The sequence below is a fragment of the Zosterops lateralis genome (genome assembly GCF_965231275.1).
Source record: "Zosterops lateralis genome assembly, chromosome: 3".
In the NCBI taxonomy this organism is placed as follows: Eukaryota; Metazoa; Chordata; class Aves; order Passeriformes; family Zosteropidae; genus Zosterops; species Zosterops lateralis.
The window spans coordinates 46,348,678-46,420,766 of record NC_139764.1 but is presented as its reverse complement, the minus strand read 5'-3'; the positions used below and the strand labels follow the sequence as shown (position 1 = coordinate 46,420,766).

At 37.0% G+C, this 72,089-nt stretch overlaps 2 protein-coding genes and 1 long non-coding RNA gene across 3 annotated transcripts in view; 1 reads left to right on the top strand and 2 right to left on the bottom strand.

Annotated features, from left to right (window-relative positions):
- Positions 1–6,292, bottom strand: part of EXO1 (exonuclease 1) — a 17,704-nt gene extending 11,412 nt beyond the window's left edge. The window contains exons 1-5 of the mRNA XM_083858267.1: positions 6,078–6,292; positions 3,644–3,763; positions 2,655–2,778; positions 1,751–1,888; positions 1,333–1,545 (exon numbers count right to left, since the gene is read on the bottom strand). Of these exons, the coding sequence (XP_083714393.1) occupies positions 1,333–1,545; positions 1,751–1,888; positions 2,655–2,778; positions 3,644–3,763; positions 6,078–6,238 (756 nt within the window). The 5' untranslated portion in view covers positions 6,239–6,292. The remainder of the gene's footprint in view (positions 1–1,332; positions 1,546–1,750; positions 1,889–2,654; positions 2,779–3,643; positions 3,764–6,077) is intronic.
- Positions 6,293–9,475: 3,183 nt separating this feature from the next.
- LOC310907562 lies at positions 9,476–13,405 on the top strand. The gene is made up of 3 exons (XR_014589650.1): positions 9,476–9,559; positions 9,643–9,980; positions 11,561–13,405. It is a non-coding gene; the product is annotated as an uncharacterized lncRNA (long non-coding RNA).
- A 2,083-nt stretch (positions 13,406–15,488) lies between these two features.
- WDR64 (WD repeat domain 64) lies at positions 15,489–68,155 on the bottom strand (the record flags this gene model as incomplete). The annotated part of the gene is made up of 28 exons (XM_083857780.1): positions 15,489–15,577; positions 16,330–16,363; positions 16,539–16,613; positions 17,187–17,280; positions 20,813–20,998; positions 21,766–21,875; positions 22,269–22,330; positions 23,989–24,094; positions 25,446–25,579; positions 26,845–26,887; positions 28,280–28,370; positions 29,900–29,974; positions 31,242–31,372; positions 32,312–32,488; positions 34,314–34,483; positions 35,313–35,436; positions 36,399–36,547; positions 37,086–37,212; positions 47,339–47,478; positions 53,938–54,017; positions 56,748–56,882; positions 57,405–57,619; positions 59,214–59,321; positions 62,595–62,624; positions 65,132–65,235; positions 65,765–65,864; positions 67,179–67,309; positions 68,005–68,155. The coding sequence occupies 28 exons, from the start codon at positions 68,153–68,155 to the stop codon at positions 15,489–15,491; spliced, it is 3,171 nt and encodes a 1,056-aa protein (XP_083713906.1).
- Positions 68,156–72,089: the final 3,934 nt, after the last annotated feature.

Sequence of the window (72,089 nt, the reverse complement as noted above, 5' to 3'; positions counted from 1 at the left end):
AATTATCTTTGCCTGTAATTAAATGTAGAATGAGTGTCCTACTGCAACAAGCAGATTCCGCTTAAATAAGGGAAGGAAAGAAAATAGAACTTAGTACATTATTTTCCCACTCAAATTGTCTACAATTACATAAATAACACAATTCAATTTTTATACCTCCTTCTTCAATAAATAAATCAATACAAAATGTGCTCAGAAAAACAGATAATCTCCTTAAAGTGTATTTATTTAAACTAATGCAAATCTAAACAAATTTTAAGCAAATTCTTGTCATCCATATTATCAGGACATATAAGCAATATATGGGTGTTCTTAAAATGGAAAAAAAAAGCAAAACTAACCAGAATAAAGCCTGGAATTTTGCTCAGAGATACATTAAAGCAAATAATGATTTGCATGGGAAAAGTTCAAAGTTCCCCTTTTACTTCCTCAAAAGCCAAACCCCAAACCAGTTGCTTTAATGTCTGCTCTATATGATACAAAACACTTTAAAATTAAAAATCATAGTTCTTTTTATGTGAGAGAAAAAAATAAAATACCCAAAAACACTCAAGTAATTTATGAAAGAAGATAACACACTAAGGTAATTAAACTGCATATTAAAATGCTTTTCTGGATTAAGTTTACTTATCTCCAGGACAGTCCTACGAGGTATTATATATATTATCTTCTTATTAGCTCTTAACTTCTCTACTCCCTTACTATCCACACAGAAGTTATTCCTACCCTCATAGTCTCTGTATTTCCTAATTTAATTTCATACCCTAAACAAGAAAAAAACCCACACTCTATTAATTTGTTTTGCATCATAACACATTTTTCTTCCTTGTTTTGCATCATAACACATTTGTCTTCCATACTGTTTTTAATATAGAAATGTCCATATCCATACATGTGTCATTAAATAAGATTCCCAATCTCTGCCCCTCTCACATACAGATAAATCTGTACTTACACACAAGTAACAGTTCATTGAGCAGTTTAAATAACTATTCTGCAGAAGCAGAAGAAAGCAGTAATGAGGAGAGGAAAAAAAAAAAATCAAAGTCTTACAAAAAAATTAGATTTCCCTTCAAACAAAATATACTCTCAAAGGATTAAAACAACTCTTTACATAAGTTTACTTTTGTATATTTCATATAAATATATGACAGCTTCGACGCCTAAGTTTAATTCAGCATCTTTTTTAGGCATAGGTAAAAAATACTTTTTACTATTCTCCTCAAAATGGAGGAAGTCAAGAAACCCTTCATATTTCCAATTCGGTGTTAAATTTCATATATACTGATATAGGCTCCCAAAAAATAAAACACAAAGCAAAACTGAGTTTACCTTTATGATATCTGGATTGTTGGCTAATTTTACTAACTTGCATGCTTTAGCTAACCCAATTCCATGAATTGAAGGGAGGTAGTCACAACCAGAAAGAATACACATGTAGCGGAATTTCTCTTCTGTAAATACATTTCCAAGCTGCTTGCAGTTTCCTAGTCGACTTTGATCTATCTCTAGTCCATTTCCAAACTTGTCAATTTTCAGAAACACCTGAAAATTAAGAGGAAGTGAAAACAATAATTTTCACCCATATAAGGTGGTTCATTGCACTTGGTGGAAACAAGAGACACAAACTGCTGTTCTCATTTCTTCTGTTTCCCACGTTTGCTGTAGAAGAGTTAATCCATACATCAAACTTATTTGGCAACTTCAAACTCTACTCTGTGAGAGGTAAAGGCTGTATTTTTTTCCATACCTTTTTACATCCAAAAGCCAAAAGATCAGAGTCTTCTGTAATTATAGCATGAACCATGCCAATCTTATTAAGATAAGCCAGCTGAGCATCAGCTTCATAAGGAGCAACAATACAATCAACTCCCTGGGCTCGTGCAGCCTGTACATAAACAAGAAGCATACAAGTAATTTGCATTAATTTTCAGTATTTGCCTTAAGAGATCTGAAAACATAAAAGCCTCTACATTAAGCTAAAAGCCAAAACCATACCCTTTTTAGTCACACACTCATCCTGCCCTCAGTGAGAGTGCAATATTTCATAGTCAAAACCACAACTTTTAAGCAGTTTAGATCCATAAACAACGGCTTACAAAAATAACCTTTCCTATAACACTATTGCCACTGCATCAGACCACAGGTGACAGCTTCAAACTCATGCAAGTTATATTTTGGACAAAAAAGAACAGTAGTAGAACAAACTTAATACTGTTCGATAAAGATCCTATGACTGCATTGAAAGTACAGCAAAGAACTACTAGAACTATTTTTAATCAGCCAAATTTTTTTCTGTAGTCTATGCTCAGAAACTAGGCAATGGAAAAAAATGAAAAAAAAAAATTGAATTTTTTTTTTGATGCTGCAAAAGTGAAATGAGTGTTATCAAATTCAGTTCATAGTGGCAGGAAGAGATGTGTTTTGTTTGACACATCATTATTATTTATACAAATGGACATAATAAATTTCAAGTTTGTTAATTGTGCTAACACAATCTAAGAACATGCAGGACAATTAGAGTCTAAGCAGGAATATTTTCTTTCCTATATAGAAGAGGCAGTGATGTAGCCACAAAAAGGCAGAGTAGGATATGCTACCTATTGCAGAGATTTTTTTTTAAATTGGCATTATCAATAAAATCGACAACTTACTTTAATAACTTCATGAGCCATAGCATGGGTAATATTTACACTGCGCCCAAAACATTCTCTAGCTTCTGACAATCTCCCTTCCTGCAATAATTGTTTCCCCTTCAGAAGACTGGCTTGACGCCTCCTAAAAGAAAGGTAAAAAATATCCACTAATCTCAGATTATATTTCACTTAAAAGAACAAACAGCAGAAGGGACTGAGAGACAGGTAAGAAAGGGGGAAAAATTGCAACACCTTCCAAATCTGGGTTACTGCATAATTTTTTAAAACAAAAGAATAATTAGGTCACTGCATTGACAAGGACAACTAGATTTGAATGTTGAAATTGACAATATTTTCTCAGGAAATAGTGACAAATAGGAGCTGAAATCAGCAGTGTAAAAGAAGAAATGCACCCACTCAGCTTGCAGTAAAATAGATTTAATAGGAGTTGGGATTATCTGACCATAGATACTTATTTATTTAGAGGACAGAAAACCTAATTTACTTAATTTCATTAATCGGAAATTGTTCACTTCACGCTGAAGGACACACGTGTCTCATGAGAATTCATAAATAACAACCACTACTGAAAAATTCTCATATCTTCAGTCCCATTTATAGGGACCTGAATCCAAATTTGAAACAAGTTTATCTTGTTAGTTGTAAAGAAAGATGAGGAAAGGGGTGCCATGTTTAAATAACATTATATTGGGAAAAAGTATTTTTGTCCAGAGATCACAAGTGTGGGTAAACTAAAAGCCTCTAATACATTACAGGAACTACTGCTCAAAGGTTTATTTCCTTCCTCTATAAAATGGCTTTCATTTATGAAGCGCATTTCTATTTTTGGAATAAAACCTCTAAGAAGTTTGTATGATTTCAGATGTAAACTAAAAAATATCACACTGTATTGCAAGGGGGTTTACCTAGCTGAAGTTGGAGGGGGTTTGATTTTACTGCAGTGATAAAAGTACTTTGCTCACACATCAATACAGCTGGGTACTTACTCTCGTCGTGCCTTTTCCACTTCCTTCTTAGAGGGGAGGGTACATCCATCAAATACCAAAATTGGTTTAATTCCAAATGAGAGGAGCATATGAACAAGTTTCATACAGAAAGCTACATAACTGTATCAACAATAACAAAAGTAAGAAAAGAGAGATAAACTTTAATGTTAACCACAAGGCTATTACATATTTTCCAGTTGCAGGAAAGGAGAACTGTAAGTTTAAGACTAACTACTGTTCCAAAATCATAACAGGCTCTATATTCTCCCAGTATCACAAAATACTAAGAACACTTGAATGCAGTTTGGTTGTTTTTTTACCAAGAGAAACAATCCACCTTCCAATTCAGAACTGGGCTGACTGCTCCTCTCTCCTAAACAAAATGAAGTAAGAATTCAAATAAAATCGAATTGATTTTGCTACATTAGGATTCGATACTGACAAAAACTTGACCAGTTAAGACATGGATTTTCTTTTTCCTTTCAGCAACTCAATTCATAATGGCAAGGGAAAGAGGAAGCAGACAAGCACAGTACATGACCTTTCCTGAGAAAGGCAGACTAAAAGCACTTGTGTAGAGCTGGAAGTGATGGGGTAATTTAACCTCTCCTTGCAGAGCTATTCACTCTTCTCTCCAGATAATGGATATATCCTATGGACAAGACATACAAACCTATCTACCCATACCAAAAATACAAGCACAACACTGAACATATTCCAAAAGTCAGAAAAGTTCCCCTTCCATAGAAACTGTGAAGATGGTAAATAGCCCAGGAGGCAACCCTCCACTGCCTTTAAAGCCCATCCCTTGAAAAAATATTTGTTTTCAAATATGTTCCAGATGTTATTTATTCCCTCAGACCTCTCATTTTCTTGCCTGTTATTCCTACAGATCTGTATGAGATCATTGTATCACCAGCACAGAACAAAAATCTAACAACTGCTGTAAACACTAAGCAAGAACATTGCAGCGATGCTCAAAGAAAAAAAAAATCAAAGTTGTTTTATTTTAATAACACTGTTTAAAACAGCAAGAGTAACACCATCAACAGAGGAAGGGAGGAGAAGGAGAGTGGGATTTAGAAGCGTTTAGAATGCAAGGATATGAGCACTAAAGAAACTGGATTTAGAGCTACTGAAAAATAACTATGATTTTTAAAAGACAGGAGCAAATAGCACTGTAGCTGTGTAATACCTTCATCCAGATGAATTTTAAAGTAAGGAAGGACTCTACACCATAGTTAAGGTGCCAGTCTAGGATCAATCGTGCACAGAAACAAAATTTGTTGAACACTCACGTGTTCAAATTCAACCATTCCAAAGCTTCCTATGACTATTTTTTCTGATAGTCATTTTTTTTTTTTCTCAACTGAAGTGTATCCTATTCTCAGGATTCTGAGGAACCTCCACTACCTTCAAGGAAGGGTTGGATTGAAACTCCACAGTTCTTCAAATTAAAAGAAGCAGCAGTAAATATTAGAATCCATTTGCAAAACTCCAACTCTCTCTTGTCTCCAATCAAACATTTGACGGATGCAAGGTCCCCTGGGTGGTGCCAAGCAATAGGACAAGAGGCAGCAGGCAGAAACCAAAGACAGGAATTCACTAGAAGATAAGTAAAACTTCCTTCCTGTGCAAGTAACCAAGCACTGAAACAGGGTGGCCAGAGAAGATTTTCAAGTCTTTTCCTTGTGTGGAGTTATTTGAAAGCATCTGGGCACAACCCTAAGTGCTCTAAGGGAACTTGCATGAGGTGACATCCATGGTCCCTTCCAACCTTACCTATATCCAATCTACAACAAGAGTTCAACCCGCATTTCCAGAGATGGGCAAGAAATGCAAACCTGGTCTAAGGTGTGGAGTTGAGTTTGAAATATGACCACAATTATTGTTCTATTCCTTCTCTAGAAAATAACTGTGTAAATGTGTTTTAGAAAAGCTACTTTAACTAAAAATGTAGCAAGTTAAGCATAAAATCTTACACCTTATTCAGAGCACAACACATCCCTCAGAATTCTTAGGCATCATTACAACCTTTGTCACAGCACTATTTACAAGCTCTCTTTGCACACAAAAAAGGCCTCTGAAAATAATAATAAATTTGAAATTAAAGAATTGAAATAAAGAAGTAAAGAATTCCATCAGAGAAATTAGATTATAGTTGAGAGTGAGACATACTAGAAAAAAAAAAAAAAAACACCTAATATTTTGAGAGTTTTTTCCTCAATATGTAACTTTTTTTTAATTTTGCACAGCTAGAAAGCTGCTTATTTATCGCCAAAAAAAAAAAAATCATTTCTAAAGAGCTCAACCCAGAATTCAGAAGCAATAGTAAGAACGAAACTACTGTAACTTAGCTTTTAGCCCAAGAAACACCAAGTTAACAAAACTTTAGTTTGTGAAAGGGCGGACACCGAAGGCAAGGCAGACTCACAGGTCGGTGGGCTCTCCCCGGGCCAGCCTCTCGGCACAGGCGTAGGCCCCTTTGTGCAGCCAGCAGTAGGTGTCCACCGCCACCGCCCGCCCCTGGTACTTCCTCACGTGGGAAGGCTCCGCAGCCTCCTTGATGAACTGCAGCAGGCCCTGGATCCCCATGGTGCCGCAGAGCGGGGAAAACAGTAAAGGAGCGGACGCGAAGCCGAGCGCTTTGTGCTCCGGGTTGTCACTCTTGATCTTCGCTCGTCAGCTCAGCTCAGCTCACGGACGGGAGGCTGGGCCGCGCCAGGGCCACGAGGAGCTCCTGCGGTGCCTGCAAGCACGGCGGCGGGGCTGGACCTCGTTGCGCTGTCCGGGGAGTGGGCGAGAGAGAGACCGAGGAGGTGGCGGAGACTCGGCCCGCGCCTCGCTGGGGCACCCGCGGCTCCTCCGGCCCCGCTTGGCCCGGCCCGGCTCGGCGGCGGCGCGCGGCGGACAGCCGGGGCTTTCGAACAGCGCGCGCCCAGCGCCTGGCCCCGCCCCGCGCACGGCGACTACGATCCCCATGGTGCCCCGCGCGGGGACTACGATCCCCATGGTGCCCCGCGCGGGAGGGGGCGGGGCCGACGGAGCATTCCTGACAACATTCCTGACAGCTTTCCTTGGGGCTCCCGTGCGGCGGGCACCGCTCCTGGATAACAAGAACGTGACGTTTGTAAACGTTAAATAGGCAGAAATCCAAAGGCCCCGCAGAGTTTAACAGGACAATGGGCTGTAGCCAACGCTGTGGGAAGGGAGGCGAGGGGGCGGGGTGACGCGGGTCACTGGGGGCTCAGGAGCCACTGCGGGACTGATGTTACTGTTACAGCACCGAAACCCTGCGGTTATGTAAGAACAAAATCTGTATCACAGTTATGTGATACAGATTCTTTTTCTTGTCACTTAACATAAAGGTTTCCTTGCATAAATAAAAGCTGCCAGGAGAAGTAATGTAGGCCCATACCTGCCAGGTAACAGTTTATTTTTCTGTATGCCATTTTGAACTCTGTTCAGTTCTTAGATACTTTGACTCGGTGGCATAGATGACTCAGTCAGCAATGTAGAAAACAATGTTTCCAGAGAATGGACAGCAAAGTTTAAATTCAGTGCATTCTGGAAAGGGCACATTTGAATTACAACTTCTCAGCGAAGAAATGCATAGAAATAACTTGTCCACAGTGATAACATAAGGTGTTTCAATGTGGAAAATATTGGTTGAATTCTGCTTTGCCAATTCTTTTTTCACTCCACGATTCTGACTATACATGACACACTCCACAAGTTTTAAATCCAATTGCAGTTAGAATTCCATTTGTATTAGGTTCACTTCTCTTAGGAATACGTTCTTCTATCACTTCTGACATTTTTTTCTATCGAACTGCTGTGCTCATGGGAAGAACAGTAATCAGAGCAGACAATGTATCAATATAATTCAAAATCTTATGTGCAATTCAATTAAATAGATTTTTGAGTATTTTCTGTAAATTGTGTTAAAAATAGTCCTACAGTGAACCTCAGAGTCAGAACCACTGGAGCAATGAACTCATGTTGAAGGAAGTCAGAGCTACAGAACTCCTGCCCAGCTCAGATTTTCCTTTTCAATTCCTTTGCCTGAAAGGATGGATACGTTGGAATTGAAGAGTTGGCACAACATGCCTTAACATTCAGTTTATTACAAGTATCTTCAGCCATGTATGAACCAGTATGACCCATCCTCTTGACATCTCATAGCTTCTATAAAATAACAGAAGCTTAATACCATGAGTCAAAGGCTTTGTTGATTTCAGTAGAGCTATCTCGACTTAAAACTGGCTAAAGACACCGATCTTTAAGTTCAACAGTGTATCTTGGAAGAAAGTTGTCAGGTAGTAACATTTTGGTGAGTTATTCCTTTGAAGAATACTGTAGCATTGCAGTTTTGTTTCCCATCAAAAAAATGGGAAACAGAGAAGCAGCCCCACGTTATGGTTAGTTACAAGAGTTGTAGTAGTATAGAGAATTCTTTTCTTTCACAAGTAGCCCCTTTATCAGGAGAGCTGGTAAGAGTAGAAATTACTGTGCCAAATCTCTGCTGTGTGTTCTTTCTTTCCTTGAGTGGTATTGTAATAGTGACTTGCAGAATACATTTTAAAGATATCTCGAAGTAGAAAGTAGAGCAGAAACATTTTGTTTTCTTTGTAACTGTTTTCTGTCATGTAATAATAATAATAAAAAAAAAATTGAAGAGCCATTCTGAGTATAGCCTTGTTGACCCTTAATAGAAATTTGATGTAGGTGCCCAAGATAAGAACACTGAAGTACCTTTAGAACTGCTTCTTTCTCAACACAGCTCTCCTAAAGAGAGGAAATAGGATCACTGTCTGATGTAAACACTGAACCTTCGCACAGACAAGTAAAGCAAAATTGAGTTTGTCTCACTGTGCCCTAGAGTGGACATTGTACAGACTGTTAGTAAACTTCCTTCCATAGTGTCTGGCACAGCTGGAAGTGTCTTCATGCAATACATTAAAATACTCAGAATGGAAACTGGCACTTTGCTGAAGTTCACAATCAGACCATCAGCTTTGGTGATTGGGTGTCTGGTTTACACTATTTTTTCCAAAATTTCAGTGAAATTCTTATTACTGGTACAACATATTGTTGTTATGGCTTAAGAAGTTGATCACTTTTATTTCAAAAAGTTGGTTTCGAAGTTAGTTGGACTATTTAATCAATTTCTTAGAAAATAAATTCGATTTCTCTCTGATAGGTGGCAGTATTACATCCACTGCACCCTTTATCTGTCTTTCATTGAAACGCACCCTTTATCTGTCTTTTATTGAAATTTCTATTTATGGACTATATGTTTTCACAGCTATTGTTAGCTTGGCTAAGAAGCCAGACTTTAATACTACAAATAAATTCACAAACAGTTCTACAAACTTGAGAGAAGTTTAGAGATGATATCCTTAAACTATACTTGGTAGCAGAGGAAATGTTTTTAAAAGCTCCTTGTTTATCAGAAAACTATTAAATGATTAGTGTTATTAAAGTTATTAAAAACCTAGATTATTTAGTTATCATAATTTTCATGTGGTTATCTGCTGCTTATGTTAGCATAATCAGTAATCTGCTGCTTATGTTAGCTCAGTAGTTATCCTGAACTTGCCTTAAGTGTGGCTGTGCTATTTGCAGCAAGCTGTTTTGTCTGGGGTTTTCTTTATCTCTGGAAACGTAATGTCAGTACAGAGAACAAAAGCATGCTAAATTCCAATATCCTAGTGCATATTTTTCCCGTGTGATCTGTCGTGGTGAAATCAGACATCCGGGTGCTGCTGAAGCCTCCGTTCCTTGCAGCTGCCTGGCTCAGCCTGGCCTCTAGAGGCTGACTGGAACAGAGCCTCAGCTGCAGCCGAGTGCAAGGGGCAGTTCAGTTTCGCTTTAGAGGGAGCAGAGGCAGAAAAAACCTCTCTGAATTTGTAGGTAAGTCTTCAAACTAGTCATGCAGTCATTGCTACCACTTTAAATTACTCCTGATTTCTTTTTTTTACCTCACAATAACACAGGTCCCTCCAGACTCTCCAAGTCTGTCCCGAACTTGAGCTGTGCTAAGGTGACTTTCAGTTTGGGAATTATACACAGCTCTTTGTCTATCATTAGGGCATGATCTACTTGCATTAACAGCTTGACTCAATAATTAACAAGAAATTGCAAAAAAGACAAGCAAACTGTTGCTGATAACCACAAACAGCTTGCCATGCTGTGGGAAAGGAACAGCTGTCCCATCGTATTTAAAAGAACCTGAGACAAAGAAACCCGAGTCCTTCTGGGGCAGGTGAGCAGCCTCTGGGGAGCTGTTGCTGTGGATTTATTTAACCAGGTGCTGGACCCCCCTGCACCTCAGGTAAGCTGTGCCTAGACTCACACACTTTTCATGTGTAGTCTATTTTTCTGAGAAAAGGGATTTTGAATAATGTTTGACAAAGCATTCCTTTCCTCAGTGATTCTGGTAGCACACAGTGAACTAGCAGATGAATGTCTGCTTCAGGGAAGTCTATGGAAACATGAACCATACAGGGCCTTGGATAAAATCTTGTTTTAAGCCTGTAGCTAAAAGAACCTTTTAAATGAAACCTTAAAATGAAACAAAAAAATCTTTTGTCCTGAACACGAAAACTGTAGAGATTGTCAGAGATCTGATTTTAGCTCACAGACTCTTATGGGACTTTCAGCCCAGAAAGAAGAGTGGAAGATAGATGTTTATTTTTCAGGTAGGGAAGGGAGGGGAGATTATCTCTAAAAATCCAGCAGCATTCCCTCATAGCAGGAAGAGAATATATTGCTGCACTATTTGGGTGAAGTTGCCCTCTCCCTTTCTTAGAGTAGATGGTGGGTGCTTCCACAGTGCCTGCTGCCCTCTCAGTATTATTGGCTGCTCTCATATATAGTCTCATGCCAGAAATTGGGGACAGATTTGTGCTGATCTTCTTTCTTACTCTCTTCTTTGTCTGTCCTCTTATCCTCTGTATTTCTGCAGGTGCTGTAATGATAGGGGCAGGACCTGACAACAGGGTACCCTGATTCATCTGCAAATGCATGTGTCTATATACTTCTCATCTGGCCTTTACTGATGAGATTGTTTTACTCTTGGAAGTGAAAAGTATCTTTTTTTTTATTCTGCTTTTCACTGACTTTACTGTTATATGTTTCATGTTACAGCCACTAGTTACACTTAAGATGTTGATCTTGCTAGAGATGTCTTCCAACCAGAAAGACTTGTCAGCATCTTGTTAAATTTCAGCTTTCCAAAAAAATTTCATGATTAGTGAGGGCTTTAAAATATCTTAGGTCACTTGAAGAGAATAGACTTGCAAACTAAAGAGAACAGAGTCAGTACTTAATGCACTCACCAGTACCTATTTATAAGTCTTATAGTAACTCAGTCTGGAGCACAGTTAGAGACAGAGCTTGGTAGCACTCAATTTTATCAGTCTCATTATTTTACACAAGCCTGGTCACACAAGTGCTGGTCTGGACTGACATAGGCTCTAGTTTATATAACCACATTGATAATACAAAGGTATTTCACACATGTCAATGACATAGAGATGTTTTATCAAATTTTGTTAGAATTTTCTTACATTTCAGAGAGGAAAAAAAGAGAGGCCTTGATGAAAAAAACCCCAAGATTTCATATATTTTGCTGGGATGATTCTCTGGAATCAGATAGGATGATCAAGTATTGTTTGTTCTTTCTGGGAAAATGGGGAGGCCCAGTAACCTACCATTTCTTGCATCTGTTACATCTAGCCATACTAAATGCCCTGTTAATTTCTTTTTCTCATATAAGTGCTCTTCTTTGTGCTACATGCAATAAAACTAAAATAGGTTAATCATTAACTAATTATGTCAATAGCAGGTGAGCAGTCTTATGTGTTCCCAGCTCTAAGTAATCTGCAGTCTGTTTTTTTTCCTTTTTTGTAGGTACTGATATAGTCCATATTGCTGAGTCTTCCAGCAGCAAATGAAAAATATGTATTTATTCCTTCTTTCAATTTTACCTTCGCTTTTGAAAGTCACTGGCACAAAAGATGTTATATTTGGTCATAATAATTTCACAGAATATCAAGTGGGCAACATGAACCTCATTCTCTCTGTCCCACATGGTGGGTCAATGGAACCTAAAGACATCCCTGATCGAGAGGCTGCCTGTTGGGATGCAAAAACATCCTCTTGTATTTTCTCTCATGACTGTCCTCCTGGAAGTATTCAAAGTTCTAAGGAATGCAAAGTGTCTACCAACCAAGACAGGTATACTATAGAGGTGGCTCAGGCTCTTGCTGAAGAAATCAAGAGCATTACTCATGGCTTCTTCCCACATATCATCATAAACCACCTACAGAGGTTCAAGATGGATGCTAACAGGGAAAAGGAAGAAGCCTGCTTTGGAATTCCCCAAGCAGAACAGGCCTGGGAGGACTATATGGGATTTTTGACCACTGCAAAATCACAGATGTCAGGGGGCCTGATTCTGGATATTCATGGACAAGCACATCCTGAAAGGTGGATAGAACTGGGTTACACACTTTCAAAAACTTCCCTTAACTCAGGTGTCTTTTCTGCATTGAATTCCTCAATTAGCCATCTGGCCAGTCAGCTGGTCAATGTATCTTCTGAGACATTGATAGCAGGGAACAGAAGTCTGGGTAAATATATTGAAGAACAAAATAAGAGTTATGTTTGTGTGCCTTCTCCATCCAATCCCAGCCCAAATAATGGAAACTATTATAGTGGGGGATACATAACAAAGACTTTTGGTTCCCATAGTTCTGGCACCATTGATGCCATTCAGCTTGAGCTGCCCCAGTGGGTGAGGGCAGCTGAAGAGCGTCGCAGATTTTGTAAAGCACTGGCAAGGGCTGTAATGAAATTCTGGCAAATTAACTACTGCAGCCAGTACAAGCACAAACTTCTGCCATGCTGAAAGAGGCTCTCTTGTTATGATACCTTTCCTTAATAGAGTAGTGATCTGCAACAATCAAACAACTCGTTCACCTGGAACATTTAAGCCTGCAATATAATTGTGGATGCTGGTAGAAAGAACCATCTTGCAAAGGAATGCATCAACATAGAGGAAATCGACAGTTAATACCAACAAATCCATTAACACACAGCTTTGTACTAGACCCTGCATTGAAAAGCCAGCTGTAAGATGAGTGGGTGCAAGTATCACTTGCCTGTGCTTAATTTCTTTCCAGACTCATCCTCTGTTTTGAAGCACATGATAAACAACTATTCTTCTTCTAATAAATTCGGTGCAATGCCTTAGTGGATTATCTGTTCAAATAAATTAAATGTCTCTGCTTTTCTTTCAGCACTTAAGAAAGACAGTTGGATAATGTCTATTGTATAAAATGTTTGGCACCAGGAGCAGTTTCCATTTGGTGCTTATAAAGCCCTAGGGTTTGGAGGTAAACAGTAATGCTGAGCAATGACATGCAGTCTGATCTACTTCAGTTTGTGGTGTTTTTTTTTTTTTTTTTTTTTTTTTTTTTTTTGTTTTGTTTTGTTTTGTTTTGTTTTTTTTTTTGTTTGTTTGTTTGGTTTTGTTTTGTGTTTTTTTTTTTTAGTACAATGGATTAGGAAAAAAAGATCTGATACCACTTACAGCACTGTAATTTTGTCACACTTTAAATTGCATAACAGTAAGGTAGTGACTGGGTGGAAGGCTGATAAAGATAGCACACACACATCATGCATTTTTGACAATTTTCTTTAGAACATGATTCCCTCCTGAGAGCTTGTCCATTGATTTCATTCACCATAGGATTAAACACTTGACTGCTACTGGGAATAGTACTACATTATGGACAGTATCTGCACAGCAGAGAATATACTGGCATGAATAGCCATGACTACAAGTCAAATACTAGAACACATAGGCAATTGATAAAGAAAACTAAAGGGAGAAGGAAGCAAGACTGAAAAGGGTACTATTTGAAAATTCAGAACCTGTGAAATCCTAGCACTGCTAAAAGTTTGGTAAAAATAAGATATTGAGTAAATAGTCAGTTTTGAGGAAGTAAATAATCAGTTAATAAACTGAAGAGAATTGGGATATCTGCATCTTACAAGCACAGTAAAATAATTTCAGCCTGACTGTTAGTAGGGACAATGTCAAAGAGAAAATATTACATTACATATGATAAAATATAACACACAGGAGCATCAAAATAAATGGGTAAAGATCTCTCTGAATGGCAACTGTGCATTTTAATAATCTTTGAAGACTTGGCAATTTTCAGGTAACTGGAAGAGACTACATGTAGCTTTCAAAATGATTCAGGACTCAGCATTCCAAGAATGTTACCTTTCATATGCTAACTTCTAAATCACGGGTCAGATGAAGTGAACACAAGTAGGAAACGGCAGATCACAGTTTATCTGGTGCCGCTTGGTTTGTCAAACAAGTCTGCTTTGATCACAAGGTTGGCTAATGTGGTGGGCTGACCCTGGCAGGCACCAAGCGCCTGCCCAGTTTCTTGTTTGCTTCCTTACTTCTCCCAGTGGGATGGGGAAGAGATGTGGAAGAGCAAAAGTGAGAAAATTCTTGGGCCACAATGAAGACTATTTCATAGGTGAAGCAAAGCTGCATGTGCAAGCAAAGCAAAACAAGGAAATCAAGTGCTGTTTACCACCAGCAGGCAGATGTTTGTTTAGCCACTTTCTGGGAAACAAGGCCTCACACATAATGAATGGTTACATGGGAAGACAAACACTACAACCCTGAACATCTTGGTTTGCTCCCCCATTCCATGAGGATGTTATATGGTATGAAAAATTTCAGGTCAGTTCAGGTCGGCTGTCCCAGCTGTGTCCCCTCCCAGCTTACTCACTGGGTGTGAGAAAAAAGCACCTTCTTGTTGTGCTGGCATTGCTCAACAATAGCCTAAACACTGGTGTGTTATCAACACTGTTTTATTTACTAATCCAGGACACAGCACCCTACAGGCTGCTATGGAGGAAATGACATTAATCCCTGCCAGATCCAGTACAGCTGATCATAAGAACTTTACGTATTGCCCCACAAGGTATTTTGTAGCTACCCTTAAATCCATTATAGCCTTGTTACCAGTCAAAGGCAGGTAAATAATTTCAAGTCATTGTATATTTAGTTCATGAGAAGAATGTCTTTTCAAGAAGGCCATTGGATCAAACACCATTCAATACCAGTGATATAGAAAACCTGCTATTTTCCCCAAAATAGCAGGTAATAATATCACTAGTTATATGCGTTATCCTAACTACTCACTAAGGTGAGACACTTGGCACCATTTGTATGTTTAGCCAAAGGATGAAAATATGTTCTGTGAGCTGTCATGTTGTGACATTGTCCTGGAATGCTGAAATAAGGGAAAAGATTTGTGGAATTATGATGGATAATTAATTGAATATGACCCCAGCAGGCACTTTTCTGGCTTAGAGGATGAATACAGTCTTTGAAAGCATAAGCAAGGAATGAACAGGCAGAAACAGCAGGGCATATTAACTCATTGTTGACTTTATGATTAATCTGGCAGGAAAAAAAACAGTGTAATATTCAATATTCAGAAGTTCAAACTGGAAAAATTGAAGAAGAAGGAAATCAATGGTTTTGACATAGAGGGTACCTGTCAGCAAATATACATTAAGTCAAATGGGCTTTTCAATATCTGGTTATAATCATACACTGGCTTTATTAGAATTTATTCTTTGCATGACAGATTGGAGTACATGTGAAGATTTGTTTTCTAAATGTTCCACTTAATAATGAAATAGATTTAAATGTAATTGAAAAGAAAAACAGAGAAAAAAAACAAAACAAAAACGGGAGAAATCTGCTAATCCACTTTAATGAAGATGGAAACTACATCTACTTGTCTTGACTCAAGTTTTCAGTGGCATCTGGATCCTTATGCCGTGCCTTGTGACTGGACCTCTCAGCTTTGATCCTTTGAAGACCTTTAAAAAATTTCAAGAACTAATTGACATACTGAGGTTAATAGAGCAGACAGATAGCATTTTGTAACAGCACAGACAAAAATATGTTTTTGTGCACATAGCTTACAGAAAATGTCTGATTTAATTTTGTTGTAAATCCATTGCAGTGCCATTGGCTTCAGAGTAGTTGTTCCTAATTTCCCAAGGCACAAGAACCCCTGTATTTTATTTTCTTTTTCAGGAGGAAAACAAAATACAGATTTCTAAAGTACGTTTATGGTCAGAAAAATAGCCTATGTGCCAGCTATTTGAACACTGTGCTTCTGAGTTTTTTTGACACACTGTAATGCTGCATGTACAAGGATTAGGTCATATATATTGGAATGCACAGGTGAAATGCAAAGTATTCTATTAATCTCACCTCATCAGCCATCTAGGATGTAATTCTTATCCAAGGTAGTTCTCTAGGTACCCTCTATAGAAAGGCATTAGCACCTTTGCTAGGGGTGATTCTTTTCGTCCTATGATATGTGGGATAGACAAGCCTGTGGAATATTCTGAACTTGCTTCATAGAAGAAAAACCTAGGAAGCTTTGCTAGACAGCTTGCAATAGATCAGATCATTAATATCCCTAAAATAATACTACCATAAAATACTCAAAGCTTTGGGCAGATGGGAATCAATAGGTTGAGGCTGGTTAAAAGAACTGAATCTGAGCAAAACATTAATGATAGGAAATTGAACAGGAGGAGTTAACATCTGTGGTACTCACTTTTTGGCATGCTCACTTCAGTTGGATTCTCAAGCTTCCATCAAAGTTGGAGTTGGATAGGTAGTAATGCAAATCATGTTAGAAAATAAAATTGAGAAGCAGACAATTAACAGCAGAATGTCAGAGTATGTCACTGTAATAATGTACGAGGGCTGATGGCGTCTGATGTATGAATGCCACCACAAAAGGTGGAAAACACTTGAGCTTACCTCATATATAGGAAGAAACCCAAATACTGCACCAGCCTGTTTGCTTGCAAACTCAAAAGTTTCCAAAGGTTCGAGCTGACCAAGGAAAGCCAAAGTCAGTGCATTAGTAGTAGAGGACAAAAGATAATGAAGACATTCTTACAACAACTGCAAGAGAAGTCTTATTTTCCCATGACTTTTAAGGTTAAAGTCAGGTAAAGATGGAAGAGCTCCACTGATATTCAATTAGAGTTGTAGAAAGTATATGTAATGAAATTTAACTCTCCTGGCTTCTGATTTCATAGGAAACCTGAAAGAAATATTGTATGCAACCAGAGATTCACTGTTATTCTAGCATTTTCACATATCCTTAAGTAAACTTAAGGTATTTAGGTTTTCTGTTGAAGCAGAGAAAAATTCTAGGGTTTCTTTTACATGTTTAAACCAGTGAATCAGTTTGGGCTACCTTTTAAACTGAAATTTGAAAATGTGAAAAATGAGAATGAAAACCACAGACTCTTAGATCCCTCTGTTTTTGCATTTTTGCTCTAGCTTGTCCATTGAATGAGAAAGATATGTAGGGTTATTTATAGATAATTTTTAAATGAGATTTTTTTTTTTTTATTTTCTGTATGTTGCACAGAACATAAATGCATATACATTAGCTACCTTTTCAGGAGCCAGAGCTCTGAAAAACTTGAAGCTGTGAGCTGCTTCCCCATGTCCAGCCTTTTCTGAAGGTGAAATGGTCAGTGACTTCCACCTGTATGCACAAGACAAAAAAAATTCTGAAGTTCCTATCAAAATGAAAGCTATGAATACAATATTCTTATATGGCTCCAAAATGAAATTAGTTTGAAATGTAAATGATTTCATATATCTTCAAAATATAATTTATATTACGACCCCTTCATAGGTGTCATGGAGTACTTCACTAAAATTTTGTCAATCCAGGTATGGCTGTCACCTGTAGAAGGCAGGAAATCTTAATATAAACACCATTTACAAGAGTCATGTCTTTTAACTGTCTGATAATGGCTTTTCATAATTTCTTTAAGTTCTGAGTAGTACACCTGAATATGGCTTTCATAACAAAGGTGTCCTCTGCTCATATGTCTGGTTTCCAAATTTGGGCATGAGAAGAAATTATTTAGAGTGTTTGTTATGCAGATTAACACTTGCCTTTATAATAAGAAAAATAAGTCAGGCCACACAAGCTAAGGAAATACAGGGTGAACTACAGCAGATAGATAGAACCATATAGAAGAATGACACCATTCTTCTATATGGTTCTGTCTACCTGCTGACATTGTTCAATAGATCTCCTGAGATCCTTTTTTAAACTGTAAGCACCTATGCTGCTCAGATGGGTTTGTGCCTTTTCAAGTGTGTGGACATTTGGGGAATATTTTCCCACAGCTTTCTTCTGGAGAAGCCGGCTGGTCATGGCTTGGCCAGGTACACTGTTTGTTGGGTAAAAAATGACTGGATGGCCCAGAGAGTGGTGATGAATGGAGTTAAATCCAGCTGGCACCCAGTCACAAGTGGTGATGGGCTTGCTGATGAGCCCAGTTCTGTTTAATATCTTTATTTATCTTTATTGATGATCTGGACAAGGAGATCAAGTGCACCAAAAGTAAGTTCACAGATCGAAGCAAGTTGGATGGGAATGTTGATCTGCTGGAGAGTGGGAAACCTCTGCAGAGGGACCTGGACAGGCTGGACCAATGGGCTAAGGCAAATAGTATGAAATTCAACAAGGCCAGATGCCAGGTCCTGCCCTTGGGTCGCAACAACCCTTCACAGCACTACAGGCTGGGGCAGAGTGGCTGGAAAGCTGCCTTGTGGAAAAGGGCCTGGAGGTGCTGGTCAACAGTGACTGAACGTGTGCCCAGGTGGGCAAGAAGGCCAATAGCACACAGTCACTAGCTCATGGTGCATGGTAGAGCAGGGTAGAGCATGGTGCTCATAATCCTGGAGTTGTGGGCTTGATCTCCGTACAGGTCATTCGCTTAAGGATTGGACTCAACGATCCTTGTGGGTCCCTTCCAACTCACAGTATTCTGGGATATTCAATCTGTGATATACAAACAGTCTGGCCAGCAGGACTATGGGTGATTGTCCCCCCATACTCAGCACTGGTAAGGGCACACTTCAAGTGCTGTGTCCAGCTCTGGGTCTCTCAATTCAGGAAGGATGTTGAGGTGCTGGAGTGTGTCAGAGAAGGGCAACAGAACTGATGAAGGATCAAGAGGAAAAGTCCTATGAGGAGCAGATGGAAGAGCTGGAGTTGTTTAGCCTGGAAAAAAGGAGGCTCAGGGGAGACTTTATTGATCTCTACAACTGCCTGAAAGGAGGCAGTAGGCAGGTGGGGGTCAACCTCTTCTCCCACATGACAACAGAACAAGAGCAAATAGCCTCAAATTCCACCAGGGGAGGTTTAATTAGATGCTAGGATTTTTTTTTTTTTTTTTTTTTTTTTTTTTTTTTTTTTTTTTTTTCTGAAAGGGTAGTCAGGCATGGCAACAGGCTGCCCAGGGAGATGGTGGAGTCACTGTTCTTGAAAGTGTTCAAAAGGCATCTGGATACGAGGGATATGGTTTAGAAGTGAATATGGCTGTCCTTGGTTTATGGTTCGACTCGATGATCTTAGAAATATTTTCCAGCCTTAAAAATTCTATGATTACATGAATATATATCTGTTAATAACATTTACAACATGATTTGTGAATGGAGATCCTAAAATGTTATCTTAGTGATCAATATCGTATGAGTTATCCAATAAGTGAATTATACTAGCATCAAAGAGGTAAGTGACTTGTCCCAAGACAATTGTCTGCATCCTGCAAAGAACAAAGCCTAGCGTCCCTAAGTAACACAGCCTTTTGGATCGTGGCCGGCTAGCTCTCCATTACAATATTTGATGCAGTTAATCCAGAGGAACCAGGTCACTCTTGAGGTGACAGCACACAAAGCCTGTAGAATGAAAAGACTGAAACTTTCTATTGCATGGAGTGTGGCTGCTTTTTTTTCCCTCCAGTTCTCTACACTGTTAAGCATTTCTCATTTTCTTTGTCTGTTTAGTTAATGTGTTTGAATGTATGATAGCCATTCTCCTCTACTGAAATATTTGAAGAATCCTCAAAAAGTAGTCAGTTTGACACAGGCATGTAATTTATGGTAAGTTTCTTTCAGGTTAGCTGGCTCAATGATAGTATCTTTGGTTCCAGAGGTTTCAAACTGACTGCTGACTATTCAGAAGAATTACAGGGGTCCTTCAAACACAGCCAAGCACTTCTTTGTATTGATGAGTTACTGTTCTGACTGCAGTGACACTATTCATATTAGTAAGAACTCCATGGAATAATAATTATTAGCAGGATGCCAAATTAAATGGGGTAACAGTAAAGCACCTTAGGGGTTTTCCATTGTCTCAAAATGCTTTGGTTGAAAGGCAGTCTAAGAATGGACATGGTATATGAAATCTCACCACCAAACAATGCGACTTTTTAAGTCCTGAATATTTTTTTCCATATTTGGATTGCTTTGTTACTTAAGACGCTGTGTACATTGCCTCTGAAGATGCCCTCTTCAATATTTCTGTTCACTTGGTTAATGCAATAATTAATGAACCAGAGAGTTCCAGGACTAGAAATATGTACTTAAGCTAATGGGCCAAGGCTCTCTGACTTGACTGGTAACTAACCCATATCCCTTAAGAACTCTATCTAGAAAAAGAATTCAGCACTGCTATTGAACTCACATTAATGCCAGTTTCAAAACGCCACGATCTGTGAATCCTCTACCCATGTATGTGAATGTATCCATAACATACCAGCAAATTTAAGATGACCATTTCTTAAACTGAAATATTAAATTGGGTTTATTCTTCTAAAAGGATTTGTGTTTTGCTCGAAAGTGTTCACATTAAGCTTTTTCAATAAATTTTTGGAGATCAAGAAATATAGCAACTTTAGGAATTTGAGAGGTAACAGGCTGCTAACCTGAACAGTATCTATAACATACCACCTCTAGTTAGGCTAAAAGCTGAGACAAGTATCTTGTCATCACTATTACTGAGTTCAAACCTTGAACGTCAACTAATCCTGAGTGTCACCAAGTCAGAAAAATGAAAAGATTTATCTATACTGGGTCAAAACCCATCTTTAAAAAGATTTTTCTGAATAACACACAGTACTATTATTTTTCTGACCTTCAGATGAAAGGTGTTTTTAAAGCATATTTTCAAAACCGTTCCCTCAATCATACACATATGTAAATGTATGAGATCTTACTTGTCTCTGTCCAGCCTGAGAGGATATAGAACCTCCTTCTTTTCCGTATGTTGGCTCTCCTCTTTAATTATAGCAGAAAAATCCTTAACATCAGAAGGCAAAATCAACCGACTGGTATCTGATAGTTCAAACGTCCTGGCTTGTCCAAAGTAACCAAAATAGTATCCAGTCCTGGCATGCCAAAGCCTACAGATATAGTAGAAGCAGTGCCAAAGGACAGAAAAGAAAAATGGATATTTTTAGAACTGAAACAGAAGTGAGATAATATCTGTGTACATTATCAAAATCTGCAGCACTGTTCTAGAGTTCAGTGTGTTAGGCATAAAACGTCAATGAGATTGTTCTTATAATTTAAATAATTTGGAAGTGAAAAAAATTCAGAAGGTTGTTGTAAAAAAACAGAAGAAAAACTAGTTCATGTTTGTATAGATGAAAATGAAGAGTAAATGTACCAAAATTCTGAATTGTTCTTGTAGTAAAGTGCTGGCACCAGAGCAGGATCTACACAAAATTTCTTCATTTATACTTCCAGAAAACCGAAAGAAACCCCTCCAAATGTACTTGTTAGTCAAGAAGGAATTACAGTTGTCTATGAAGTGTCTTCAAGCTTCCATTGTGTAATTGCATACACATTGATTAGATGCCATGTCAATTTAATAAGTATTGAAAGCTAAAATAGGATTAGAACAGGAGGTAATTTTTTTAAATTCTGTAGTCATTACATATGTGTTCAAAGTAAAGCAAGGGCTGTAAGAAAATGACAGTCTGCAAAAGATCTGACTTCCAGAAAAGTGTTACATTAAAACCAGCTCTTTCGAGTGCAGAATAGAAAATGCACCCAGTGTTTTGCTTTATTTAACTTCTAGTCTATCTACAAGTGCAGCAGGAAAAGGAACTTTGAAGATATCTCAACTGATTTGCCATAGCAGTAAGAAGTGTTAGTCATTTTATACCTGACGGAACCATCAATGGATGCTGTTGCTATCACATTTTTCTCCTCTTCAATAAATAAGTCAACCACTTCAGTAGCATGTGCCCTCCAGCAGAGCTCTTCCTTTATTTTCTGAGGGGAAAAAAGCAACATAATCACATTTGAGGCAGTTCTGTACCCCACCATGGTTGCTATCTAAGTGGATTTATCAGCATGTCTTTCTGAAAATTAGAAGAAGTGAAAAAATAATCCCTCCATGAAACAGCCTGCAAATGGCACATGGTAAAAATGCCATCCAGGGGATATGGATAAATTCATTGTTAATATGCCTTCTTTAAACACAATAAAATAATGCTAACACCATTTTATTTATGTTTTTCTATTTTTTTTTCACAGCATCAAGCAGAAAAAATGATCTTTATACGCAGAAAACATTTTTATCCCTGTAGAGCTCTGCAGTATTTTTTTTTCTGTTTGTCTGGGTACACTGTCCAAGTTAAGAAGATCTGAAAGATAATTCCTTACACTTTTTTTGTTTCGTGAATCTTCTAAGTATGAGGCAATGTTCCAGCGAATAATATATCCTTCTGTTTAAGAAAGGAGAAAGCAGAACATCAGTAAGTTTCTTTAGTGCTACACCTTCACTTGCTGCTGCCATTTACTCTCATTAGACACTGGGCAGAATGAAGGAGAGAACACAAGTCGGTTTACAGTGAATATAACTTATTGTCAATCTCAGAGTAGAAATAATGGACTGTTCATTAATACCTAAAGAAACACATATGCTAGTTGTGAATAATGTGTCATTAACTAGATAGGTTTGAAATGGAAGTAAGGCAAAGCTTTTTCTTTAAATTATGAGTGAAAAACAAGAGTCATCTTGTCAAGACAGTTGCCTATTGCACAGCCAAAGTATGAGATCTTCCTGGGGATTACACTGGTTTTCAATCCTGGTAAAATGGACAAAGTTTAATTAATTGTATACATAATGAATGCTTAATGCTTTCCAACCTTTTAGTGCACTCATGTAAAACTAGAATCAAAGAACCACTTTCCTTATCATCCACAACTGCTCTGTTCCCTGCCTAGGCTCCCTTTCCTGATGAAGTTGCCTCTTACTTCTCATTTCTACTACAAGACAGAGGAATATTTTGTGTAATTCCAACTTTCATACCAGTCATATCTGATTTCTAAGACTGTTCATGTGCAAGCAAGGGAGGAGGCAGGCAGAGAAGCTGACCTTTTCATAACAAGGAAAAATCTGTAGTGGGGAAAGGAAATTGGTAGCAGTACTGCAGATAAAAGAGAAGAGCGTGGAAAGCATGAAAAGCAAATACACAGTGACACAAACACAAAAAGGCAAAGGAACGGTATTAAATGAATAGGTAGTATGGTGGATACTTTTCCACAACTAATTTAAATACTGTTCAGTGCATGCTGCCTTTCTGAATTCCTTTACTCATTTGAATCAGAGAGGAGTGAAAACTCCTCATAATTTCCAGTAATAAAAGTCAAATTATTGCTCAATCTTGAAACAAAGAGGGGAAAAATCCCTTGCTCCATCCAGTTTCTGACCACATAAGAGACGGAAGCTGGCAGAAAATAATTTTAATATGTATTTTAAAAGAAAAGTGACACATTATGATGGACACAGAAATGGAAAATTGCCAGGGTAATTCCAAAGGTTTGAAGAAGAATCAGATAGCAGATAAACTTTTGAACATTCTGCCAAAGGAAAGCCAGACTTCATGTGAAATTCAAAGTCTAGCAATGACCTGCTAGCATAGACAAGTGCTTTTCCTATATAGCTGTGTACTGCTGGAGCTGTTACTGTGCACTCCATATCAGTGTTTGAATCACAGCTCTTGGTACAGCTCAAGTTGCAACTTTTTATTTAGTATTATTACCATGGAACTGAAATTTTTTCTTCTTCTTAGCAGTAATCTCTGCCCTCGAGATCAATGTCATAATTTAGATGGAAAGTATATTCAGGGCATGTGAATGAAGAAAATTTTAATGTTTTAAATTAAAACTATGCTACTGATAACACTGTAATACTCATCTTTAATCTTTTAACCATCCTTTAATAAAACAAAACACCTTTTACAATTTTTTAATTATAGCTTTGATGGAAAAAAACTGGCAGCACTTGGATCATCATTTCCACATTTCTGGCACATTTACATCATGATATTTTCTTGTCCTACTGACTGTCCTGAACAGAATGACTAACATGTTTACTCACCTTTACTGCCTGCCAAAAGAATTTTAGTGAAGATGTCTGTACACAATGCTGTCAGAGGACCTGAGGGATATTCTGAAAATGGCCGAAGTTCTTTCATCAAGTTTCCCTAAAACAAATAATCAAACAAACAAATAAATAAACCCCACATATTTATCTTATAATACCTACATTAAAAATATTAATTTGTCAGAACTTGAGTGCCATTGGTTTTATCTATTCAACATTACTGAGCTCATATCTATTCAGAAAGCTGCTAAGAAGGTAAATTCCTAAATCTACTGAATGACAAAGATTGCTGTGGTGTATTCTTCTGGATTGCTGTCTTGTATGTCAAAAGGACAAGCTATTTATTCTTCAGGCAAGTCAGTACAGTTGTTCCTACCCCTACTTCACCACTTGCCCCTCATTTGCTACTGAAATATTTCTTTTTGCTGCAAATGGGCCCATAATGTCTCCTTCACCAACTTGTTCTATTTTTCAAGTTAGCAACAGTAGACTTTCTCTATTTTTGTCTCTTCAAGTTTGGGAGGATGTGAGGGAGAATGACTTGTGGATAAGGAGTTTCTTATTTTGTCATCCTTGTAATGATGATGACAATCATTCTGGTGATGACATCACTGGCATATGAACTTTGAGATTCCTATAGGAATCTAAGCACATTAATGTATCAACTGTGAAGAAAACAAAACCCAATAAAGCTCACACCTACTAGACTTAGATACATTTACCATCATTTTCTATTTTTGCATAAAATATCTGCAAGATTACCTTACCATCTTTCTGAAAAAATCTTCCCATGACTTGCTTTAGCTGGGATTCCTGCAAAAGCCTTACATGGATGACTTTTTATGATCACTGTCTGCCACAATGACCAATATTACCAATCAACCAATCACATCATGGTACTTTTCCTTCTTGCTGTATTTACTTTGTGAATCTTATTTAGAGTAACATGATGTCTGGAAAAGTCTATGATATGACAAATAAGCTTTTGCCATTTGGTTGCATGACTGGCTTTTCAAGCCCATAACTGTTGTAGATGTTATGTGTTAGGATACTATTCTCTCCTGGTTTGTTACCCTACTAGTGCTAGCTGGCTTGTCCAATTTTCCAGACATATTTATCCTCTTTTGAGAGTAGGACACTTTGCCTTGCCTATCATCCATTCTTAGAAGGTAAATGCTGTGGGTCAAAAATCAAATTCTAGACATTCACATAAATTTAGAGTCAGTTTGTTATAATTATTTCAAATCATGTTTCCTTGTTTTCTGCTTGCCATTAAGCCCTGCTAGACTTAGTAAAGCAGAACTAATTTGGGTCCATGGAAGAAATTGAAAACCAAATGATGCAATAAATATCTGCTGCTGCAATTGCTAGTTAAAGAGCAATTTTCCAAAGATTGGCGGAATTATCTTCTCAATGTTCCAGTCCCTTCCCAAAGACATTCAGTTGGTTACCTGAATACTCCATAGGCGGATACAGCTGCTTTCATGAGCAGAAGCCAGTAGAGGTGAATATCCTGCTTTAGCGCTCAACAACTGTGCAGTCATCTCTGGATTTTGGGTGTTCTTGCAATTACTTGATTCTTCTGCTTTGGAACAGAAATGATCATATATTTTCTCAAAAGGTTTTATTATTGCTTTTCAATGCATGGAAATTACATAACACTAGAAAAAGAATTACATTTGAAAATAATATCCATCATCAAGATGACATTACTCTAAAAGCATTAGAGATATGGATAAAGACCACTGAAAAAAAACAGGAACGATCTTCATCATCTTATTTAAACCAGCCAGAACTATTGCTCAGTGATGTGGGAGAAGCTTATTTAGAAGAGAGGCATAGATTTTACAGGAACTGCAAGCACAAGTGAGAGTGGAGGAGTGCAGGATAGTGGTCATCAGGACAGCTACCAGGCAGATGTGCAGCCTCTGCATGAGGTTTCTTGAGATTACAATTGATTCTGCAATGAAATTTAGTAACTACATGATACTTAACAATTCTGGAATCATAGATTTCTATACTTCTCCAATTGAAAACTTTTGCTAAATGCAAGGGGATGGTCACAGAGACCCTTTTTGAGTTTCTGCTGTGACTTCTCCAGAGCTGGAGATGCTGGCAGGACCTTCACAGACATTCAGTGGATGCAAGACCTAACATGAGTGTCTATTTCATTGGGCAGCTACAAGGCTTAGGAATATTTTGGTTTTAGGGTGTGCTTTCTTTCCCAAATAAATGGATCTTAAATCCATATTGCAGATGATCAAATTTCTTATTATTGGGAAATTCTGCTTTCCAGCAGAGGATTTCTAAGGGATTCAAAAGAATCTAGTGGATTTACTTCTTGAAAATTCACCAACTCATTTGCACAGCTTTGACTCTTAAGCACTAGGGTCTCTCTTGATTATGATTTTTTAAGGACACATACCATAACGGAGAATTTTCCTTCTAAAATTTTACCTAGTTTCAAAGTTTTTGTCTGTGAGGCCATTTACTGATGCTTAACTCAAGTTGGCTTTTGCTATACTATTTCAATAATTCATTGCTTGAATATTTATGTAGAAAAGAAAGTGTGTATAGTTGACATTCCCAAACTCTGAAAGTGTTATCATGTCTACTCGGAGAGAAAAGCAACTATGGTCTTGCATATCCTGCATCCTGGTCTGGCTTTTTGGGAAATAACTGCAAGTCAGGAGGGAGCAGAAGACAGTGACATCTATCATCCACATATCAAAGGTATCCCAATTATTCTAAACACAGTTTGCCAGCCAAACTGACAAACTCGGTTTCTACAATAATCCGGGCAGAACTTATGTATTTACATCAAAAAGAATGAAAAACATCCTTCCATACCTGTTTTTATTTCTGTATTAATTTCATCACTTTCTTCATTTTTCTAAAAGAAAAGAATAAAATGTAAGAGAATTAGGAAATGGAATTTGGGTGTAACTACAAAACAGTTCACTAGTTGAAATTATTTTAAGAACTTATTTTTTTAGTTGGATTATTCAAATATTCCTCCAATTTCCACTGAGTATAAACAAGAAATACTTTATTTGAAGAGAATCAACAGATGAACAAATCGCAAAATAAATTAATGGGAATTAAGGAGCATGTAAAATGTAAATTTGTCTGAATAGCCTTAACTTCTTAAGACAAGCAAAGTAAATCACTTACAATCATGTGAATGTAACCTAGACCTCTTTGAGAGTGTCATTCAGAGCATGAATATAGTCTTGTTACTGCCCTGGGCAAAAATTAATGACATGTATAAATACATTTATACATAGATAAATATTTACTCATGTCTACATTTTCAGCAAGAGAATTTTCACATATCCTCATTTGTGCCTTGCCACACAGGCTTCCAAGGATCCCCAAGGCTGACATAATCAGTATACTGACCTCAGAAACTGCCAAGTCAAATAAGGCAGGGAAAACTGTGACCATGAGTGTTTGAGGTATCTCAGAAGAGGACAAGTCACTTAAATCTCTTCCTACACATTAATATGTAAGACTTGATGTATGGGACTTTCAGGAATCTTTTTAAAGGTTGCAAATCACTTTCCATTTGTTATTCTAATGAGAACACAGCACATTGCACTGGATACTTTAGTTTGCAGATTGCAATTAAGCCAGTGTTTGCTTGGGAATCTATCCAAGTGCCATGTTCTGCTGAAACAACATGCTGGTAAAAATCTGAGAGATAGCAGGATTTTCCTCTTTTTACCTACTTACTTTTTGTTGCTCTGCAGGTATGGCATGTCCTGGCACAGAAGGGCAAAAAGTGTCACAAAAACCGTAATGCAAAAATATAGAGATTCAAACAGTACAGTGGTGGTTAAAAAAAAAAAAGGAAAAAAGAAAAAAGTAAAAAAGATACTTTCATTTGAAAGAATGTATCCAAGCAACTGTGGCTGCAATGTAGAAGTGATTCTGCTTTTATTCAAGTACTTAATGATTTGTCTATTTTACCTTCCCCTTTGAATTTTTGTGTACCCCCATTTGAAAGTCAGAATTGCAAATGATAAATATCTGCCAAACACTTTGATAGTCACTTATTCCATGTGTCACAGAGCCAGCTGACTAACAAAAGATTCTTAATGCACTGTCCCAGCCAGTTTAACAAAGCTAAATAAAGATAATTTCTTCATAATTCTTGATATTTAGTTTTCTGGATGGTGTTATGGAGGGATTTTAGTAAGTTACAGTATTTTAAAACCAAGACCAAAAAGAAACCAGAAATTTGTTTTGAATGCTACCAAATCCATCAAACCACCACACCTACCTCACGATGGTCCAAAGAATTCTCCTTTTGCTCTGGCATGGCACTGGCCTCACTCTTCACAGATGGAGCAGGGGACAGGGAACTTCTTTTCCTGTGTAAAAGAAATTACTGAAGATCTCTGACATTCTTGAAGATACTATTTGATATCTGGAAATCAACATCACCCAGCATTAAAAAACATGATAAAATGGTACTTGAACTGATTAGACTAAGGGTTATTTATTTTTACATATTTTTTAAAGTAACTAGGCAATATTTGCATATTACACAGCCAACATCCCCTGGCAGGAGTTTTGAGCTAATGAAATCCATAGTAAATGAAAAGTAACATTGGTATTCATCTCTAATGCATGAAAGGGAAAAGCTAACTGCATGCCAATAGCTTCTTCTCTTTCATTTTACACAGTAATTTCTCTGCAAAGAGTTTTCAATTAATTATAGAAACTTATTTTCAATTTGTTATGAAAACTCTCAATAATGAGGTTTTGTGGAAGAAAATAAGGAAAAAAACAGATGTGATCTTCAATGGTTTTATTTCTGAGTCAAGAAAAATTCTGACTGAAAAATTCTGCTCTGTTTTTGGCAAGAGTATCTGAATAACTGGGATAGTTAGAAATTATGCAGCTGGGATAGTCCCCTTAAATTTGGTCAGGTGGCCATAATTTTTCAATTTTCAGTGTTTGATTTTACAGATTTGCTATAATGCTTGAACATTTGTGTGTGTGTATGTGTATGATCAGTCAAATTTATCCAGGTATCTTCCCAGTAAATACAAAACATCCTAAGACTATGATTTTACAAGTCATTGTAGGATCTTCCTGTTTAAGAATAGTAAAGGCTTATCTTCATTTATATAAAAAAATCTATTTTTGAATTTTAACAATTTCTTTTTTATTTAGCTAAGATTTCTTAAACTAATCATTAAGTTATAGTGTCAAAAAGAGAATTTATGTTCAATTAAGTAACACTGATATCAAGTAGCATAAGCTACTTGAAGATTTTAAAACAACATAAGACCATAAACCAGCTTTATGGTTCACAAGAGCAAAAAAGCTGTCTAGTTGCTAAAAACTTAAAGCTGCATATATGTTTAAGCCATACTGAATCCTTTTGGCTACCACTGTCTTTGCCTATCCACTGGAAGCCAACCTATGGAAGCTTCTAGCTTGTTTTAAGAGGAATCTTGTGGCTACACACTTCAATGTGCTTGCCTCTTTGCTGAGAGTATCTAAAAGCAGGAGGATTTTATCAGGTTTATAATAAAGAAAAAGCCTGCTGCCACAGAATTATCTCACAGAGATAATCGAAGTTATGGTACACTGGAAAACAGATACTGGGCAAAAGCTACCTTCTCTTGAATTCTTCAACATAATTGAGACTTATGAGACAATTTAGAGGAAAAAAGGAGAGCTGAGTAGAAAAATAACATATCATATTGTTTGACAAGCACTATGAAAGTTTAAGAATGGGTAAGCTAATTAACTGTATGGACTTGAATTGATGAAATACAAATACATTCTGAATTCAAATAAGCTATCTTGGAGAAACATTACATCATTTTACTACAACAAAATTCCAAGTACCGTGCCTGTCCCCAAGGAAGATAAAATGCACAGTTACCTGGAAGAGGAAACACTATGTACAAGGAATAATACGGCATTGACTCCAGAGCCCTGGTCTTCAGTAGTTTTACGCCTGAAAACACAGATATTTGTACAGGATACTTGAGATAAATTTTGTAATGTTCCAGAAAATGTTTCACATTTAACTTGTAATTAAAAAAAAACCAAAAACTTTTAATTTCCCAGAATGCATGCCACTTAAAGTTTTAGACAGTTTTTCAGAATCAGTTAAGCAGTTATGATGGTTTAATATCAGTGGAGAGGAGATACAGAATGTGCCTGTGCTGGGAAAAACAGGTACCTGATAGAATGATGAAAATTTCATTCAGCCAAGTATTTTCTTGAGGATTAGTATTTAAGAGGAGAGTGAAGTAACTTAAGTAGCTAAGTTAATGCTAGCAATGTACCTTTTTCCTGGCACTCAAAGAATGATGTGAACCTTGGGTAAAGTACCCTACTTACAAAGCATTGACTTTCCTGTCTTCCATGCATCAATATGAATTGGCTGCCTCATATATGGGAAAGAAAATATAAAGAGCGAGCCACTGTCTGAACTTCAGTGAAGTTTTGATTATTTTTTGTGATACAGAAAACTTGTCTCACTTTCTAACAAACTTGCCAATTTTACACATGAAGGATAAAGTGAAACTCTTGGGTAGGACAGTTAGATATTGACTTTGTATGGTCCTAAAAGACATGTATTCCTTCACTAACAGGAATACTGCCATTCTGCTTCATTCAGTCTAACCAGACATGTTGCCATTTTTCAGTTTACTGATGTAGCATCTTAATGGAATAAGAATCTCTGGAACCATCATGTGCTCACTCCTTGTCATTTTCTCTGAAAGCTCTTTACTCTCAAACCTCCAAAATCACATCAGGTTTCTCCTCCTTGAATGTGACTTCTAGTCTTCTAGGTATGAACAGTGATCAAGATACTGATAATGTAGAACATCTGCCATTATCATCTGAAGTGACATTACTTCTAAATGTCCTCCCAAACATAAAACTTCCAAAATAAGGATGTTTCTAGTCAATGACTAGAGTGATATATATAATGAGAGTTTCCTTCAGTGGCAGTGATGAGTTCTGTTAAAACATTATTTTTAATTACATCATCCCTTCCCCAAATGACTCACCTGATCATTTCTTCTACCTGCAATATCAGGACTAGCTAGTGAAGTAGTTTGAAGTGGGAGGGAGGAGGCCCCCCATAAATTGCTACTTTAATTTCATTTGTAAATCACTCTTTATATTTGGGCATACTGGAGTTCCCGGTATGTCATTTGAAAAGTTTGTATGACATAATGGAGATCAGAAGGCATGAAAGTAATACTTACAGGCATTTCACAGAGGCAGATTCAAAATCCCACAAATTTATTTGACCATTTGCACTTCCTGTAGCTATCATTTTGAATCCTTCTTCTTTTGAAACATCAAAACACTTAATATCCACAGAAGATAAAAAAGTCTACAAAGAAGATTAAAACAAAAAATTGAGTAGGAGTAAGAGTAGGACACTATAGACAGTGAAGTATTTTAACTGTTAATCTAGCAAAATGCCTAAATTGACAGTGTCTACAACAACTGCATGTGGCATGCTATTTTAATACTATCGTATTTGAGCTACATATAAACACCAGAGGAAGCAGGGAGTGAAAATATTGGGAGACTCCCTGCTGCAGAGGACAGGAGCCTCCAACCTGATCTGCTTTTTACAGCACAGTTGCAGTTCTAGCATGTGAAAACAGGTAAGGGCTGAAGATAAATCAAAAGTAGGTATCTGTGGAGATATTCTAATCGAGTTAAAGAAGTCACTGAACAGAGATGTAATGACCTTTCCATAAAGATCATCCATATCTGTTACAAAGTTAGTGAAATTTTACAAGACAGGACTTAAGTCTTGTGGACTATTCAAGTTAAATTGAAACATAGATTTGACATTTTATTTTACTGAAGCATTAAGAGGAGAAAATGGAATCACTCTGATACTCAGCTTGATCTTTACATGCCTCTATTACTAAAAGCCAACCTAGCTATAGGAAGAAAGCCATCTCATTTCTAGAGATGTTTATGTGAAAATCACAACTTACTATATTGTACAGGATTGGGAAGTGTATGTTCAGAGCAACTCCTTAATTATGGTGATAACCATACAATGGACTTCTAGGAAGATACAGCTCTTAGAAACAGTCACTTCCTTACGTGATTTATTCTGTGTATTTCTTTCAGTGTGTTGAAAAGTTTGGAATCACAGAATCATAGAACGTGTAAGGTTGTAAGGGATCACAGTGGGGAATAATTATTTGGTTCTTTTCCTGTTGCTAAAACATGAAATCCTTGTGAGCACAATAACCATTTTACTTTCCAATCTTCTGTAAATGATGCGAAACTTTGAAGTGTTTCTCACCTCGGTATCATTTTTCATGGAACTGGTGTTACACAGAAGCCGAATCTCTGGAAAAAAATCTTGTGTTTGTAAGGAGCTAGGCTTCAGTGACAGATACACAACTGGATCCCTTCGTGGAAATGGCACTATCTCAGGAAGCACCCATGTGACATGTAGATCTGTTTGAGCTGAGTCACCCTATTAAAATAACTGACTTAATGAAAGAGGAAGGAAAGGATTTCTCTATTCATAAAGTATTATAGCAAGTGTGTATCAAAAGCTTGTTTTCTGTGACAAATTACAAAAACTGTTACAGTTATTAACTAGGATATGCATAAACTGCAAACTGAAGCTTCATCTAGACATACATTCCAGCTCTTCTTAAATTACCTGCTGTTACATTAGAAGCTGTGCAGCTGTTGAGCCATTGATCAGAGCCATTGATTTTACTCATTTTAACTACCTCCTTAAAATAAGTTGTTGTCTTAGTTTTAGCTGCTTACTTCCCAAACATTGTTACTCTCTATTTCATATCCACCAAAACATCCAGCAAAAGTGATGGTTGTTCCAGTTATGTGAGAAGAGAAGCTAAAGCTCAGCTAAAGCCCTGAGTCTCTGATTCCTCCCCATCACACCTAGAGGCAACTGGGAGTTACTTTGATGTTTTTCCAACTATAACAAATTGACTCCTAGTGAATTGATCTAGTTTCTGCAGTAACATTGGAATTTCTGTCCATTTTTTAAAGTTTTACTGAAATCAGCTCCTTAGGTTTGCTACTGTTTTCACAGATATCCTGAGCTAGAGAATGAAGCAGTAAATTAAGATTTTAGTAAAGCTTATGCTATTGAGTTAATAAAAAAAGAAATAACTTTAGGGAAGGACTAAAAATTGAGAGATCTGTAGTAGAGTCCTGCAAAGGATGAACTGTTTTGGGCTGCTATTCCAGTTAATCTTGCTAACTACTGTATTTAAAGCCTTTTAAAAAGCCAGTAATAAAACAACCTATATTTCTCATTATCACAGAAATGTTTGTGTAAAAATGTAGTTCTGCAAGTATGTGAAACAGTATTAATCTACTTAGCTTCATAAAGACTTGGAGGAAACTCAACTCTTCACCAGCCTGTTTGTCAAGGGATACATTTACATCATTTACAGTTAATGAATGTTAAACAATTTCAGTAATAACACTGGGGAACAAGTGGTATAATGCAGTAGTTCCAAAAAGTCTGAATAACAGAAGCAAACCCTGTATAAAGCAGCTTTTCATTAGCAGGCTTGAAAGAATAAATTATTTACTGAGATGAGAACCTGTATATTTGGGATTTTTTTCCTCAAATGTATCATCTGTCTAAACTGACATTTTCTATCTTGCACATAGCAGCTTTAAAGTTTCAGAAGAATTTTGTCCCAGGTTACACATTCCAATTTGAGAAATGTTTCATCCAGAAACATGGAAGTTTGTCTGAGAAGTTAAGCCATAATTATTGTAAGATGCAAATGCATCCTGTTAGTTTTAGCTGAAAGGAACACAGAGTAGATGCTCAAAATCAAGGCAAGCAAGTCAATCTGATTTATTACTGCCTTGTTTCTTTGTATCAGTTCATAAGAATCCACTGTCTTAATCGATTAATTTTAAACAAAAATAAAATAAAATACTCTTTCCATTCAAATTTTATCTTAAGAAGCTCTTTAAATAGACAAAACAGCATCTGTACTAACAACACCAATATTTAAAAGCCATTTCTTCAAAGGATCTGTAACTACTGAAACCTCAATCACAAATGAAAAAGCAACCTCAAGGAAAAAATCCTTAGAATGCTGACAAACAGTGATGGACTAATAAACACTTTAACACTAGACAGAAGGGCAGAAAGCTAAGTTGATTATGTTGACATAGTAGATTGTTCCTTGATAGTTTCTAAAAGTTACTACTAATTAATAAAAAAGTCTTCTTTTATCCTCAGAAATGAGGGGCTACCAAATGAAATTGGGGCGGGGGGGAAAGAAGCATATTTGAAAAACCTGAATGATTTTTATCTTCCCTCTCTGCTCCAAAACAATAACTGCATGTTGACCCTTATCAGCCTTCAGATATATTATCTTCAGCACACGATGCTCATCATCGCTGTGTTGTGCTAAAGGCAAGGCTTTAACTTCTTGCCCGCTTTCAAACTCCCAGATTTTCACTGTTCCTGCACAGGGGTGACAAAAATGTAGAAAAGGGAATGAACTTTTAGCAAAAACCTATGCTGTAAATCCAGGGAATCAAACAAGGAAAAGAGAAAGAAAGAGAAAATCCAGTTTGAGGCAATTAATTACATGTGACTTTTCTTTTGTAAGACTTGACAACATTGACCTTCTGTTGTGCTCTTAAGATCCATAAAGGGTGCAGTCTCTGCCCCCAGGTAGAAACAAGAAATGTTAGCCAGTATGTTGTATGGAGGCAGCATTCATAAATTTCATGTATTTTAAAAACTCAGGTGTGTTGAACATTTTACCCATGCATCCTTAATAACAGACATGAAAAATACAGGAAACATTATCTATCTATCTATCTATCTATCTATCTATCTATCTATCTATCTATCTATCTATCCATATCTTCTACTGTTCAAGGACTTCCAACACTATAAAACAGAGCTTAGAGACTAGAAAATTTAAAAACTTCATCTGCAGCCATTTAGTTATAGATCTAGGTCCTCATCATTATGAGGAAACAACTTTTCAGACCAAGAGCTTTGAAGACAGTTTTTCAAAGAGTAATAGGCTAAAAAAGAATCAGAGCCCAAGCAGCCTAAAATCATGCTTCTGTGAACCACCTATGAAAGAGAACCCAGCCAAGACTCATCCCACCCTTCTACAGACTGATAGCTGTACAATCAAAATTAATTCTGCCACTGACACAGTCAAGACAAAGAGTTCTGTCTTCTAATGCAATATGCCATTTAAAAAAACCCCAAAAAGTAATAAAAAGTAGTAAAGGTGAAAAAAAAAAAGGTAGCCATTATTTAATTGCTTTACCATCACATGCCCCAGTAGCAAGATAAACCCCATTTATGTCAATGGCTGCACAGGTCACCTCAGTATTCACCCCATGTGCATCTTCTATTTGATATATTTGAGATCCTGTTTCTAGGTCCCAGACCTGAAAAAAATAATAGGATAGTTATTTTTAATACATCCTCTAAAACTAGTCACACAATGTGTTCTACTCTAACAGGAGAAATTATGGCCAATAGTAAATTTTTTACTGAAACACCAGAGTATTTTCCCTGCAAATGTCCCCCTCTCTAGGGAAGCCACCCAGGCAAGGGGAGGCTCCATTTTTTATGTATGCTATGATAAAGTCCCCTGTCAGAGATATTGACATTAAATATAAAATGTTTTTACAGTTTAAAAGTAAAGAAATTTAATTAGAAAGAATTGTTTGAGTTATAGTATCTGTTCAGGATATACAAATGAGGCTTTTCAGAAACAACTATCTCTGATCATTATTGAATCTTTTTAGAAATTTAAGCAACATCTTATAATAAAATGCCAGTATAAAATTTGGTCACTGTAGTGGGATAGCTCAGATTCAACTGGATTTATCAAGTAGCCACTGATTTCATATGGCCTGGAATCTGATTTTCTGTAGCACCAAGTGCTCAAAATTATCTTGTGATTTTAATAAAGTTGCAGCCATGTGGTCTAAGGAAGGCAGGGTTTACAGTGAAAAATAACATCTTCAGAGAGAGTATAAATTGAATAAACCATTACACAAGCAAGCCTTTCTCCACAGGAATGCCATGCATCACCAGCTGACCCAATAAAAAATGCTACCTCTCCCTACAAATTTTGCCATCTAATGTACCAACAACTGGTGAAAACTACAGGTTCTCAGTACCTCTTATGATTATTGTAGCACTGTTAAAAAGAAAAGTTGGATTTTCTGAACCCAAGTAGGGTTCATGGCTACTACTTATTTGGATCCCAAATATAGCCATAAAAACAACACTTTGAATGAAAAATACTAGTAACTTTAAAATTTTCCTGATAACTTACTCAGAATAAAAAAAACCCTGAGACTTTTATTTTTCAGTATAAAGGGTGACAACTTACACTCACCTTCAGTATTGACTCAGTGCAAATGCTGAGGATCTGGTGAAAAGTCCTGTTGTAAAGCAGAACATTGAGGCTCTTCTCATGTGTCTGAGGCAACTCTTTTGAATATTGTATCACATTAGCTAGGGGATAAATATCAATGACTTCTGAACCTGCACAAGGTGAGAGAAGTGAGAATATATAAATTTTGTGCATAATTACTTTTCCAGGAAATTAAAAGTTTTCATGTAAACCATTGGGCTCATATGAGTTCTTCTGAAGAGGGTATGGAATATTGTTTGTTTTTTTGAGAATACCTGCTCTCTGAAGCAGAAAACATTCACACACAGTCCCCAAAAAGCACCAATCAAACAATGGTTAAGTATTTACCTGTCTTACCCAGTCCTTTGCCCACCTTTGATGAGATTGACATCCTGACTGCAAATTAGTAGAAGCCATAAATCCCCTAGTGGCAGTGTTGGTTGGCATGAAAAGAAATCAACCCAAATATATAAAACTCAATTTTCAATATTGAACTTAGCACCATATATAACCCAATTTAAAACAGTCTTAATGTGCAATACTCTCATCTCCCAGTATTCTGTATGTTCTCATATACCTTACTCCTGTACTCAACCTCAGTTGTATTTAATCATAATGATAACAGGATTCTAGGAGAAGGGGCGTGCTCTCACAACTGCAAAAACATACCTGTGAAAAGCAGGCCATGATCATTGTCAAATACCATGGGAAAGGAATTCATCTCTTCTGGAGTCCCATGATCTTCATAAAAGACCTGCAGTGGTGAAAGAGTCTGTATATCCCACACTCTAAAAACCTAGAGGGGGGAGAGAGAGGAAAAAATCTAGTACTGTACTTTGTCTGGATTTTCAACTGTTTTGTTTCTATGACATTAATATTGGTAGCCTCCAATGAAAATCACATTGTTAAAAATGGTACATGCCAAAATAAGCAAGAGAAATATCAAAGATATCTTTGTCTCCATTTTACTAAGGATAAAATGCACAGAAAGGGTGAATTTTGTAGTCTTGATCTGAGAAGTCCATGGCAGAGCCAGATCTCATGAAAACTGGTTCTGCTCCTTAATGACAAGATGATTCCATTCTCTCATACTTTTCTGTCACACATGAATAAATGCCACTTGTTTAAAAACTAGTATTTGAGCTGGAGCATGAAACGGTGTGCAATTGTACAAAAACAGATTTCAGGGGTATTGGATAAAGAAACTCCTGAAACCTTTGACTGACAGGAGATGTTGGATCAAATCAGGATCAGAACACATTGCAGAAATATTATTTTTATGCATATAAAGTTCTTGTTGTCTCCACAAGGAAATGCTATCAACTACAGTCAGGGTTCCATCCTGTAAGGAGCATTGGATGTATTTAGATGTATTTGTTCTCACTCTCAGGTTCAATGGAAAACACAGCATCTGCTTTGAAATTTAGAACAATTGTATGTTAGCAGCACTTTTCATCCCACTTGATCAAAAACTATGTTGAACTTACTGGTATCCCATGCAAGCTATTTTTAATACTTCAAGAAATCATGATTTCTCAGATCCCATGGCCTTTAGTGTGGTGTATTTCTCTGCAAGATAATTTTACTGTGCTCTCAAAAGTTATTCTGTCATCACATCTGCCTGAAATTCTTATTCAGCTGCCATAACTGGCAAGTCGTACATAGGCATTTATGAAAGTTATTTTTATTCATTCAATTGTGCTATTATTATGGCTTCCTTTTAATTGGGATTTTAACACAAAGACACATGTTGGTAGAACATCAACACTCTCATCAATACTCTGAGTGTTGTGGGCCTTGACAAGTCACAACCTGATTTTAAAGGATGTTACAGTGGATGTATTAGAATTCTGAAAAGGAAGGGAAGAAAAGGAACAGATACATCAATCAGTGTTTAAACAAATCACCTTTGGCACCAGAGACAAATTTATACATGAATATTTCAGAATGTTAAGTCAAAGAAAATTTCTCCTTAATATTTTGTTTGTTTTCAGTAAAACTCATAAAAAAGGACTCTAAAGAACTTTTTACTGTGAATAAATTTTCCCTGAGACACTACTGAGTCAAAAGAACTATGTCCATCACATTCCTCTGACTGGCTTTTGATTATATCTCAGAGTTCACTCAGACATGCAATTTCTAAAGCCTACAAAGACCAAAACAGTCATTGAGAAGCCTTGAAACAGGAAATCCATTTGAATAGGAAAAAAATCATGACACCCTTCATCCAACTGAACAGTAGACCACCAAAAATTGAAAGAAGAATAGATTATGAGAATTGAGAAAGGCCAATATCACAGGTGGATCTCCAAGCTCTGTTCTGCTACACTCTCAATTACAGCATGTAAAAACAGGGGAAAGAGCTGAAAAATTAAGTAAAAGTAGGTATCTATGGAGATACTACAGTCAAGTGAAAATAATAAGTCACTGAACAGAGATAAACCTTCCCATAAACATCACTTAGATCTGTTACAGTGTTAGTGAAATTACACAAAACAAAAATGAAGAAAGGCAATTCTAATAGTCTAATGGACTATTCAAGTTCAGTTGGTCAAAGAGTGAAACACAGGTTTAATACAATATCAAAGCAATAAAAAGAGAAGATGTTTTTATAGCACAAGAGAATATAAGTAAGAGCTTCCTGTGCTATTTCTTGCTGCTTGTTCAACTGTTAAGGCCAGCAGCATATTAAGAAAATGCAGTCACTTAAAGTGACAGCAAAAACCGAGATACATCGCAGCATCCATAAATCTCTTCCCTGCCTTATGGCTGCCTTTTTTTCCCAGCCCATGGGCAGGCATGGGAAGATTACATAAACACTGTTCCATGTGAGTAACTCCCACACATGGCATCACCAGCGTGGCCGCAAGACACAATGTCAGCGTTGCTCACCTGCATCAGTACACAGACTGTGCATGAATCCATGCATGAACAGAGGCAACAAAAGGCATGCTTATTTAGAAATCAGAAAGTGGCTAGGGGGAGTTGCCTTAGGAGTGTTTTGTTGATACTAGCTTTACTGTCCTTACTTATTTATTGAAGAATTTCCCACAGCAGCCTGAGAAATACCACAAATCCCGGAAAACCTCTGGGAGCATATTCTTTATAGCAAAGTGCTTTTGGACTGTCTTCTGAAATGCAAAATACAGACTATATACAAGCAAACAAAACGTATTAGGGAGGAGAAGGAACGTGGAAAGAATGTGCTTCAAGTGCTATTGGAAACAACCCACCGTTTCAACTTTACAGGGAAAGCTGAGCTGTACTTCCAGCAACATTCTATCTACAATAGTAGCTTACATTAATGAGAAACTTTATTTGGTTTAGTTGTTAGCAGAATTGGCTTTGACCCACAGACAGACTTTTTTAGGAGTTAGCAGAGCAGGGATACTCACCTGTGTTCCCAAATTGTGACCAGCCTTCTCCACACAGTTGGTATCTGGCACACAGCAGCATTCAAAGCATTCAAGGAATGCACAGTGCATCTCTTTCCTCTATCTCGACTGCAACAACCCCAGCAAACTACTCCGTTATCCTCTCCAGGACTGCAATCTGGAGCAGGTCCCTCTGTTCTGGGGTGCTCCTCTTGTGTCATTAATTTTTCAACCCAATAGCAAAATCATGTAGTTACAGATGGAATTTCCACAGACACTGATAAAAATTGGGAACCAAATGCCCCCAAAATTCAGTGGGAGTTCTTGCCACTGAGACCCACTCTGAGCCTTCTGACATCTCCTGAAAATTTTAAATGTCTACATTTGCATTCAGAAACATTTATCTCTTGCGTACCACCTTACTTCAAGTCCTAAAACTCAGAACATAGAAAAAAGTCTGAACAGTCTTTTCCATTGGCTCTAAAGTCTTTGTTTTATGAGCACATAAAACTAGCAACACAACTCTCTTCTGTTTTTCTCAATACACTCAAAGACAGACAGAAAGCAAAAGATTCATATTAACAACTAAAATGTGAAAGCAGAGGGAAATAGAAAAAAGATGGGAAATAGGGCCACAAAAATTGGTAAATAAATTTTTTACATTATCTCAGAACAATAAAGTTCAGGCTTAGGAACACTTATCTCTTGCCAGGTTTCTATGAAGATGCTATTCTGGAAACATGCTATGACTTCGGAATAAGCAAATCCTGTTCTCCTTTCTGTCTGTAATTAACTGAGACAGATAAGGACTCAAGAAGTTCAGGTTTTGCCCCTCCTCCTTCCCCCACAAAAACATAATCCCTTCAAATTTCTGCTAGTTAAGAATAAGCAAATAAAATACTGTTCTATGGGAAATATCTCAATAACTCTCTAGAGAAAACAGTAACTTTCTTTTAGTTCTTCCAAACTCTCACATTTTGCCAATATTTTTTGAAAGTTAAAGAATATTTGTTTTTTGAAGAAGTCAACTTTCCTCAGTTTTAGAGAACGGTGATGCTGCAAGTCTTTAAAAGGAGTTATGAAAAAACACTCATGCAGGAAAATCCAAAATCCAACAACTCATGGGGCAGAGAGAAATTGCGCTAGTCACAGTATTCACAGTAGGCATAGACAGAAAGAGTAAGGAACAGTTGAAGTTCACTTTTTGTTGAAGTGTTTAGTTTATCTGCTCCTATTTGCTACCCCGTTCACCTGTTTGAGAGAGTTATTTAAGGCTCCATGGTATAAATGAAAAAAATTCACAAATTCATGCAAAACATCTGAAGCCTCAAAGACAAAAATCACCAGGCATGAATGTCAAACTGCAGTTCTGCTTGCTGTGTTATTTAAGTTATCTGCAGAGTGTGCCTATATGTGTCTTGTGACCCCTGAAGGTGATCCTGCAAAGTGCTACAACTTGCTGTCACAGTAAGAAGACTTAGGAACAAATTGATGTCAATGGGATTACTTGTGAGGTTAAGGCAAGGAGGACTTAGCTCTAATCATATTAATGCAATGTGGTGGAGCAATGAGTTCCATAGCTACTGCCTTATCAAGATAGCAACTTGACAAAGTTCAAAATTATGAGCATTTCAAATCACTTCCTCAGATAAAACCATTAACCTGGTAACATATAAAATTACTTACTTTTCCCAAACATGAAGGGATGCCGGAAATAAATCAAACTTTTGTATTCAATAGTGAGTCTAATTACACAGTAATGAGCCTGAAGGATATTTGCTGAGTGCTGCTATTGAGAGGGTTTAATGCTCTGGATGTCTTGTTTCTGTAACTTGTGCACGATGTGCTGATAATAGACATACCCAATCCCTGGTGCAAAGACAAAGCAACACTCAACACTTGTGGAGAACAGCTTCAGTGGACATACTTTCATACTTTTTCATGGAATAACAACAGTTGTGGTTGGAAGGGGCCTTTGGAGAACACCTTGTCTAATACCATAGTTCAAGTTAGGCCACATAGAGCAGGGCCATGTCCAGACGGATTTGAAATATCTCAAAGGATGGAGATTCCACAATCTCTCTGGGCACCCTGTGTCTGTGCTTGGTCTCCCTCACAGTAAAGAAATGTTTCCTGATGTTCACACAGAATCTCCTGTGTTTTAGTTTTCATTGTCTTTGTTCTGGTCATTGGGAGCCACTGAAAAGATACTGGTACCATCTTCTTTACACTCTCCCTTCCAATATTTATCTACATGGATGAGATCTTCCTTGAGACTTCTGTAGGCTTTTGTAGTGGGTTTGTTTGTTTGTTTGTTTGTTTGTTTGTTTGGATTTTTTTCAGACTATCTAAGGCACAGATATATTCTAATTTGAGAATTAGAAAATGGGACAGGAAATTACAGAAAATTGAGTATCTTGCATGAAAAGCCTGAAGAATATTCAATGTTATTGAAGGATTATGCAATATAAGAGAAGAATAAAGTTCTTAATGTCTGAGAGAAACAAACAAACCAAAGAGAATAAAGGCAGAGCAGTAAGGGACCTTTGGTTTCAAAGCTGTAAACAAAAAACATGTCTGATATAGATGTGGCCACATAATTTTTGTGAAGGATGACTGGAGCAGATTTCCCAAATGCCTCTTTTTCAAATTATCTAGATTAAATTTAATATTGTTATACAGTACATTCCAGTAACATCCATTATTAGCAATGGTTTGACATAAATTAAGCAGTGTGTTTCCAGCTGAGTTGCTCTCATTTTTCAGGAAGACAAATGACTGTACTATAAATATATCCTTATAACAATATAATGTGCTTTCAAAACTGGTTAGACAGACATCCACACTAACAGGCATTGATACAATCACCTGCTCAGTGCCAGACTGACAAAGACACTTATGACTTCCCACAGGGAATTCGCCCAGCCGATATTAAGCAGATCAGGAGGAAGAAGACAGGAGACTGATAACATCAAGGGTTGAGTAAATTTGCAAAAGTCAGAAAATGAAAAAACTAATAGCATACCTTACCTCCCTTTATCTTCCCTGTAATGCTAAAAATCTACCCTTAGGCTGTGTAAGAATAAAACTTACATATGTACTTTAGGATAGCAAATTTTATCAGGGAAATATTTATGTAGTTCTATCATGTTGGCTGCATTAGATTTTGAAGAAATTATGAATGGAACAAAACTCTCCTATGCCCCAGAACTGGGATATGAGAAATCCCTGCTTATTGCACTACTCTCTTGCCATGTGTAAACATGTGCATTGCTCTTTAGCTACCACAAATGAAATTACTTTCAAAAAGGAAAAAACCTAAAGAACACTGCCTTGTTTAAAACAAGGGCTTTGTGTTTATAAATGATACAGCACAGTGGTTTAAAGACTGGGAATATACTTCTTATATTAGCCCTACTGATCATCAAACAAAACTTTTTATGAATTGGAGCCTGTAGGCTCAAATATTGTTCTCCTGACTGAGTTAGCTGGTCTAATTCAACCAAACCCACCACTGGAGATCTTCTGGTAAAATCAATGAGACAACTGGTGAAGTAAATTTTGGCTCTCTGACTTCCACTGACAACTCAAGTAGGCAAGACATGAAGCTGTAGCCGCCAGTGTTCAAGTTGTGAATCTCCACTCTTCACTAAGAGAGTGATTGTCACTGCTTCACAGCCTTTCAGTACAAGAGCCGTTCACTCAGGGCTGATCTCTGCCATTAGCCTTAACCTCCTTGTTTCCACAGAGTGTAAGATCATCTTTCAGATAATGGCCTGCTTCCTGCCACATCTCCAAGCTTTATAGCCCCTGTGCCTATGAGTGGGGTTTTTTTTCCCCTTGATGCTTCCTGAATGCATTCAATCAATTCTTTAACAAGAAAAAAATTAAGTAATAAATGCTTCATGATGGAGCACAAAAATAAGAATGGGCAAACTATAAAGAGACAGGTGCAATGAAGGACTGAGTGATATGAAGGAGAGGAAAAAAATAAAGCAGCACAGATTTTCCATGTAGTATCCTTCTCTCTGTGCTGAAGCATCAAGTCAGTTTTCCATTATTTCCTTACCCCACAGACTGTTCTTATGTTACCTACCATACATTCTGTAGAAGTAATTTTTCTGTTTATTGGGCCCAACAGGAAAAAAACAACCAAACAACTACAGCAATTTCTATTAACTTAGCATACTGGTATTTGTAGAAAAATGCATTAGTGGTAATGTAATAACCAGGAAGATCAAGTACCTTTCTATAAGACAATCTTGCCTTGCCTGGCTTGAAACATCAAATTCATGTCATAATTCATTGTCTATCTAGTGTATCTTGGAGCATCTGAGGATGCTGCTTAGCTGTAATTCCATGTCCAAAGCCTAACTTGTTTGAAAATCTATGCCTCTGTGAGGGATTCTTTCTTTTCTGGTATATTTTCACTATGACCACAAGATTTATATGACTCTTAAAATTCTAGGAATTTGTCTATTTTTTTTTTTTTTGAGAAGTGTAATTTCAGCTTTATAACTCAGTGCACTATTTAAACACACATGGCTTTTAATTAAAACATACTTTCGTATATTCATTTGAAGGTACAAGTGGTCTTACTGATGTCATTGGCACTACTCAGCTATATTTAGTTAAGATCACATCTACATAGTTAGACACTTTAAAAATAGATTTTGCTTTTTCATAAATCATCATATTGAATCTTAGAAAAGCCCAGACGGGCCTTCAAAAGATCTTGTACATTTACTGCTCCAGGGGCTTCATTCTCAGTTGCTTTTTCATAAATATCTTAATGTTCATTCATTCCCCTTAAGTCATGTCTTACATCTTACTCCATTTTTCCTCCATGTATAGCTTGAGGCTATCTGTCAAAACTCTCCTTAATTCACAGTAATGTATGCCTGTAGCAAAGTTACAGCATTATCTACAGAACAGACAGGTATAGATTTATAGGACTGAGGAAGGGGGAAGGGTTATGGCTCTAGGATTATGTGAAGATGGGAAATTTTGATAATTTATTTTCAGCAAGTATTAATTTAGAAATGTGCAAGGTTTTTTAAGGATAAGATTAAAGAAGTGAAAATGTGGTATTTGCTGCCACCCCAATGAGCAGTGGTAAGCAATTATAGCAGAGGAGTGGCATGGGCAGGACAAATAGTTCAGCAATATTTTCTACATAATCCAATAAAAATCTGGAAACCTTTGAGATAGAAAGATATCAGCTGACTAATTACATTAGGACCTTATTGATTAATAGTAGCAATTTTTCATAATCATACCTTCAATTTTAATGATCTGAACTCTAATAATTCTGCTCAAGGCCTGCAGCTTTACCCAGTGTGGCGTAACTGGTTAATCTAGTATCAATCCTCTCTACTCCATCACTGGAGATGCTAATAAGGATATTGAATAGTGTTAAATATAGAAAGTATGGCATTGGACCACTTTGAAAGAGTTCTATAGCCATATACAACTACTCCTTCAGGGGCTTCTCTTTTATTTTTGCATGTATTTATAGAAGTTTTTATTCTCTCCCAAGAAGTCTCATTTTGAAAAATCATATAAATAACCTATACCATGATTCCACCAATCATTTCTCACATACCCATCCTTTTCCAGTAGAATCTTGCAATATTTGGTGGAATAAGTGTTATTACTGATTTTATTCACATTCCTGTTTATGGGCAATGCTTTGGATCAGTAAGCCTTGTAAAAGATGCTGGTTAGAAAGAGATCAATAGTTGAACATGATATACATGAGGAACCAGAAGAATGCCACCTATGGATTTAGTAGCCTGGTAGGAAGGGAGAAGTGCAAAAGAACTGGAGGAAATTTTTTGCAGGTGATCACTACTGAATGAAGCATTCGAGTATAGGTTCTGTTTTAAATCTGTCAATTACTAAAGTAATACAGAAATTATCAGAATTTAATATCTACTATTGTAAGCATTCTTTTGCCACAATTGTGAAGATAATATGTCAAATAGTTCCATTCTAGTCTTGCTTCTCAACATAAAATAATTTGGAAATTTTAAGCTAAACCCCTGCCTTTTTATTAAAATATATGAACTGATAACCAATTACTATCAGAAGTACTTACACAAAAATAGATTCCTACTTGAATTTATAACACCGATTTCACAGAATCACAGAATCATTTAAGTTGGAAACACCTCCAAGATCACCAACTCCAACTTCTGACCAAGCAGTTCCTTGTCAATCTTGTCAACCAGATCATAGCACTAAGTGCCACATCCAGTTGTTTCTTAACACTTCCCGGCAATCGTAATTTCACCACCTCCCTGGGCAGCCCATTCCAGTGTTCACGAACCCTTTCTGCGGATAAATTCTTCCTGATATTAAACCTAAACCTCCCCTAGCAGAGTGTAAAGCCATTTCCTCTTGTCCTATTTCTAGTTGCCTGGGAGAAGAGGCTGACTGCTACCTGGCTACAGCCTTCTTTCAGGCAGTTGTAGAGAGTGATAGGATCTCCCCTCAGCCTCCTTTTTTTTCCAGGCTAAACACTCCCAGCTCCCTCATCTGCTTCTTGTGGGACTTGCACTCTAGACCCTTCACCAGCCTCATCACCTGTCTCTGGACATGCTCCAACACCTCAATGTCCTTCCTAAAGTGAGGGGCCCAACACCGAACACAGGATTTGAGGTGTGGCCTCAACAGTGCTGACTACAGGGGACGATCACTGCTCTTGTCCTGTTGGCCACTGTATTGCTGATCCAGACCAGGATGACATTGGCCTTCTTGGCCACGTGGGCACATTCCCAGCTCAAGTTCAGCTGCTGTTGACCAGTAGCTCCAGGTCCTTTTCTGCTGGAGAGCTTTCAGCCACTCTTTCCCAAGTATATAATGCTGGCTGGGGTTGTTGTGGCCAAAGTGCAGGACCTGACACTTGGTCTTCTTGAACCTCATACTGTTGGCCTTGGCCCATCAATCCAGCCTCTCCAGATGCCTCTGCAGAGCCCTCCTCCCTTGCAGCACATCAACACTCCCCCAGTTTGTCTGTGAATTTACTGAGGGTGCACTTGGTCCCCCCATCCTGACCATCAATAGGGATATTGAAGAGGCCTAGACCCAGCACTAATCCCTGGGGGTCACCTCTAGAGACTGGTCACGAAGTGGATGTGGCTATTCACCACCACTCTCTGGGCCTGGGCATCCAACCAGTTCTTAACACAGCAAAAGTGCTCCTGTCCAAGCCATAGGCTGACAGCTTATCCAGGAGTGTGCTGTGGGAGACAGTGTCAAAGGCTTTGCTGAAGTCCAGGTAGACAACATCCACAGCCTTACCCTCACCCACCAGGTGAGTCACCTGCTCATAAAAGGAGACCAGGTTAGTCAGGCAGGACCTGCCTTTCCTAGACCTGTCCTGTCTAGGTCTGATCTCTTGGTTGTCCTGTATGTGCTGTGTGATGGCACTCCAAGTCCTTTGTTCCATAACTTTGTGGGGCACTGAGGTTAGGCTGACAGGCCTGGACTTCTCTGGATCCTTCTTCAGCCCTGTTTCCTTGAGATTGAAAAAAAGTGTTATACCTTTGCACAGGAAAGGCTGATGACATGTTGGTCCTTTTCATTTGTCACAATATCCACAATACTATGTCTGTGTCCTAATAGCTTCCCTATAGGACTATAATTAACAACAGGATTCCACAAACGAAGGATTCTGTCATTACCTGAAAGGAAAAAAAAAATTAATATATAGAGTCAGAAAGATTGAACAGTCACTTGTATTACAAATAAGCTTGGTAATTGAGAGCTTAGTGTTCTTAAGTCTGTCCTTTCATTCAGGGAGACTACTCCCATATAAGGATGTGAATTTTTCATTCTAATGGATTGCAGCTTATGTTTCATTGCTTATCCACAAACACATATTAAAAATGCACAACTGATTAGCTTTTCAAAGCCTTTTTATTTTGCTAAAGGAAGGGCAGGGACACTGAATGGGACTACATGGACTAGTCCCAGAGGAGCAAAGTACTTCAACAGAAATACAACAGGGCTTATATTTTGTTTCCTTCAAAGATGTAATTTAGAAAAATGTCAACAAGTTTTTGTGCCCAGTTATCCAGGACACAAAGGGATAACCTCCTTTATGGAAGAAGATGAACATGCAGAAAGGAGTGGGCATGAAAGTTCAGGGCAGACAGAAAACAGTAACTACTGATGATTTAGTCTGTAGTAAAGTAAATGAGAATTGGGTATTTCATGCTTACTTGTATGTTCAAACTTTGAATTTGCCTACAATTTAAGGAATAATCTTTGATTGTCTTATAGGTGAATGTTTGGTACTATTTTGCTAATAGCTTCCATAAATATTTCAAAACACAAGTATGTTAAAAATGTATTTTAACTTCCAATTCCTGGCAAATATTGCAATTGTACGAATTGTATGCATCTAGTGAACAGTCTATTTTGACACACAATAAATGAAACAGCCACATTTTGTCTAGACTTCCGTTTGAATTCTATTTTTCTCTCACCTTCAATTGAAGAGCAAAAAGCAAAAAAAACATTGACTAGGAAGTATACCCCAAGAGAACCAGCTCAATTATGCTAAGCACTCAATTATGTTAATCATCTTCCTTAAGCTTGTTCAATCTACTGTCATTAGTCAGCCCCTTCATTTCTCTCTCCAGAAATCTATTCCTTTCCTTCTTAATGCAGCAAGATGTGATTTGTTTAGGAAAACCCCATTTCCCTTTTCCTTCATTAAAAAATATTGTTCTCTCAGTTAAATTGACTTCGCTGTTTATGTGGCTTCTCTCTAAATGAGAGAGGCTCACTGAAGGAATGATATACTCTTAAAATAGCTACAACAGAAAGCCATTTTGATTTATGCCAGCTCATTTCACAAGTGTGTCTGAAAATTCAACTATGCAAACAGCTGTAACAGCTGTACCAGCACAATGGAGGGAGAACTTCTCCACAGGAAAGGAAGGCCATGCATAAGTAGCTGACTGACTTGAAACTTCAAGGGGAAGAGACTCTTTTTTAGGAAAAACTACTCTAGGCAATCTGTATATGTTTCAAGCATTGCAGGAAGTAGCTTAAATGGGTTATAACTGCACAAAAGGTTTATGAAGCCCTTTTGGATGGGGAAACTCCAGCATGTGATGGATGTCCCTGCTCACTTCCTTGGAGTGTGTGTTAGGCTGTCCCAGACATGTCCTGTGAGTTAGCAGAGCCCTTGTGACCAGATCAGGGTTTAGGTCAATCAAGTCCATAGAAGTAAAATTGAGCTTGCAGATCTCCCATGAGAAGAATATGAAATACAGTCGACAGAAGCCTCCAGTGAGACTGTTGAGACTGGTTAAAATATCAGAGAGAACAGACATTGCTTCAGCAATATAACCCTTACCAGCCCCAGATGGAAACTGTCATGTCTTAAGATGATGGAGAACTGGGCAGAAGCTGTTGACAATATCTGATCAACTTGACTACCTGCTGGCTGCACTTTTGAGGAACAGAACCTTTCTTGGTCTTCCTAACTGCTCTGTTCTTTCTGTTCCTGAAGTGATAGCAGATGATTGGAGGGAACCATTGTGCCCTTTAATTCTAGCACAGAGTTTCTTTTAAGAGTAGAATCACTAATACATGTAATTTATTTTAGATAATAACAGGAAGATAAAGTGACATTTAAGAAGAAAACATTTCCCTACATTAAAAAATACTGTTTGCTCTTCCTGTGAAAGAGTGGATTAATTTTAGTTCCCTTTTATTGATGTGGAGATAATAGTAGATTTTATTATATTGGATGTGCTCTCTTCTCTTTTCCTGGACTAATGCCAGATTGGCCCTAACATTCACTGCTACACTGGAACATTTCCTGGAACATTTGTTCTCTCCATGCTCCAAATATGCCTCCAGGATTCAGAATCCTGACACAGAAAGTGTGAGTACCAAGCACATTCAAGAAAAGCTTAAAGAAGATGATCTATCCAACAGCAATTTTTTAAGATTTTGTGAAATCAGTGATTTTAATCAAAACAGATTCAGTTGTGGTTGGTCCTTTCCATGATAAATAACTATAAAAACAGATGTTTAGAGTGTTTTTAGAAGTCAGATTCTACAACCGCACAGCTCTATTCTAGCTACATGTTATGGACTCAAATACCTTCTTTGAACATGAGATGCTTTTTCAAACTGTATCTCTTGCTGACACAGTTTCGCAATTTGTGTGGTACTACAAGACCGCTGAGATGTCTGGATTTCAGTGGTGAAACCCACTTGAGAACAATAACATATTTGAATGGAGAAATACTAGGCTTAGCCTGGCATCCTCAATAGACTGTAAATGAAAAATACAGTCCTGGTTTCTTTCTGTGCTGCTACTCTCACACAAAAAAACTCCTTATCCTTTAAAAGAACTTGTCTTTCCTTCAAAGCTGTCTTTTAAATAATCTTGCCTTATAATGTCTGCAAAACCTCTTCAGAGCAGTCAGACATCTAGTGAACTAGTTTATCATACTGACATGTCTCTGTTTTTTTTTTTTTCTTTGTGCTTCCTTCTCTGTCTTTGTATGTTCTTCTTAAATTTAGACTGCATCTTAGAAAAGAGTTTGCTATGCTTCTGAGAGTTAATATTAGAGGAATTCTGGTGATCTCTGTCACTGGGATTTCTGGGGATTCCTGAAAATATGCTTCACTTGTTCCAGGAATTCACAAAGGAAACTGAACACAGTACAGTTCCTCTTATTGGTTTTAACCTGTTACTCTTAGATTTAGAAATCACTAGTAGTTTTTCTTCTGCTTCAGTGCTCACAGGAAAACAAAAGGCAGATCTGAAGAACTAATAGTGGTAGAATTTGATGTACCATTTAAAACTGATCATCCCCTGCTTTTATATGCACATCTAATTTGACTTTAACTGTAGTCATTCCCAGAAATGATGATAAAGACATGGCTGGAATTGAAATTAATACAGAATAAGAAGAAAACATTACCATTCAATTTAACTTTACCATTCAATGTAATATTAATGCAAAATGCTACACAGAGAAGTTATTTTAAACTTCTCTGGGCTCCATATTTTAGGCCTCTATCAGGCTTTTATAATTTTACTGGTTAAAATATAGCCTGAAGCATGAAAAGCAAACTCAGTACCAGTTTTTTGGGTTTTTTTTAATCTTCTTTTTATAAATGCCAAATATCTAGAAGACAAAATTAGGTTGTGTCACAGTACTGACAAAGTCATAAGCATAATCAAATACAAATAAATGATGGAAGACTAAGTGTGTTAAACTATGACTTCTTAATAGTCACAGTAATAATTCATCACAGTATGTAACATTCTATTTGTGCTATAAACACCTGGCTAAATAACATTAAATTGGGGCTTTACTAAAATGTTTAGCAGACTTACCCCTGCTGAATACTTTAGAAGCTAGCTTGCAATCAAAGACTAGATTTTTCTTTTATGTTAATTGCCAAATGAGACAAATAAATACAGCTTTTACAAATGTTTGAACATGTCACCAAGAAATCTATATATTATGATTCCTGAATTATTATTTACCTGTTATGGTCTCTCATTTTTAGAGTATATTACAGGTAAAATTGCAGACTCCCTAATTAACAGGACTAGCTTATATTCATTTGAAATAGTTTAAATGTAATTAACTGGATCATCAATGTGCATTTCTCAATTTGTCAAGAGTGTGGTGACTTAAGATACAGAGACAAACACAGTGTGCTCCAGCCTGAGGGTGTGCTGTGCCATTGTGAGCAGTGTATTCTATTAAGAGAGCACAGAATTCTAAAGCTCAGCTTTTGAAGGCTTTAGTAGAGGGGTCTCTGAAGACCTGTAGCATTATTCTAAATTCTGTGTGCAGCTTCATAGTAGGCCCTGACTGATCTAACATCACAGTGAAACTGAAAGAGATGAGCCTATCCTGTCTTTGTCTTTAGCATGCATTCCAACTGTGTTCTGGGACTCTCGGTAATACAGCTCAACAACAATTTCTTTTCATATTCAAGGGGAGGAGCAGGGCTAAGCTTTGGGAATGAAGGTGAGAGGCAGGAAGATGCCCTTCAACAAGATGAAGGATGGTGGGTGAACAAGCAAGACAGGATTCCAACTCAAGGGTAGATAAATATTATGAACAGACAGGAAAATGGTTAGAAGTAAGTAAAATTTCTTACACTTCTTCAAAAATTATCATTACAGAGTCCTTAAACACAGTATTATTAAACTTTTTTCATGTTGCCTACACTTTCAGTACTTTCGTGCAGTGAAAGTCAAAACAAATTAGTATTTGGTGTTGAGAAAACTCATCTGCTTCTAAAATATTCTGATTAGGGATCTGTTTGGATGGGATAGGAGCCCCTGCATTCTAAGTCTGTCCTCCAACCATCACAAACAAGTATGTAATCTAGGCTTTTCAAAAATCCAAGCTCCATTTTAAACTGAGAATATTTTTCTGCAACTGCCACTATTCAGAAGACTCTTCCTGAACATTGCTCTATTTTTTGCTCTAAGAGACATCAGTAGCACTCCTTGTTAATTGTCACTTTTTTAGGTTATAGAAAACATACTTTTTTAATCTCTGCACAATAGTGCAGTTAGAGCTTAGCTCAGTTGGTTAGAGCCTGTTGCTATAAACACCAAGATTGTGAGTTCAATCACTTTGTGAGCCATTCACTTAAGAGCTGGACTTGATTGATGATCATTATGGGTCCCCTTCCCTATCCTTTTTCCACATTCAACTAATCTTTCTCAAAGGTGGTTCATATCAGCAAGATAGAACCAGCACATGTACCTAGGGCAAGTGTTGTTGCATGATTGCCCTATTCCTTTTCTGTGCCACAAGTGTTTACTGCTGGTCACTAACAAAGTGGGATGAGTGCACTAGGCAGACCTTTGGCTTGGCCTACCACAGCTATTATAATTTTTAAAGAAATTTTATCCAGATTTTTCTCTTCTGCTATTTCTGGAAGAATAATTTTCAGTGTGTAAAAGAAACTTTTTCTAGTTCCTGTGTAATTGACTTTCTTTCTTATTCAGACACTTTACCTTGGTTTTATTACTACAGCAAAATCCTCCTGTTGTACCTGTAGGAAATACTGATCACATTTTGTTCAATAGGACCTCCCTACTTTATGTCATCAGTAAATTTCTCCACACTACTTTTTGTGACAAGGTAATCAGTGTAAACAGTATCTCCTCCAAGGCTGAACTTCAGAATTTTCACTAATAACTTTTCTACAGTATTGCTTTTCCTTTAAATCTTGTGTCTAGAAAATCAATAGAACTGCCTGATATTTATTTTGATATCTTTCACAGTTTTCCACTTGGTAAACTGTTATAATTCAGCATGAATTGCATTACTTCCCATATACTGCCATGTATATTATCGAGGCTGGACAGGAGAGTCTTGGCCAGTTTTTTAGCTCTCATTGTATACAGATGTAAGAATTCTTATGTTTGCTATTGCAATTTTTAACAAAGTTTTAAGCAATAAAGACTTGAAGAGAAGCAGCATCAATGTCACTTGAGGATACCAACCTATCAGACAGAATATATAAACAAGATTGCTGCCATACTCCAGCAACACTTCTAAAGCATCAAACATGACCACTGCAGTAGACAGGCCCATAAAATTTTTGGATAACAGGGAAGAAGTGGCGGTAAAAGTGCCATTTCTGCAGTCTGCTTTGGGAGAAAGAACAAACAGTAATATTTTGGGGAAACATGATCAGAGAGACCAATGGAAAGCATTAAGATAGGCCAATGTGACTGCTTAAGATATGCAAGGATGGTGAAAGAGTAATAGAGTGGAAGCTCTGCTGATGCTGCAAGGAAAAATGTGCATAACCTGGTTAAGGCCACTGTGACTTAGAAAGATACCTTAGAGTAGTTGGACGTACTGTTTCTTCTGTTTTATTATATAAATGCTATTTGAATCAAACCCAGATGGAGACCTTGACAGATTCCTGTCAGGAAGTATATCTCTTCAGACAAGGGCTGACAGTAATTAAAAGCAAGGCCTCTGTTTTTTTCTAATTGTAGGCAGAAGCCATTGTTGAAATTCTTAAGGTGCTAACTCAGCTTTATTTGATCTTATTTAACTCAAATAAAAAAATTCACAACTTTTTTTTCAGGAACAATCTCTTGGAAAAAACCCAGTACTTACCTCCAGTGACAATGACTTTTGATTTTCCACAGTATGTGAAGGCATTTACTCCTTTAGGGACAGAAAATTCCTTTACAGGTCTGAAATCATCAATAAAACAATCATGTAAGAAATACTAGGAAAATACAGTCTACAGTCATTCTGCCTTATTTTTCTGTAGTATACAGAACAGCTGTTTGCATGATGTATGCAATCTCATGTTAAAGGCAAATTGATTTATAACAGAGACTTACAGAGTGATACTGGCATCAATGAAACAGGAACAGAGTGCACATTCCATTAAAGAAATAAATATCCATTTTGCATACCTGAATCTTTTAACAGGCAAACTCCAAACAGACTCCTAAAATGGTAGCTGTTGCCAAAGTAAGCTGCACACAAGCCTGTGTGCTTTAAGTAGTTCATCACTGAGGAAAAGTACCAAAGAAATTGTGTTTGCCTGTTTCAGACATGGAGGTTTACTGTGATCTCAGTGTTACATTAAGTAAGTGCAGTTAGTTTTCTGTTGCTTCTGTATAATGTACTGCATAATGAATAGTCTTTATATGACCTATTTTGTGTTGTATGACAACATGAAGAGACCACACGTATCTGAAACTCAACAGTTATTCTATTACATTCACTGCTAAAGCATCGGAATTCAAACAGCCAACACAGACTGAAATCGACTCAGTCTCCCATCTAAACTCATCCTTTCTGCAACTTCTGTTTGTCTCTCCAAGTTTCATCCATTGGTACCAATGAGTGACTACTTTATTGATTCTGGATGTAGCAATAGCAGGGCTAACACCTGTCATTCCCAGGAAACGACCGCCAGTGTAAATAAGCTGCACAGAACTAAATGAGAATACTTTTAATTTTTTCCTTTGAAATTCAGACAAGTATTAGTTCATCTACTTCGGGCTAGAGCAGCCATTAATATTGAAAACCATAAATGGGGATGGCAGTAAATCTGACAAAAGACTCTAGAAACTTTGAGGATTAATAAAAGAGTTGTTATTTCTAAGCAGGTGTAAATAAAAGACTGCTTCTTAGTATTTAGAGGGAGAAAAAGATTTCTTTCCAGAGCTTTAACAAGGAAGTCTTAATTCTCTTGACAGTACAAAATAACAATTAATTGATTTAAATGTATGATTAACAGACTTCCTAAGTTTTTTTCAACTTTTATACTTCTATATAACTGTCTGTTAGCTCTTTAACAAACAGTCTCAATACTCTTCCAAATTCAGTGGGAATAAGGGATTCTGGTGCTGTGAAGTCCTGCCCAAGCTATGGCCTTGCAACAGAAGCACCTTATGTATGATCATTTCCACACCTCTCTTTTCCAGATACTTTATAAGAAAATATTATAGTTCTTCACTGGCCATTATTGACAAATAAACTTAAATCCCATAAGAGAGAAGATGCATTGCATCCCTCTTTGAGCACAACAACAACTCATTGATACAAAGTTAATTGGGGAAATTTCTTTTGTTAGAAGCAGTAAATCATATTTTTAAACTAGTTACTTATTAGATGGACATTTCAAAGTGATTTGATCTATAGGTATTTTTAGGACTATTAATTTCATTTTAACAGCTGTGCAATTCTATCTACTGTGAAAAACTGCTTAGAGATATGTATTTATTTCTTTGAGATAAGTATCTGGAGATGCAACTACAGCCAGTGTGAAATTAAAAAGAACTACCAAGATAGTTACAGTTACTGTTCTGTATTGAAGTATACAATGGTAGCATCTACTCTTTTGACTAGACTTTTGGGTCTGCAGACTTATTCTTCTTTCTCTTCTAACTAATTCTATTTTTCCAAAGCTCCCAACAAAAACCAACAGGATTTCTCAGCTTTTCAGCTGACACCTATGTGACCTGGGACAATCTAAAGGTGTTTCATAGTGCACTTTCCCCATCCTCAACAGACATGCAATACTCAGAAAACCCAAAGTTACTGTATTGATTCAAGAATACCTACAAGAATATCTATGGCTTGTGTTATCCAAGAATTAAAATATATTCTAATAATTGTAGCTACTAGCCTTAAAGATCTATTATTCTCTCTGGATGTACCTCAAAGAGAATTGAGAAGTTGTAATATTGACAATATTTTGAAACATTTGAATGAAAATTTATTATATATATATAATATATATATATGTTATTTAATGACATATTATTATATGTTATTTAATAATTATATATGTTATTTATAGGTCCTTCTTACATCAAATTGAATTTAGATTATTTAATTGTGCTATTCACAGACTAATTAGGCTTGGAATCAGCTAAATCAGCTAATAGCACTGATGAGCCACATGAATAAGGACTTGGCACAAATAAGGAGGCCTCTTAAAATCTCTTTTCTGTTGTAAAGTAGAACCACTTCACAGCCCTCAGAATAAATGGTGTGCATGGTTTAATCTTGTGCAACTCAAACTTGTGAAAATAAAACTGTAAATGAAATTGAGTTTATTTTTGACTGGGTAAATATTTTAAATAAATGGATACATGTTATATGTGCAACAAACCAATCAATTTTCTACCTAAAATTTGCTTGCTGAGGAGAAGGTGGAGGAGATAACACTGTCAACATAATATATTTTAAGGGTTGTGAGTACTGAACATATACTCTCTTACATCAAAAGCTAGCACACAAAAATATTTAAGCATTTAAACAATTATATTTTTGTTTTTGTTAGCAATGCTAATAGAAAAGGCAGATTCAATATAACAAGATGACATCTTATGAGGCACTGATCTCCAGCAGAGTTATAAAGCAGAAGACCTATTGTTTTCTAGAAGATGCCGGATACTTACAATTGGTCCTCCAGTCGCTTTATGTCATCCAAAACAAAAGAATTAGTACTGTCTGTGGAGCAGGATCCAAAACGTTTTAGGGCAGGAAAATACTTAATCTTCCCAACCCAGTCATCATGTAGCTTGCGTTTAGGACTAGGGATATAAATGGAGAAGTTATTAGGCTACAGTAGCAATACTGTGATGCGTCTGTAGGTGGACAGGGATTTTGTCAGTGAGATTATATACACAACTAATGCTAACACTTAATATCCAGGGCAGACACAGAACCACCCTTCCAGCTCAAATGCAAGCAGAGAGAAAGCTGGGGTTGAACCATGCACTTTTCTAGTCAGAATCGCGCTTCCATTTCACTGGGCACAGTAAAGCTGTTCCTTTGTCAAACTGGGTAACAGCAACTGTGAATCCTCCCCTTGAATTGTATTCTGCATCCTCTCAGTTTTAAGATCTCTTGTAAAATCTTCTAGTGAAAATTATGGCACTTCCTTCATGCAACAACAAGCAACTCATATTTACTGTAGTCTGAAAAATTTGGTTTTTTGGTTAGATGGCGTAAATTTATAAACAGAAGATAATCCTCCACTTAGGGCAAATAAAACCCAAATTAAAAACAAAATATAATGCAAGACAGATAATATTTTATCATTAGCTACTTACATATCAAAAGATTCAGAGTCCATGACTTTAAATTGTGATACTTTTCCGGTTTTAGATTGTTTCATTATGAAGTCATCACTGGTGATAGTAAGCAGATACACATAACCCTTATAATCTCCTATTAAGATGGTATCCTTAGCCAGGTTATCTGCCATAGTCACCGTACAAACACAGAGCAGACAGTTTTTCATTGGTTTGATGACAAAGCCATCACTCTGTGGAATATGGTAGAGAGTTTATTAGATATTGCACTAGGGCCCTTAAATTGAATCTACCATGCTTATCTAGTTATTCAAATCTTGACTTTGTTCTTTCAAGCTGCTTCTGTGCTAGCTGTTTCCTGGTATCAGAAACTCATGGAAGACCATCATGAAGTGGAGTTAAAAACAAATCCTAGTGGTTTCAGCAAGATTTTGTCTCATAGGTAGCTTTTTGCATTTCAGTGAAGAAATATTAATTACAAATTCTAGGAAGGACCTCTGCATGTTCTGTGGGATGGTGTATATGCTATGGTTTCCTGTTCGAAAACAAGATGCTCTCTACAAGAAAACTGTAAATAACCAAATTAAAGAATAATTCAAACCATAAAATATAGCAGTAATACACAGGAAGAACCTATATCAGAGTCCTAATTAATAATACAGCCTGGGAGTGTCAAGTATACCAATATGGGCAGGTGTTTCAGTTTTTGAAGCACAGAGATAGTGGAAATGAATACAGTTGCAAGAGACTGTGATATTTTGCTAGAAGGCCCAGGAAGGGGATTTTGGGTCATCTGCATAACACTGTTTATTGGTTCTACTGCCAGACTCCATCTGTTATTTGATTAAAGTATCCTTGCCAGCCTAAACTGGGAACTGTTCACATGCCATAGGAATTAACTGCATCAAAGCTCTCTGTGTAGCACAGAAACATTAGAGATGTAATAGAGATAGAACTGTCTGTCTTATTTCTGTGGTCTTGAAAGAGAGCTGCACCTATTCATCAACAAGATATGTGCAGCTCTCACTGATGTAATGAGTGGAGGGAACTTGGAGAATAATAGGTGGACAATAAATATTTGAGCCCTCCTCCAAGATGTCCAATTGGATTGACAAGAAGACTTAAATTGACCTGTCTGAGTTCAGGAAGCAACCTTTTAATATTGGGGAAAAAATCAAATCCTAAGAAAAATCTTATCCTAAAAATAATTACTTTGCTTCTCCTGATCATCTCAGCTAATCTGAAATTTCCAAGAAAAGTTGCAGGAACAGGAAGAAAAAGCTAAGATATGGGTCAGCAAAAATGTGTAAGATATTAAAGAAAACTTAAAAAATTTGGACATACATTATTAACATCAAAATGTTTTTTATCTTAGAAAGTCCTGAACAAAACACAGGATATGAAGAAATATTTTCTTTAAATAAGGAAGTTACCTCAAAAAGAATCTGTGTTATATTCTTTGTAAAACCTGTTCCTTGATTCTTAATAGATTCTGAGATATACATTCATGCACACAAAATTTAGCTATACAGGTGCATACATACACACTAGATACATAGGGAAAAGAAATTCTCTGGGGGCTTGTTTGCACCATAGTGTAAAATTTTTCTTTTTCTTCTGAAGTTTGAATATACTTTAATAATCCCACTTGGCATGTAGAGAGTATTCCTCCTTTAGCGTGAACTCTACTGTTTCACTGAGCTCCTACAAAGAAAAAAGTTAAAAGTCTTCATCCTGTTAGACTAAAGGTATGTGAATGTATATTGGAAACAAAGACTGATCAACTTTCACATTTCATTTTGACATTTGTCTGATCCAATGTAATACCTTGCTCTCTTTTGATATATAGTCCCAGAGAATGATCGTGCTTTCAGTTACAGCCACAACATATTTCAGATTAGGCAGATAATCACATCCAGTGATCCAAGCAGTATCCTGATGAAAATAAAGAGAGTAGCTAAAAAAGGATTTTCTCTGTAAATTTATCAACGTCTTAAGTACACATTTTAAACCATTTTCACATAAATCACATATATTCTGCACTTGACCTGCCGGGTCTAGTTCCACTGAGAGTTCTAGCTCGAGGAATAGCTCATACATGAAGTTACGGAGGCACCAGGCTCAGCCTCTGTAATCAATGACTCACCTGAGAGGCACAATGTTGCACAGGAGAGGACACAATACACATATACAGCTAGTTGAACTGCAGTGACACTCTGGAAAAGCACTCTGAGCAGAGAAAGCTTAAGCGAAAACATCCATAATAAAGCAGAGGAAGCTTTACGTGGATACAGTTTGGTTTGAAACAAAAGAAATTTAAAGGCAGCCAAAATTTCAGCTATAAAACAAAACTGAAATGAATGTTTATGAAAATAGGTAACTTGATTGAATAATTTTAGTTCTCCCAATAGGTAGATCAACTATTTACAAATATATACATCTGCCCATATGAATCCATTGTTCAAGTATACCTCCTATTATACAGGTATTAATGTAAAACAATTTCTCTTGCAAAGTATAGATCAGACTCCTGATGCTTCTACTTTTATTTCCATTGTTGTACATAATATTGGTTTTGCTCTTAGTGCATTTAAAGGGTCCAAAATCTTGACAGAGGATATCAACACTCTCGCAGGAGAAAGCTTCTCTCCTTCCTAATGATCTGTGGGCAAGTGGTAATAGACTTACAAGGATTTTTTTGTGCCCTTTACTACAATAAACGTGGAAAATGTCAGTCCTGCAGAGGCCTTGTGGATTGTTTGGTAACTCTTACAAAAAAGTTTGATAACTGTGGCTTTTTGAGGTCCTTATAATAGTGCCAGATAACAATGACTACATGGCTTCAAAAAGATGATTTTATATTTTCAGTTGTCACTAATTTGCTATGTTGGCTTGTGATGATGCAGCCAAAGTAACAGGTTTCAGCTTCAGAGGAAAGGTTATGAGAATTTGTCTTCTTAGTGCTGCCATACTTGACAGATAAACTAGGCAGCTGCACCAGATCAACCTTTTCATTATGATCTTATTCCATCCTGTCACCCAAGGGCTCTTATATTTCCTTCCTTCTTTTCAATACAGCTTCTGTTTCACTTTCTCTTGCTTATCCATTGGCTCTGTTTATGATTTTCTAAGCGATATTTAAAAGACATTTCATTTCCCTTTTTGAAAGAAGTAATTCGTTCACTATCGGTATTCCCATCAGCATTCAGCAATGATTCTATGCTGACTACTATTATTAGTCAATGCAGCCTATTAGTTTTGGTGTTGTTGTTTTTTTTGTTTGTTTGTTTGTTTGTTTTTTTTTCCAGTGGTCATATTTTAAAACAGAAGGTTGCGTGGTTCTAAGCAAAATACTGAATAGAGCATTAAGTTTATTTAATTTATGCTCTGCTCTTCATTCAGTCACATAATCTCATCAAGAAATGCAATCAGTTTTTCTTGAAGTAACCTGCTCTCCTTAACATCCCTGTAACAAATGTACCCATAGTTCATGTTCCATTTATACCATCACAATGCTAGGAGAGTTCTGATGGCTGCAGTCTGCTGGATTTTATTTCTAGCACTACTCTAGTCCAGTCTTTCTGGCTTAATATCCTCAGGGCCAAGACCTCTGTCTCTGCTTGAGTGGGTCTCCATTCTTAAACACCTCAAGAATGAGAACACTGAATGGAAGAAAGCATAGCAGTGTAAGGATTGTTGCAATCTGTAAGTCACCCTCTACTGCAGTAGAGACTGTCATGTTCAGCAGTAATGATCTCTACTGATCAAATGATCCCCAAAAACAATGACTCTCCATCCCAAAGACAAAGAGGAATCTAAACTATTTTTAACCTACTTCTTCCTGCCTCTAGGAAAGGCTGAAAAAGTGGAAACATCCCAGCTGAGAAAGGATGGGAGTGTGCCCTGTAACAACAGTGACAGCAGATCAGGGTAGCCCACACAGATCTGATGCAGAGCTGAAACAAGTGGATGCTCACAGATAGTAAAACTACCAGCTTTACTATTGCATTTGTTTGGAATCACAATCCTAACAATTATGGTATTGCACCATTATACTGGGAGGTACCATTATGTTAAACATATCCTTCTTTCACACATTTTATGGCAAAGATGTCCTCCAATGGTTCCTAATACTTCCACAGCTGCCAAATATTGTCCTACTTTGGCTGCAAAACCCCCTTCACATTCATTGAGGAACCATTTTAAAACAAGCGCTTAGTGCTCAGAAAGGAAAGGGACCCTGCAGCCCACTGCAGCATCAGGCAAGCACTCCAGCTTCTTCCAGCTTCTTTCCCTTGGCCTCTCTGGGGGAGATCCTACCTTTGCATATTTGAACTGGGGAAAGGGGTTTCTACAAGCAAAGTAGGAATGACTAAAATTCACTCCAGTAGCATACCTATAGGAGAAACTCAAGTCAAGGTTTCCAAAAGTCAGTTGGTCCCAAGAATATTTCTCACAGTTACCTCTCTGCACGGATTCCTCATGTCAGATTAGTTGTTGCAATAAATTAAATACAACTCGGGCCCAGAGCTGTTCTCTGAGTTGGAGTAGTCTGAGCCTCTGGTATGGAGTACTTCTATTTCATTTTAGAAATACCACAATATGTAAGAGAGAACCAACAAAATGCACTGCCTCCTGGCACAAGAGACCTACACTGACTTTTAGGACAATAGGTCACGTCACTTTGCTAAGACTGATGGCTCTTGTCTACAGGTCATTTGAAAGAAGCTCATTACCTAAAACCTGTAGTGATACTCCCAGGGTAAACGTGGTTTTAATGTATACACTGTGTAGCCAATCATCTACCTAGCAAAATGTAGAACTGTTTTCCATTAACAAACTTAAAATTTTACTTATTTAAATTTTACAGTGACAATTGAAGTTTTGGATTTTAGAAGAAAAGATTCTGATGAGGTAATGTGTAAAGGATAATTTGGCAGAAAAAGAAGCATTTATCTGAGGTTTCATTTATCAGAGGAAATAAATAAAAATACTTGATTGTTTCAATAACTGAAAGGAATAACTTGAAACTTTATTGAAAATTGAACAAATTAAAATTTGATCTACAGTACCCTATGAAAAATCATGCAGAAGTCTCAAAATTAGAAATGGCATTAGAATAATGCTTAGTTTCTAATTATTTCAATTTAGTGCATGCTGAGTTTTACTTAAAATTATTTAGCGGGAAGGAGACAAAAAAGAACTTACTTCAACATCGATGGTTGCCAGAACCTTCATCTGAAAAATCATGAAAGATATTGTCAAAATAACAAGGTAGTTCTTAAACTAAAATTCTAAACAAAGTCATCTCTCCTCTTCACAGGCAGATCAGAACAGTAATTGCTAACTGAAAGAGTAGGCGGTTAAGATCTGAGAAGGATCCTTAACCTGCCTTCTGTCTGATCCCCTTTATATTGTGAGGAACTTAATACTTCTCTTTCCCTCACAATTGTTTCATAGTTTCTGCTTTGGCTTGCGTTTCCTATATTGAGATGTTGAAGTGAGCAAAATAAGTAAAAACCCCTCACTTTTACAACTTACAGAGTACAGATCAGCTGGTCTTCTGATGGAATTGTGCTTTTAATGGTTATTGACAGCTAGAACAGCATTAGCTCCTGTGAGAAATGGGATGTGTCACACAGACACATAATGCTGGCCCAATGTCACGTCAACTAGTTCCAGCAAAATCCCTGTCAGAGGCAGCACCTCAGGCTGCAAACAGGAATATCCACACTGCTATAGCATCATTCACCATTCTACTGGTAGACAGTGTAATATGTGGCTCAAAACCTGAAATGTTTAAAGTGCCACCATCATCCAGCAGAGACAGGGTTATCTTCTATGTCCTTTAACAAAACTACTAAATTTTCAAAACCAGTTTCAACCTTTTCCCTTCTGAAACACCCACAGATGATTTTTCACTTCCTCCTGCCCCTGCCCCTGCCCCTGATCAGTAGTTATCCAATGCAACCTCATAGTCATCCCAGCAACCCCACATTTCATAAACCAAGAGGCTACAATCAAAGTCCCATAGAAGTGAGATGCCAGGTGTCATCATGGACAGCCTTTGAGCAGAGTTTAAAAGTATTGTTAATCAAGAGATGGATATCCATGCACTGTATCAGACTTGACTTTATCTAAAGAAACTAAAACGTGTCCTTAAGGTTGCCTATTCCTACAGGTTTTATGTGCTGGTGAAGGCAGTATCGTCTGAGAACCTGAGAAATGTGTAGTTGATGGTGTAGAGCTGAATACAGATGTTGAGTCATATTAGCCTCACATTTGTTGCAGAAAGCAATACTTAACCCTCAAATAGAATCATGGAATCATAGAATAATTAAGGCTGGAAAAGATCTTAAGGACGATAAAGTCCAACTGTAAATCTAACACTGGCAAGTTTTCTGCTAGATCATGCCCCTTATAGCCACTTCTACACTTCTTTTGAATATCTCCAGGGTTGGTGACTCAGCCACTTCCCCAGGCAGTTCAAATGGTTGACAACCCTTTGGATAAAGTAATTATTCCTAATATCCAATCTAATCCTCTCCTGGCACATCTTGAGGCTGTCGTAATGCCCTAGTAATTTTCAGCATATAGTCTTCTAAGTGGGAGTTTAGGTCCCTAATTCACTGTGTTAAGCAGCTGGGTGTAAAATCATTTACATTACAGTCACTGATAACAGATAACATCAGTCCAGCTTATGAGGAGGCAGCAATTCAACTTGAAAATAGCAGGGCAGGTAGGGGGTAGGGAGGAGAGCTATTTTTAATCTTATACTTTGGGAAATTATTTTTCATAGCTACATAGGAGGGATAATGTTCTGGAGGATAGGCTTTCAAATACATTATTTCAGCATTTATCAACACTGCAGTACTGCTTTGTTATTTAATCATCTGCAAGACTCCTTTCTTGGTTTAAATGCTCCCATCACAAGCATTATGCACTGATTAGCAAAAACTCATAGAAAGCATTAGTGCTACTTTAAAGTTTTACTGCATTGCTTGAAATAACTTTCAAGAAACTGGCTGCATTAAAATTGTCCAAATGTAAAGCACCAATAAGCATAGATGTGTGATAGCCTGGTTTTCTGTATGGCACATTCTATCTCATAGCATCTACAGGTGCATGCCACTAAATAGTAATATAATCAGCTGGGAAATTAATGTAAAAACTTCAGTTTAACAGCATCTTAAGCCTGAATTTCTACTTATAATGGTACAGATATCCTTACATTTTACTGATGAGGGAACTAACTGTGAGCCAGTTTAATGCAGACTGTCGTAAAACTCATTACTTTCAAGCTTCTAGATGTTGCTGTATTGAATAAATTTTATTTGCAAACAACTGTCTCTGTCCATTCCAGATATTTTCAGTAGCTGTAGAAAACAGTTAATTCTCTGATTTCCACTCTATATCTAACAGTTAATTCCAACTGCATATATTTTTATTTAGGGAAGCCTTTTCTAAACAGAAATTCAGATTATTTTCTATTAAATGAATTTCTATGAAGAATGTCTATTATCAGCCATCTCTACCTTCTATCAATTTGTGTGGACTCTCTAAGAGGTTTGTAATTGAAAAGAACAATACATATTTCCTGCTGTACATAAAAATATAGAAAAAGTTAACTTTGATAAGAAAGATATGTAGTTTTTTATGGGATATTTTGAATGCTAGATCACATTCCACTCAGTTCCCTTATGTACTGTCTAATGGAATAATAAAAGAGTTTGATTTAGAATTACCTGTTTGTTAAACACAGTTAGCACTCCTTGCTGAGAGGCTGTTATTGTGAGATGCAGATGGGGCACCTTCACTATGCCCTTGATAACATCTTTTCTCTTGACAACTGTCAATGACAAAAGATTACTCTTCATCTTACAGATAAGGAAAACATAAACAAACAACGATATTAGTAAGGAAAACATAAATAGGACTATAATACTAAGAATGGTTTCTCTTCCTGAAATGCATTTCGGTACCATATACAAGGTAGTGATGCAATTCATCATAAATTATCCTATACTTGGTTTAGTGAATCATGTTGCATCTTAAATATCATTAATGTCATAATTTTGGATGTGACAGTTCTTCCTCCATATTTTCAAAAAATACAGAAAGACAATGAGAACTGCATAAAAAATAGTCTGTTTCAGAAATATTCATAATTTCAAAATAATTTAGGAATACAGAGAACTAGGAAATGCAGCAGCAGTGTGTTCAATGTTTAGTAAAACCCCATGTATTTCAGAACACAGAAGAAGAAGAAGCATGAATAAGCAAAGACAGAACTGTGATCTTATCACTCTGCTTTCAAGAGTGAACAGCACACTGCATTAGAAAAAATATAGTTTTTGATGTAAGATGAAGTATGTCACCTGAATGAGTAATCTGCTGTTTTTCAGATATAAGCAAAACCATGTTTTCTTTTGATGGGGATGACATGTCATCTCTTTCTTCTGTGAAACAGCCAAAAATCTAAACAAAACAAAATAGAACTAAACAATGTATTGCAAAAGTACTTCTGTAAGATATATGTATAAAGTCAAATAGTTATCTCGCATTTTAGTAATTTAATATTCTTTGATTATGATTTGAACAAAACAGACAACTCCATATTTCTAAACTGAGATATTCAATGCAGCATAGTGCTTTAGCCTACACAGAAGAGCTTTTCCACAAAGATATGTAGATTCCCATTTGCTTGAAAAAATAAAAGTAATATAAAGACAATTTTTAAAAAATCCTTTTTTTGCCATCTCCGTAAGTCTAACAGTGTTCCATTTGTACTGAACATGATGAAGATCCCTGCAGAGGATAGTTAGGTAAGTAGTTTCTTTCTGCTCCAGGGTGTGAAATTTGCAGCTGAAATGCTCTACAAATCTCAAGCTCTGTACCCAAAAGTAGTTTAGTCATTTCTTTGGGAAATTAGTCCTACTTAGCTGTACAGATTTTTTTAACTCCTTTCTTATATTATAGACATTATATATACTTCCTTTAATAAATTCTAAAAGCAATGCCCCTTTGGATGGGAGACAAAATGTTGTATTTTATTCTAGTTCAGTATTTTCCATTTTATACAATAGAGCTCCCATTTTCATTCTTTGAGAGATTCAGATGTACATCTTTCAAAAAAATACTCTCACACAACATTACTCTTCATCTTTCACTTCACAGCTTCCTCCTTTCCATATACACAATTATTAGCTATCATACAACCACATTTTTCAAGAAAGTTTAGACGTAAGCCACATTAAAAGACTGTCATCAGTCAGCTCACACTCAGTAAAATTTGAGAAGTTCTCAGAGAAAGGGTTCTGGGGAATTTTATGCCAAGGAAATCATGCACAGATTTCAAAAGGAAACTAAAGGAGCTTCACCTCTTTTATTACACCCCATACTGTGTTTGTCTGTGTAATTAGGTAGCCGAATTATTTATGTAATTGTGTAATCTGGTAACTAGTCTGACTGTATTAGAAACTCAATAAGGTTTTGGAGTAAATGATCCTCACTCCAGCAAACATACAGAGTTTCCCTTACTTCTCTTATAAACTAATGAGCCCAAACATAATTTGCTACTGTTCTGCTACCCTAAACAAAGGACAATCAGTCCTTCAGACTGTGAGCTATTTTCTAGATTTGCCCCAAGCCCTACTTGAAGGAAATCTTTAATGGCTGACATGAGCAAAATCTATTAATAATGTGACACTGTAAGTAAAACAAGAGATAAATACCATCACCATTTAAAGTTCTAATTAGTTTTTCATATTTAAGGAAACTAGAAATCCTTACCTCAGGCCACTCTGGCCCTTCATCAGGGTTGCTCATAATCTTCCTGAAAAAGGCCTGAATATTCTGATCCTTGACTGCTGGACCAAAAAGTGTTCGTGTGGTTGAATAGAACTTATCATAGTCTATCTCATCTGTATGGGAGGAACAATGTCCACACAGTTTAAAACTGGCAAGCTACAGATTCCTTTCTTATCCACCCTACCTCTGGTTTTATTTCTCCTTCAATACCAATACCATGCAAGTTCCAACTTCTCACATTGTATTCACTAAAGCATTTGAAAAGAAAAAAAAAATCAGTCCTAATATTTTCCCTTTTCAAAACTACTTAATTTGCAATGCATGACCCAATGCATGAGGAAACAGATAAAAGAATAGATAAAATATTCTCACATCTTTTTTCTTCCCTTACTTATCACAGTTCTGATTTGTTTTTCTTGAACCTGAATGGTGTGTGGGATACAGTTTATCCTTTTGAGCAGCAACAGCCACTTGCATTGAGAAAAGCAAAATTTTACCCCCATTATTTACAATTAGTAACTGTATTTACATAATTCATCAAGTTTGTGCTTTTACGGAAACAAGTTGGCATCATGCTGACTTCTAAATGTGGCAACTCCACCAATTATATTTTCTGAGTGATCATCATTGTCCTTATAATTTGGCCAGAAATTCTAACAGGAGGAGAAAAGAACTTTCAGAATGCAATCTCTCTATTTCCTGTAAAAATCAAACAGTTCTAGTTAGAACATTAATTTGAAGGAAATTATCATCATATGTTCTCTCCCTGTGAAAATTACACTTTTCCATCTGAATTAATATCTCTTACCACCATCTTTAGTATACAAGCCTGAACTCTCCTTGGTCTTCTGGATGATCATTTTTTCAACTAGATTCTGGAACTGCTCCAAAGCATTCTTGAAATCAATCGATTCAAGAGCAGAGCAACTCTTCTTATCACGAGCCTTCTTTCCAGACATTCTTTATTAACAGAAGACAAGAGAGAGAGCTCTTCTTACAGCCATGTCCAAGCCTTGCTTTGTTCCTTTAACTCCCACATGAGTTTATGTGGGATGCAGCTGCATGACAGGTATACCAAACATTATGCAATAAAAAAAGAGGAGACCCTGGCTTAGTATCTCGAGCTGGAAAACAGTACAGTGAACTGTGGATGTCACAACATCCTATCACATCACAGAATCCTACACCTGAGTGCCCCCAGGTCATGAACCAGGATCACTAAGTAACCTGGAGTGTGAGATTATTTCATTTTATCTCATATAATTGGCAACAGAAAAACTTCTTGCTTTTTTCATAGAATAGTTAAGGTTGGAAGGGACCTCTGGAGACCATATAGTCCAACCTCACTGCCAAGGCAGGGTAACTTAGAGCAAGTGACATAGGAATGCATCCAGGCGGTTTTGAGTGTCTCCAAAGAGGTATTTCATCCTCTTAGTAACACCTTTCCAAAAGTTTCTTTGGGGAGAGAGCTGAAGGGCTGGAGAGCATTTAGCATGTATTAATTGCATGAATAAATCTGTCCTTTAGCTCTACTTTCACCTCCTTTATGTTACAGATCAATAAATATCAGCCATTTATCATTACACTGAGCCCAAAACTTTGTTCCAGAGTATAACTTGTGGTAAGGTGTTGATCTTCAGAGACAAAAAGATGGAGAATCCAACATATTTGTTTCAAAGAGTAATTGCACCAACTGTTAAAATTTAAGCCACATACTCTTTGTGTGGCTTATGTTTCCTTTCAGCAGTTCTTGTAATATCTTTACTAATTTAGTTGGTACATTCTCCTTTCTGTTAGGTTTCAATATAATTGCAATTCTTATCCCCATTTTTCATCTTTTTAATATCTTTAAACAATATTGATGCCATATTACTGAGGTATATTGATGCCTTGAGAGGCTACCTAGAACAGAGGCTAGACAGTGTTAAAGGAATAAAGTAGGTATTTATTAAAAAGGCCTTCCAAGGATACACCTTGGGAAGTACAAGAGCCTGGCCATGGCTCTACCCAAGATGGACAATGGGTCACACGTTTTCACACTTTTATAAATTTTGGTCCATTTACATATTGGGGTTAATTGTCCAATTACAGCTTCAGGTTATGAAGTCCCAACCTCTCAGATTACTCTCCTCAATTTGCTGCTGTTCATACTTTTTGGGCCTGAAGCTGCACCAGCGTCCTTTGTTCTTGGTCTGGAAAAGGATTGTTTTGTCTAACAATCTCTGCGAAGAGAACTTGCTAACACTTCATATGAAGTTTGGAGTTATATACTAATGCACTACAGAACCTGGAAAATATGGAAGCTAAGACTTAAGGCATCAGTACCATAATAGGTAAATGATGAATTTCAGACTATTTGTTAAACTCACTTTTCTGTAGACCACACTGATCAATTTCTTTGTATTGTTCTTTAGCTATTGATCTCCAGATCCACTTGCTATTACTTCACCCAAGGCTGAGCCAGGTTTACTTGAATTCCTTTCGTGAATTCCTGAGTGTGGAGTCTTAGCTCTGTGGAGATTGTAGTTGAAATGGAGAAATTATATTTTATATTTCCTCATGGCAATCTAGAGGATTGATCTCAAACAGGCACATTTTAAGAATATTCCAGTCACTTCTTCAAAGAAAACAAAACAAACAAAGACAATAGCTTTCACACACACTCAGCATATCAGCTAAACTATATTTTTGAAACATATAGGGAAAGCAACTAATTGGCATTAAACAGTCACTAAAAATAATGCATGGAAATATCTCTGCATGAAATAGCTAGTTCTTCAGGGAAAGTGGTGTCTCGCAATATGCTACCTAACACAAGCAATCCAGCAGCTTGGGATTCCATCATTTCAAAGGGAAGAACCCAAAAGTTTCTGGGTACTTCTGCTGTACTGCAATGAGGATTTCTTTTGATTAGAATAAGGAGAAGAGATTGGCAGAGAAAAGCAGCAACGATGCTTGGAAAAGGGAGGGATAGCTTGAGGATACATTTTTGCTGTTTCGAACAGTAATTCTCCAGGAATATATTTCCTTTGTGTGTCATGGTACTCAGTGGCTGGTTAGATACTATATCTTGGTCAGAGTTGTGGTATATTTGACATACTGCCTCTAGCTGAATTCTTGTTAAGCAGTGCTTCCTGTTGATTAATTTTTCCAGTGTCTCTCATCTCAGCTTGTATGGCATCAGGTTATATTTTCATTTCTCAGCTAGTATCAGTGGTTTAAGGTTCATAAAGGGTATCAGCATCCATCCTCAGAACAGAGAGGTTAAGGACAGAAAGCTGTGCTTTTTTCTCTTGCAAAAACCCATGTGGAAACTTCATGTTATGTAACATAATGAAAACATAAAGAAACCCCAAACGAGGAATCATTGCTTTCAGTACCAGCTGACTCTGTCCTCTTCAATGTTTACAATCAAAAAAAAGTACAGTAAAATTTAAAAATAAGATGTGATGACTGAGTGGACTGAAAAAAAAAATAGAGAAGATAGGAACTGCATTAGAAGATAAGTGAAGTCTAAAAGGCAAATTCAATATTTAATTGATGAGTCAGGAAATCCTTGCATTAGTAGCCCTACAGCTGCATTAACTGAATGAAAAGCATTTCCTTCACTGTCTCCCTTACTGATAGTGTGGAAAGCACTGGATATGGAATACGATATAACTGATGTTTATTCAGAAGCTGACTCTCTCAACTCTTCTCACTGCACAATCTTATTAGTCTCAATTACTGGAAATTCTCAGATACAAAGATAATGATATGTCTGTATGGATGCAAAAAACGGTTGCACCAAGTTCATTGTAGGATTGACACTTCATTTGAAAAATCAATAGTTTTCAATCTTTATCTCAATAACTACCATAAGTCTTTGGAATGCCATGCAAGTTTTAAAATGTAATTTGACGGCTCATAACAAATAACCCAAACCTACTGAAGAAGACAAACAGCAAAGATGATAGATCTTCCCTTTTGCCTGTACAAGGCTGCCAATCATTCTTCCTGGTGGACTAATGCAAAAGCAAATTCTCCCCAAGTAAAATGATGGTTCAGAACAGCCCCAAGTGGATCACACAGTGGATCTAAACTGGTCTTAGTTGCCCCTAAAGAGGCTCTGATTTTGGTCCAGATATAAAGTCCAGCCATTTAAAAAGGAAAAAAAAAAATAATCAGGCCCTGAAGATGGTTTCTTTTGATAAGCTTTGCTATTTCTATTTCACTATTTCTTCCTAATAAACATTCTGTTAAACCTGGTTGTGTATAAGCTGAATCAAGACAGAGCTGCTTGGGTTCAGACTGACTGAACTCTCTGACCAGTATGGGGCTGGGCAAGTAATAAATTTTAGCACTGTAAAAATTAAGCTTCTTCTGTGAAACAGTGTTTAAGGGGCGATACCATGATGATATTTACATTAGCTCACTCTTTTTTTCTATTGGCTCAATTTTTCACTTTTCTTCTGATATTAACACCCCACAGTGTTGCACTCCTTGCTATTAAGTGCATCTTCTCTTCTCTGTCACTAACAGCAGCTGAAAGACCAAATGGTAGTTTTAAAAACTGTATTTCCTGGGAACTATATATTGATTTGTATATTGGGCTCTGGAAAATGACAAGGCAGTGAGTTTGTTAACACTTTCACTTTATGTTTGTCACACTAACAAGAAGCTGCAGCATAAGTATGAACTACTATGCAAGGTTATGCCTTAAAAGAAACCAGTTTATATCACAAACAAATTTAATAGTGTTATTGTTGCAAAAACTGGTGTTTCTGGTCTTATAACAGTTATACAGTGCTAGTGTTTAGAGTTCAGGCTGCCCTACGAGCTGTGTCTGTACAACCAAGGACAGTATGATGTCAGCAGGCACAAGCATATATCACCACTTCTTTTAATCTACCC